The sequence below is a fragment of the Haematobia irritans genome, chromosome 1 (assembly GCF_050003625.1).
Source record: "Haematobia irritans isolate KBUSLIRL chromosome 1, ASM5000362v1, whole genome shotgun sequence".
Taxonomy (NCBI): domain Eukaryota; kingdom Metazoa; phylum Arthropoda; class Insecta; order Diptera; family Muscidae; genus Haematobia; species Haematobia irritans.
Window position 1 is genome coordinate 197,623,305 of NC_134397.1, and position 55,846 is coordinate 197,679,150.

Consider the following 55,846-nt stretch of genomic DNA (forward strand, 5'->3'; position numbering starts at 1 on the left):
AGCTTTCATATTTTTTTAAAAAAATTTGCTTAGAATTATATTTGAAAAAAATTCAGATAAAACAATAGATATTGCACTCAAAATATAATTCAACACATTATCAAGAACTTCTCAAATTCATTTCAATGCTTTCAACATATTGACTTTCAACATATTGGAGAATGATTTAGAGGCAAGCAATTTACAAGTTTAGTTGACATTATGTTGAGGATGGGGTTCAGCTTCATCTTTGTGCTTTTTATTGAGGATATTATCTAAAATGCTAACTTTTTGTAAACACAAATGTTGTGGGAGAGCTTTATTTTTCAAAAATAAGCTTTTTGTCTCTCATCGAATATAACGTCGGTTTTGTTTTGTCCAAAAGGAAAATATGATTTTCCATTCCTTTTGTTCATCTAAAGGAAAAACAACAGAAACAAAAATGCATTCACAATCATAGGGGATCTGAAAATAAAATAGTGGAGAAGAAAATTACAAATGAGGCGATGAGATGAATACGAAGTTGCCGGCATAATAATCGTCCATATGTGGGTGTATGTTCGTGTGTTTGCATATGCATATGGGAAACATAGATAACGAGGGGTAATAAACGGGACCGGTGAAATCAAAACAAAAGCAAAACCCAACATTGCATACCCATCTCTCAGCACCCATACCATCACACAAAAAAAGAAAAAACAAAACGGCGACAACGAAAAGAAAACACACAACAGTTTTAGCAAAACAATTACATTTTGGAAAAACGAAAATTGAATGAAAATCATCACCATCACTAGCTAGTAATCGGCCAATCCCCAAAAGTGTATTAAACGGAAAATTCATACGCAAACGACCAGATAAATTTCAACTCCGGACAAAGGAAGACCTTTCGGCGGGAAACACAAAAGTCGATAAAATAACAAAACATTCGAAAAAAAGTCTAAAAGAGGAACATCAAAGAGTGTTAAGAGTGATTTTTTTGTGATTGATATCCTGTTTGGATTAATGTAATGCGATAAGGCATACAAATAAAAAAAATCTCAAAAAATTTAAAGTTGAATAGACACATTAAAAAAATTATTTTCGAGGAATTTCAAATATCAACAAGTGCCTGAAAATAAATTGATGAGAATTCATGTATTATAATTTTTTAATTTAAATCTGTGGCCATAACATTTTATTACTTTGCATGTTTTTGTCTTACCTTACCTTATTGTTGCTGTTGACAAATCGACGTGCGTGTTGTGTTAGTGGCCTATCAAGTGTAAACGGTTAATATTTTTTTTTTTTTCTGGACCTACCCCATGCTTGTGTTGACCGTTTGTTTGTGAACGTGAGTTTTTTGTGGGTGTTAGTTTCGTGGTAGAAAATTCTCATAATTTTACTATGCATACAAAGCATGTCAAGTTTACCATGTTTTTGAAGGAATCTTTGAATACGAGAATTTCTATCAAAAATTAAGCTACAAAATCTAATTAGAATTTTAAATGAGATAAAGCTTTGCAACACAAACATTAGTTCAAAATTTTTATTCTAAAAACAAGTCTTGACGGTTTAAAAATGTAATTAATTTTAATATACATTTTAATAATATAACGAATGAAGACATTGTCAACATTGTTAAAAAAATAAATAAAAAAAAATAAATAAATAAATAAAAATAAATGAATACAAAAAATATATTGAGCTCAAAGAATAATGCCGACCGGTCTGATTCAGTGGTTCTAATATAGTTTTCCATGGCAAAAAAAAAAATTTAATTTTTTCCTTCATGTAATTTAGTATAAAATCATATCATCATATGAACAATAGAAAGAGTAATATCATATAAATTAATTTAATAGTTAATAAAGTTGAAAATGCAATTTAATTTAATTTTTATAAAATTAATGTAAACTAAATTATATTAACGAATATCTGCAAGAGTAGGGTACTTGTAAACAAAAATGTTTCCACTTGGTTAGGTTTCGAAATTTTTGGGTTTTAAATATCAATATGTATTAAAATCTAAAGAATTGAAGATTGGCTTCGACAATATGTCTAATAACAGAAATCAATAGTTTTTCCAATAAAGAGAATTTATGAGGAAATCTGAAACAGCAGCTTTCTCGTTAGCTTGGACTTCATATATAGTCTGCTAAATAAACATATTCATAGCATGTTCAAAATGTACGTTTTCGTATGCATTTGTCCAACACTGTGTTTTGAGCCCAGCATAATTAAAAGAAACAAAGAAAACAAATTTAACTTAATGTATTTCAAAAGAAATTTAATTATGTAGTGAAAGAAGGATTGCTAATTGAATTGACATGATTGCTAACTGGAATGAAGTCGGCTGATTTTTTAATGTCGAAGAAATTAAATATTTTCGAATGTCAAAATAGTACAATATTATAATAAAAAAAACATGACACCGAAACTATCTAATTTGAATCACGGTTGCCACACGAGCCAAAAATAATCTACCAAATTTGGAGAAAAATTTACCAGAAAACTACCAAACAAATCTTATTTTGCAAAATTTTATTTCTTTAGAAAATTTAGTCAAAATTTTATTTCTATAGAAAATTTTTTCAAATTTTTATTTTTATAAAAAATTTTTTCAAAATTTTATTTCTATAGAAATTTTTTAAAATTTTTTTTTTCAATGTTGCCAAAATTTTGTCAAAATTTTATTTCTATAGAAAATTTTGTAAAATTTTGTTTCTATAGAAAATTTTGTAAAATTTTTATTTATATAGAAAATTTTGTCAAAATTTTATTTCTATAGAAAATTTGTCAAAATTTTATATCTATAGGAAATTTTTTCAAATTTTTATTTCCATAGAAAATTTTTTCAAAATTTTATTTCTATAAAATTTTTTTTCAAAATTATATTTCTGTAGAAAATTTTGTCAAAATTTTATTTCTATAGAAAATTTTTTCAAAATTTTAGTTCTATAGGAAATTTTGTCAAAAAAATTATAGAAAATGGTGTCAAAATTTTATTTTAAGCTACACTTGTAGTTTAGTCAATGCAGGCTGAAATCAAAAACAACAATAATAATTGAAGAATAAACCAACAATAACAAACAAAACGAATGAAGATAGAGGAAGCACATTCAAAAGCAAGCCCAGCCAACTGCACTTAAATCGATGATTTGACTTTGGCAAAAGAAAAGAGATATGCTTGCAGATTTGTTTAGGCAATAGCCGACTATCAAAAACCTTTTTTCGGGAGGTTTAAATGTAGTTCACTTTGGGTTTAGTGAATTACCCAAATTTATTCTGATAATTGGTTGATAGTTTTGCTGCAAGTACAGGATGCTGATGAGGAATGTGGTAATTCCGAAACAGCTGTCCATCCAACCGTCTTGAAGCCTATAGGACTTTGTCCAAATAAATTTGACAAGCATACTTTTCCTCTGTTGGTTAAGCTACACATATAGTTTAGTCAATGCATGGTTTTAAGCTGAATCAAAACCAACAATAATAATTTTATTTCTATAGAAATTTTTGTCAAAATTTTACTTCTTTGGAAAATTTTGTCAAAATTTTATTTCTATATAAAATTTTGTCAAAATTTTATTGCTATAGAAAATTTTGTCAAAATTTTATTTCTATAGAAAATTTTGGCAAAATTTTATTTCTATAGAAAATTTTGGCAAAATTTTATTTCTATAGAAAATGTTGTTAAAATTTTATTTCTATAGAAAATTTTGTCAAAATTTTATATCTACAGAAAGTTTTGTCAATTTTTTTTGCTATGGAAAATTTTGTCAAAATTTTTTTGCTATAGAAAATTTTGTAAAAGTTTTATTTCTATAGAAAATTTTGTCAAAATTTTATTTGTATAGAAATTTTTGTCAAAATTTAATTTCTATAGAAAATTTTGTTAATATTTTATTTTTACCACATTTGGTAGAATTCTACCAACTGTGACAACCGTGATTGAAAACCATTGAAGTATTTAGTGTGAGTGAGATACCGGCCGAAAAGTTGCAAAGAGTATACCAAAATTGGACTAAGCGGATGGATCATTTTAGGTCAACATTTGTATGAAATGAAATAATCTTCAAATATTAAATTAATTTTTCTGAATTTTATATGTTCTTTTGCGAAAACATTTTCTATAGCTCTTAAAAATCATCCTTTAGTTTTTCTTATGAATTTGTCTTTGGTTTTGATTCAAACTTCCAATGACCCAATGAATAGTTAACCCTTTCGACCCCGAATTTTTATAGGTATCGCTAAAATTTTTTTCACAAACACATTCACGAAGAAATATTTGTACTCACGCATGCCATGTGGGTAGGAATTCACGGTCACGAAATGAAAAGTCATACTCGCACACGCTCACACATGAACAATGTTTATGTCTCACGCTTTCGCACGTTTCACGACAATTTTCGTAATTCACGACAAATCTCGTAAGTCACGAATATTTTCGGAACACGACAATTTTCGTGGCTCAATAAAATTCTGGTAATTAACGAAATTTCTAGTGACTCACGCTATTGAAATCTTAAGCGAGATTAAATATGTAAAGGTGATTAAAATCGATGAGCTTGAATTTAATCGTGAACGTGAATTTGTTCGTGATTGTGACTGTTTGAGTCTGTTTTACCGTGAGTGCGAATATGAATTTTATTGTTAACGTGAATTTTATCTTGAGCGTGAGTTGGATCGTGAGCGTGGTTTGGATCGTGAAAGTAAATTTTTATCGGGAGCGTGATTTCGGAGAAAGTGTACTCACTCACAATCACGAACACAATTTGATTTTTACTCACGCTCACGCGCCACACATTTTTCTTTAATCCCGTTCACGCACATTCACGAGGTTTCGTGTAAATTTCATTCACGAAATTTCGTTTAAATTTCATTCACGGCTTCGCGTGAATCACGCGTGACTCACATATATGTTTTGTTTTGTTTTGTTTTTAACCCATGTCAATTTAACTGGCGGTGTAAAAAACCAAAGTATTATAAAGCGTCAATATTCGTGCTAATCCACTAGTATGTTGCCACGAAGTGGCTTCCTCCCTTTTTACGATTCCTTCCAAATTCCCCACTGCACTGCAGATATGTTTCCCACATCATCGCCGCATTTCTCGTCACTGGGACATCCCAATTGAAGTTCAAAATTTTTTCAAAATCATTTTTTTTCAAACCTTTTTTCTCCAGGTCTTATGTTCAAAAATATGTAATTTTACTACCACAATTGCCCAAAGTTGCCCACAGGCAACTTTTCAATTTTAAAAATTTCCCATCTGTTGGTTTTTTGCAATTCTAAGATTTGACTTCCAGAAATATTTTATTTGACATGTACTACAATAGATTTAATAAAAACTTTCAACATTTTAGTTGTAATTTTTGGAAAAAGTCACATGTATAAAAACCTCTTTTTAAATTCGCAAATATTTTTTTCGTGAGGTACGTGCGTATTAATGAAAAAATTTTTGCTAATTGACAACCAAATTAGCTGATTTTTCAATCAACTTGAAGAAAACACTTGTAGCTTTCGATACCGTTACAGTTTTATGAACAAAAAACAACGCTGACCGTGAGTCTCAAAACACAAAAAGTTGCCCACAGGCAACTTTAGGGTCGAAAGGGTTAATATATTGAAAGTAATCATTTCCGAAAAATAATGAGGATTAATTATTAATTTTTAATTTATTTAAATAAAAATTGGGATAATTAATATTCCAATTGAAAAAGTAAAATAATTTTCTTAACCCTAGAAAGCTTAACCCTCTAATGCCCCAATTTTTTGCCAGCTGATTAAATTTTCAATGTTAACGACACGAAAGCAAGAAAACTAAACAAGAAAAATGTATACGGTAAAATGCGGTAGCCTCTTGAGCAGTTTTAACTAAGTTTTCTTTTTATTTTACCCATTTTTGTGGTCTTAAGGTGTCTTTTACTAAAAGCTTCCTTATAAAATGAAGATCGCCTAACGGCGGGCTTGGACATTAGAGGGTTAACTTACTGAAAGTCACGGATAAGCTAAACATACGTCTGTGGGACGTAACAGGTTGGCTGATAAGTCCCCGGTCTAACAAAGAAAAACCCATTATTTTGTCAAAATTCGTTTTTGTTATTCAACATAGTTCCCTTCAAGAGCGATACAACGATTATAACGACCTTCCAATTTTTTGAAACTATTTTGGTAGTCCTCCTCAAATGAGGCCTATTTTGCCTCAAAATAGGCCTCAGTTTCGGCGATCACCTCTTCATTGCAGCCAAATTTTTTCCCTGCGAGCATCCTTTTGAGGTCTGAGAACAAGAAAAAGTCGCTGGGGCCAGATCTGGAGAATACGGTGGGTGGGGAAGCAATTCGAAGCCCAATTCATGAATTTTTGCCATCGTTCTCAATGACTTGTGGCACGGTGCGTCGTCTTGGTGGAACAACACTTTTTTCTTGCGGTTTTGCCGCCATTTCGACCTTCAAACGCTCCAATAACGCCATATAATAGTCACTGTTGATGGTTTTTCCCTTCTCAAGATAATCGATAAAAATTATTCCATGCGCATCCCAAAAAAAAGAGACCATTACTTTGCCAGCGGACTTTTGAGTCTTTCCACGCTTCGGAGACGGTTCACCGGTCGCTGTCTACTCAGCCGACTGTCGATTGGTCTCAGGAGTGTAGTGATGGAGCCATGTTTCATCCATTGTCACATATCGACGGAAAAACTCGGGTGTATTACGAGTTAACAGCTGCAAACACCGCTCAGAATCATCAACACGTTGTTGTTTTTGGTCAAATGTGAGCTCGCGCGGCACCCATTTTGCACAGAGCTTCCGCATATCCAAATATTGATGAATGATATGACCAACACGTTCCTTTGATATTTTTAAGGCCTCTGCTATCTTGATCAACTTCATTTTACGGTCATTCAAAATCATTTTGTGGATTTTTTTGATGTTTTCGTCGGTAACCACCTCTTTCGGGCGTCCACTGAGTTCACCGTCCTCCGTGCTCATTTCACCACGCTTGAATTTTGCATACCAATCAATTATTGTTGATTTCCCTGGGACAGAGTCCGGAAACTCATTATCAAGCCAAGTTTTTGCTTCCACCGTATTTTTTCTCTTCAGAAAACAGTATTTTATCAAAAAACGAAATTCATTTTTTTCCATTTTTTTCACAATAACAAAAGTTGCTTCACAAAAGACGCTCTATCTCACAAACTAATTGACTTACAGAGGTCAAATTTTGACACGAATCATTTGAAGGTTGGTACCATGGCTGAACAAGAAGGTTAAATCATAGGCCCATATGATTACAATTTTTTTATTTCGACAAAATTTCAAGATGTCAAAATCATATGTTTATGGTGATTGCGGCTCTCCAAATGACACTGCATAGCAAATGCATCTCAAACAAACTCGCGCATTCATAGCTAGAAAATTGTTCAAAGATGACTTGAGTATCTTGATAACATATTCCAGACCCAAAATACCACGCACATCAGTTTTTAAACTACATCATAAACTGTTTTTGTTAATAGATGGCGAAGATCCATTTGACTGACTTCCATTCTTAACTTTGGTGGGCATTATAGTCTTATTTGTCTCATATCGGCGTTCCTCGGATGAATTATCCCCTTCACAATCACTCATAGGTGACGCAATTAAATTTGAACCTTTATTTTTCTCTGGATTTGAATTTTTTTTCAGAACAATTGAAAGAATAAATAATTGCCACTTTTACCAATACCATACGATTCTTTTATCAGCTGATTTTGACTTCTTAAAATTGTAAACAACATATTGAAATTTGTTGTTTTTGTTATCGTGATTCAACCTCCTTATTCAGCCATGGTTGGTACTATATAAAAATATGCATATGCAAATGCATTGACATCTATGTGTCAGACCGGGGGCTTATCAGCCAACCTGTAAATTTCCGAGAAAATAACATGGTTGTGACAAACATATTATGTGTCAGCCCGGGGGCTTATCAGCCAACCTGTAAATTTCCGAGAAAATAACATGGTTGCGACAAACATATTACATGTTGTCCGTCCAAAAATAACATTTTCCTCTTGTAACATGTTTGAGGTGATAATATACCTTCTATGCGTGTGCTGCTTTAGGTATTCGCTTTATTGGACAATCTACATAATTTGTGCTTATTTTAAATACTTCTTGATTGCAATGATTTAGTATCAAAGATATTTGACCTTACCAAAGCATTTCGTATGTTAAAATTTAGGTTACAATGTTACTATCTGTTTCAGTTTGGGTAATAATAATTCCAAGAAGTTAAAAAACCTGAAAAATAAGCCAGCCACTTATCTGTAATGGCAAAAAATCAAAGTGAATTTACAATGGACATGGAATCCTCAACAATTTTGTCTATTGTAAATATTACGAAAATTAATGTCAGTGCCATACATATGATGACGGATGCCATAACTTCCCATGAAGAACTAACTACAACTGAACCACATTGGCAAATGGAGCCCAAACGTGACTCATTACAGATTGTTATACCTTTGACGATAATTTATGGATTGATCTTTGTAACCGGGGTCATTGGCAACATCATAACCTGCATTGTTATCAAAAAGAATCGATCCATGCACACAGCCACAAATTATTATCTCTTTAGTTTGGCAATATCTGATTTCCTGCTACTGATATCGGGTGTTCCACAAGAAATCTATTTAACTTGGTCCAAATATCCATACGTGTTTGGTGAAACATTTTGCATAGGACGTGGTATATTGGCTGAAATGTCGGGTAATGCTACAATTCTCACCATAACGGCATTTACCGTGGAACGTTATGTGGCCATTTGTCATCCATTCTTTGGCCAGGCCATATCGAAATTGAGTCGTGCCATACGTATCATCATAGTAATTTGGATTCTCTCGATATTGACAGCTGTACCCCAAGCTCTACAATTCGGTATTGTCCTTATTAATGGCGTGGAGAAATGTATTGTAGTCCGCATCATTATCCAGCACTCGTTTCAATTATCTACCTATATTTTCTTTTTTGTTCCTATGTCCATAATATTTGTCCTTTACCTTTTGATTGGCATACATTTACATCGAGCCGATGTCATTGGTGGTGGTAGTGGTGGAGGTGGTGGACCATTGCCGACAGTCGAAACCGGTGATGACAATGACCGATGTAGTAGCAATGGTAAAAATCTAATGATGACACGTTTTCGTCGAGATATCTCGGGAGATTTAACTGATCCATCAACATTGGCCCGAGGTCGTGGTCGTATGAAAAGTGTCCAGAGTGATACGTTATTATATCGTTATTCTGGTGGTGGCCATGTTAGTGCGGTACGAGGAAGGATGAATCAAATTGGAACAAGGCGTGTCCTGAAGATGTTGGGTAAGTTCATATGTATATATGTGCATGTGTGTGTTGACATTTATGTAGTTGTTTAATTACATACATATATGAATGTCGATGTGAAAGTTTTTATTGGAATAAAAATTTCGTTAATTATTGTATACAGGACTCATATGCTATATATACAGTGCAGCTGATATGTAATGTAACAAAGTAAAGGGTATACATACATATATTTTTAATTTTGCTGAGGGAAATAACATAAAATTTTGGAATCAGTTTAGATTTGATTGAATTAGCTAACTTAGGCACGAATTATGGCCTTCAAACGGCCGACAAAGCCATCAGACGCTGCACTAAAGTGGCTCTTGGTATATTGGCTTATTCTCAGCTCTGAAAAATCTTACTCTGAAAAATGTCCCAACGAATTGAGATTGAGATTTTGGTGACCAGAAATACTTTGACCATTGTGCGAAAAACATAATTTCTAAACCATTCTCTGTTGAAAATGCTGTCTTTAGGACATAATATTATATCATTATTTCGGCCCACACCTTACCATCGGCGGCGCTTGAGTTCGAAGGTTTATCTTTTAGGCTCTTGATCATTTTGTTTATTAACAAACTCCTCAATTTGGAATGGTTTCTCATCGGAGAAAGATCCAAATCCTTGGCTCTTTCCAGTCTGACTTTTTCGGGCATCTGTGAGCTCTTACACTATATGAAAATTCGTTTACTCCAAGCTTATTTCTTAATATGTGTTATAGAGAATAAAAATACAAGAGGACGAAATTGTGCAGCGAAACTTCGTCAGTATGTGGCAGGCTCCTGATCATTTTGTTTATTAACAAACTCCTCAATTTGGCATGGCTTCTCATCGGAGAAAGATCCAAATCCTTGGCTCTTTCCAGCCTGACTTTTTCGGGCATCGGTGAGCTCTTACACTTTATGAAAATTCGTTTACTCCAAGCTTAATTCTTAATATGTGTCAGAGAGAATAGAAATACTAGAGGACGAAACTGTGAAGCGAAACTGCGGCAGTCATGAGGAAAATTTCTCTAATATCATGCAGTTTTTGTTGGCGCTTCTCGCAAATAACAGTTTGGCTGATAAGTCCCCGGTCTGACACATAGATGGCGTCGCTAGCATTAAATGCATATCATTTTTATATAGTACCAACCTTCAAATGATTCGTGTCTAAATTTGACGTCTGTAAGTCAATTAGTTTGTGAGATAGAGCGTCTTTTGTGAAGCAACTTTTGTTAATGTGAAAAAAATGAAAAAAAAAAGAATTTCGTGTTTGATAAAATACTGTTTTCTGAAGGGAAAACATACGGTGGAAGCAAAAACTTGGCTTGATAATGAGTTTCCGGACTCTGCCCCAGGGAAATCAACAATAATTGATTGGTATGCAAAATTCAAGCGTGGTGAAATGAGCACGGAGGACGGTCCACAAAATGATTTTAAATGACCGTAAAATGAAGTTGATCGAGATAGCAGTGGCCTTAAAGATATCAAAGGAACGTGTTGGTCATATCATTCATCAATATTTGGATATGCGGAAGCTCTGTGCAAAATGGGTGCCGCGCGAGCTCACATTTGACCAAAAACAACAATGTGTTGATGATTCTGAGCGGTGTTTGCAGCTCTTAACTCGTAATACACCCGAGTTTTTCCGTCGATATGTGACAATGGATGAGACATGGCTCCATCACTACACTCCTGAGTCCAATCGACAGTCGACTGAGTGGACAGCGACCGGTGAACCGTCTCCGAAGCGTGGAAAGACTCAAAAGTCCGCTGGCAAAGTAATGGCCTCAGTTTTTTGGGATGCGCATGGAATAATTTTTATCGATTATCTTGAGAAGGGAAAACCATCAACAGTGACTATTATATGGCGTTATTGAAGCGTTTGAAGGTCGAAATCGCGGCAAAACGGCCCCATATGAAGAAGAAAAAAGTATTGTTCCACCAAACAACGCACCGTGCCACAAGTCATTGAGAACGATGGCAAAAATTCATGAATTGTGCTTCGAATTGCTTCCCCACCCACCGTATTCTCCAGATCTGACCCCCAGCGACTTTTTATTGTTCTCAGACCTCAAAAGGATGCTCGCAGGGAAAAAAATTGGCTGCAATGAAGAGGTGATCGTCGAAACTGAGGCGTATTTTGAGGCAAAACCGAAGGAGTAGTACTAAAATGGTATCAACAAATTGGAAGGTCGTTATAATCGTTGTATCGCTCTTGAAGGGAACTATATTGAACAATAAAAACGAATTTTTGAAAAAAATGTGTTTTTCTTTGTTAGACCGGGGACTTATCACAACCTGTTATCATCATACAGTTTGCGTCGGCGTCACCCAGTTCAGTTCTCTGCCGGCTTTACGAAACGGAAAAATAGGATTTAGAACCTACTTTGTAATAACAAATATTCTTTTATATACATCTTTTCATTCAATTACATTTTTTGGCAGACACTTTGAAATTATAACTGCCGATGCCTTTATAAAGAATTTATCAAAACAGCGCTTCGACCGCTACGTCGTTAATACCAAAGCTGCAGGCATTATGCGACATCTATACGGTTGACATTTTCGTTCTCTTGTGTTTTTTTCGTTCTCTTGTGTTTTTATTCTCTCTGTATGTGTTACATCCACGGTTGCCACTCATGTCAAAAATAATCTGCCAAAATTTGAAAAAAAAATACTAAAAATCTACCAAATTAAAAATAAAATATTTTTAAGTTCGTGATCAAATTTTTGTGCTTATTTTATTTTATTTTAAAATATATTATGATACTATATATTATATATCATGCAATATTATATATTTTGGGTGCATAAATATCCCTGGAGTTTTAATGTTTCAACAAAATATTATTTCTATAGAAAATTTTGTCAAAATTGTATTTCTACACAAAAAAATTCTTATTTAATCACGAAATTAATTGATACAATTAATTTTTTAATTGAAATGTCTTCAATCACGAAATTAATAGTATGGATCACAGTTTTAATTGGGCTTCAAAAAAATATTCGATTAAAAAATTAATTGATTTGATTTGAAAATTTCAATTAATTTTTTAATTAATTCAATTAAAAATTTAATTTATGTTGATTGCAAAACTCAATTAATTTTTTAATTTTTTTTTTAATAATTTTCAAAAACGTACCTATTTTCAATGAAGTTCTTACTGGCTTGGTGTTTTTAGTTTGATTAAAAAATTGACTGTTAAAAAAAATAATAAAAAATTAAATCATTTTCCACCGCTTTTTTTAAATTACATCGGAGTAAATTAAAGAGTTAATCAATTAATATTTTAATTAAAAATTTAAAAATTTTCAGTTATTGACCTAATTAATTTAATGTTTTTCGTCAAAATTTTTTTTCTATAGAAAATGTTGTAAAAATTTTATTTCTATAGAAAATTTTGCCAAAACTTTATTTATTCGTTCTGTTCTGTTTTGTTATTGTTGGTTTTGTTCTTTAAGCATTGTTGTTGTTTTTTTTTTATTTCAGCTGTCAAATCATCGATTTGAGTGCAGTTGGCTGGGTTTATTTTGGGTGTGCTTCCTCTTCTGCACTCAAATCCATGATTTGACAGTGGCATAGGAAAAGAGATATGTTTGTTTCGAATTTATTTCGGCATAAGCCGGCTATCATACAAACCTTTTTTTCGGAAGGTTCAAGTGTGGTTTATTGTTGGGTTTAATGAAATGCCTAAATTTATTCTGATAATTGGTTGATAGTTTTGCTGCAAGTAGAGGATGCTGATGAGGAATGTGGTAATTCCGAAACGTGCGTCCATTTAACCATCTTGCAGTCTACAGGGCTTTGCCCAAATAAAGCTACACTTGTAGTTTAGCTACACTTGTAGTTTAGTCAATGTATGGTTTTAAGCTGAAATAAAAAAACAAGTATATAAAGCAGTAAGTTCGGCCGGGCCGAATCTTAAATACCCACCACCATGAATCAAATATTATAGTTTCCTGTGAAAATTTCAGGGGGATTTGGTGACAAGCAGATCAGTTCAACCAGTACACTTCCCGAAGATAAATTCAAAGATTTTACCTATGAAGACTGTATCAGATTCTGGATTTATAAGAACCATATTTGTTTGAGTTTTAGAGGTATCGTAAACATCGTGTACAAGTGTGCATATTCACCATTTTCGGCACACCTCTTTATGTTCCTAAAATACTTCTATATTAAAAATTTCACGTAAATTTGATAAAAACTATGGTTTCTAAAAGCCCACCGTGGTGCAATGGTTAGCATGGCCGCCTTGCATACACAAGGTCGTGGGTTCGATTCCTGCTTCGACCGAACACCAAAAAGTTTTTCAGCGGTGGATTATCCCACCTCAGTAATGTTGGTGACATTTCTGAGGGTTTCAAAACTTCTCTAAGTGGTTTCACTGCAATGTGGAACGCCGTTCGGACTCGGCTATAAAAAGGAGGTCCCTTGTCATTGAGCTTAACATGGAATCGGGCAGCACTCAGTGATAAGAGAGAAGTTCAGCAATGTGGTAACACAATGGACTGAATAGTCTAAGTGAGCCTGATACATCGGGCTGCCACCTAACCTAACCTTCTAAAAGCCCAAGAAATAAAATCGGGAGATCGGTCTATTTGGGAGATAAACCAAAACATGGACCAATACACGCCATTTTCGGCTCTCATATTTAAGGTCCTAAAATACCTGTAGATTTCTCATTTCAGGCAAATTGGATAAAAACTACGGATTCCAGAAGCCTAAAAAATAAAATCATTTCTTGCACACCTATTTGTATTCCTAAAAACCTCCAGATTTTCGATTTCAGGCAAATTGGACAACAATTACGGTTTCTAGAAGCCCAAAAAGTAATATCGGGAGATCGATCAATCTGATAGCTATACAAAAACATGGACCTATACTCACCATTTTCGGCAAACCTTTTTATGGTCCTAAAATACCTTTAGATTTCCAATTTGAGGCAAGTTGGATAAAAACTACGGTTTCTATAAGCCCAAGAATAAACTCTGGGGATCAGTCTATATGGGGGCTATATGAAAACATAGTCCGATACTCATCATATTCAGCACATCTCTTTAGGGTTTTAAAATACCTCTAGATTTCTAATTTCATGCAAATTGGATAAAAACTACAGATTTTAGACGCCCAAGAAGTAACAAGTATATACGGCCGTAAGTTCGGCCAGGCCGAATCTTATGTACCCTCCACCATGGATTGCGTAGGAACTTCTACTAAAGGCTGTCATCCACAATCGAATTACTTGGGTTGCGATAACACTTGCCGATGGCAAGGTATCGTAGAACTTTTTAACACTGTCTTCTAAATTATAAGTTAGCCCATACGGGGTATATATTAAACAAAAAAAGGCCGATTAAATACGTATATAATCTAGTTTGACAAAATTTTCTATAGAAATAAAATTTTGACAAAATTTTCTATAGAAATGAAGCCTTGACAAAATTTTCTATAGAAATAAAATTTTGACAAAATTTTCTATAGGAATAAAAATTTGACAAAATTTTCTATAGAAATAAAAACTTGACAAAATTTTCTATAGAAATAAAATGTTGACAAAATTTTCTATGGAAGTAAAATGTTGACAAAATTTTCTATAGCAATACAATTTTGACAAAAATTTCTATAGAAATAAAATGTTGACAAAATTTTGTATAGAAATGAAATTTTGACAAAACTTAGTATAGAAATAAAATGTTGACAAAATTTTCTACAGAAATAAATTTTTTACAAAATTTTCTATAGAAATAAAATTTTGACAAACATTTCTATAGAATAAACTTTTGACAAAACTTTCTATAGAAATGAAATTTTAACAAAACTTTCTATAGTAATAAAATTTGACAAAATTTTCTATGGAAATAAAGTTTTGGTAGATTACAAAATTTTCTATAGAAATAAAATTTTGACAAAATTTTCTATGGAAATAAAATTTTGACAAACATTTGTATAGAAATAAACTTTTGACAAAACTTTCTATAGAAATGAAATTTTGACAAAACTTTCTACAGTAATAAAATTTGACAAAATTTTCTATGGAAATAAAGTTTTGGTAGATTATTTTTGGAGATATATATAACTAAAGACCGATATGGACCAATTTTTACATGGCTGTTAGAGGCCATATATTGACAAAATGTACCAAATTTCAACCGTATCGGATGACTTTTGCTCCTCCAAGAGGTTCCGGACGTCAAATCTGGGGACGGTTTATATGGGAACTATATATAATTATGGACCGATATGGACCAATTTTTGCATGGTTGTTAGAGACCATATACTAACACCATGTACCAAATTTCAACTGGATCGGATGAATTTTGCTCTTCCAAGAGGCTCCGGAGGTCAAATCTGGGGATCGGTTTATATGGGGGCTATATATAATTATGGACCGATATGGACCAATTTTTGCATGGTTATTAGAGGCCGTAAACTAACATCAGGTACCAAATTTCAACCGGATCCGATGAATTTTGCCCCTCCAAGAGGCTCCGGAGGTCAAATCTGGGGATCGGTTTATATGGGGGCTATATATAATTATGGACCGATATGGACCAATTTTTGCATGGTTGTTAAAAACCGTATACTAAGACCACGTACTAAATTTCAACCGGATCGGATGAATTTTGCTCCTCCAAGAGGCTTCGGTGGTCAAATCTGGGGATCGGTTTATATGGGAGCTATATATAATTATGGACCGATATGGACCAATTTTTGCATGGTTGTTAGAGGCCGTATACTAACATCAGGTACCAAATTTCAAACGGATTGGATGAATTTTGCCTCTCCAAAAGTCTCCGGAGGTCAAATTTGGGGATCGGTTTATATGGGGGCTATATATAATTATGGACCGATATGGACCAATTTTTGCATGGTTGTTAGAGACCATATACTAACATCAGGTACCAAATTTCAATCGGATCGGATGAATTTTGCCCCTCCAAGAGGCTCCGGAGGTCAAATCTGGGGATCGGTTTATATGGGGGCTATATATAATTATGGACCGATATGGACCAATTTTTGCATGATTGTTAGAGACCGTATACTTAGATCACGTACCAAATTTCAACCGGATCGGATTAATTTTGCTGCTCCGGGAGGCTCCCCAAGCCAAATTTGGGGATCGGTTTATATGGGGGCTATACGTAAACGTGGTCCGATATGGCCCATTTTCAATACCATCCGACCTACATCAATAACAACTACTTGTGCCAAGTTTCAAGTCGATAGCTTGTTTCGTTCGGAAGTTAGCGTGATTTCCACAGACGGACGGACAGCCGGACAGACGGACAGACGGACGGACGGACGGACATGCTTAGATCGACTCAGAATTTCACCACGACCCAGAATATATATACTTTATGGGGTTAATTAATTTTGCTGCTCCGGGATTAATTTTGCTGCTCCGGGAGGCTCCCCAAGCCAAATTTGGGGATCGGTTTATATGGGGGCTATACGTAAACGTGGTCCGATATGGCCCATTTTCAATACCATCCGACCTACATCAATAACAACTACTTGTGCCAAGTTTCAAGTCGATAGCTTGTTTCGTTCGGAAGTTAGCGTGATTTCCACAGACGGACGGACAGCCGGACAGACGGACGGACGGACGGACATGCTTAGATCGACTCAGAATTTCACCACGACCCAGAATATATATACTTTATGGGGTCTTAGAGCAATATTTCGATGTGTTACAAACGGAATGACAAAGTTAATATACCCCCATCCTATGGTGGAGGGTATAAAAATTGGAGATCGATCTATATGGGGGCTATACCAAAACATGGACTGATACTCACCATTTTCGGCACACCTCTTTATTGTTCTAAAATACCTCTAGATTTCCAATTTCAAGCAAATTGGATAAAAACTACGGATTCTATAAGCCCAAGACCCCAAATCGGGAGATCGGTCTATATGGGGGATATACCAAAACCTGGACCGCTATAGCCCATCTTCGAACTTGACCTGTCTGCAGACAAAAGACGAGTTTGTGCGAAATTTCAGCACGATTGCTTTATTATTGAAGACTGTAGCGTGATTACAACAGACAGACAGACGGACATGGCTATATCGTTTTAGAATTTCTCGATGATCAAGAATATATATACTTTATATAGTCGGAAATCGATATTTCGATGTGTTACAAACGGAATGACAAACTTATTATACCCCCGTCACCATTCTATGGTGGTGGGTATAAAAAACAACAACAATGCTTAAAGAACAAAACCAACAATAACAAAACAAAACGAATGGAATTTTTTTGTATAGAAAATGTTATCAAAATTTTATTTCCATAGACAATTTTATCAAAATAAAAATTTTTATTACTATAGAAAGTTTTGTCAACATTTTATTTCTATTGAAAATTTTGTCAACATTTTATTTCTATAGAAAATTTTTGCAAAATTTTATTTCTATATCAAATTGATGTAACTGTTTATAAAATTTACCAAATCGTCAAGAATTCTACCAAAAAATCTACCACTTTTGGTAGAATTCTACTAACTGTGGCAGCCGTGGTTACATCTGTTCTCGCAATATGTTCAGCTCATGAGCATATGGAGGCTTTGAATGAATCAGAATTCATAAAACTAGGGTGACTAATTATTCAAAATTTGGTGAACTTTTCTTTTATCACTGAGTGCAGCCCGTTTCCATGTTTACCTCAATAACAAGGGACCTCCTATTTATAGCCGAGTCCGAACAGTGTTTCGAGACGCTTTGAAACACTTAGATATACTGAGAGGGGATAATCCACCTCTGTAAAACTTGTTGGTATCCGGTTGAAACTGGGATTGAACCTACGACTCTTTGTATGCAAAGCGGTCAAACTAACTATTGCACCATGTTGGCTCGGAGGGTGTAATTTTGAAAGAAACCAAATTGATTTAGGAGAATAAAGATTTATTATTTCACTTTCTGCCCACATTAGCATGTCTGGAAAATCTGTTTTTCCAAAGGAAGAAGGAAACGAAGAACAATCTTGGAAATTTCAAAACCATGGTATGAGTTTTTGTTTCCAAAAACTTATTAAATTCATAAAACTAGGCCATAAAGGTATCGTTGTTTATATTCGCCATATTTACATACTTTCAATGTAATTGAACCTATTTTACTTGGCTTCTGATTAGGGGCTATCTCTCTCTCAACTAATTACAATAAATCTGTTTACTTTTCTGTTGGAATTTTGCACCATTATGTGATATGGCCAATAATATTTTTTTGTGTTGTTTGTTGTTTTTGTATATATGACCCTGATGGCGTTGATCAAGAATAGACACCATTCATCAATGGGTGCAACACGTGTCTTGCATTTTGCTGATATTGCCTTGCATAGAGTTTCCAACTGACAACAAGCTATGAATGTCTGCTACAATCCGCCAGAATTGTTCATCAGCCTAAAAGCAAACAGTAGGTGTTTTATTACACTACGCCACAGAAAGGTGTTATTCCAATGTAAACTGTTATGAATCACGGTGAGAGGAGATATTAAAAATCTTTTTATATACGAAAATATTATTTCGATTTTTTGGAAACATTTAATTTAAATAAACAATACAAAACGCAATCAGAAATGTGCAGCCTGTAATGGCGTATATGTCAGTGTTTCGTTGGGTGCTTTTGAATGCGTAAAAACTCTCACAAAATCCAAATTTATGAATTTGTCCATAATATTGATTGTATTGGTCGTTTTCAAATTCGTTGGCAATGGAATGACTTCTGTAACATAGGTTACCAAATATACTACTTATGATGATTCAAGTTTTGAGGAAAAAATTTTTTTGGGTCTTGGAAATATAATAAATTTAACCTAATATAATAGGTTTTGTGGTATGCAAATATTAAATATTTGATTCGAAATATATACAATTTTTAAGGAACTAAAAATTAATTAACCGACCCCAGATTTGGCTTGCGGAGCATCTTGGAGGAGCAAATTTCATCCGATCCGTTTGAAATTTGGATGAAAATGAAATTAAAATTTGTGATAAATTTTACAATTACTTGAAAGGAAATGCTCTAATACAACTATTCTATAAATTTATTTCCTCAAAAATTAATTTAACAAAAAAAAGTTGTCGTTAAAAATGGCAATTTTAGCGCTATAATTTATTACCGGCCTTTACTTAAAATTACAACATTATTGAAGCGCCAAACGATTTCTAAATAAATTAAAACCTTAAAAGTTCACATTTGCACAAAAACATGCAAGCAAAACCGCGAAAACACGAAATTTAATTTTTTTTTACCAATAACATAAATGTTTGTCAAAAATTTTGTTTCGGAAAGAGTTATTTCATTTTTGAGTGTATAAACCACTCACAGTGAATATAGCGTCTTCGTATCTGTTGAGTTATTCTCGTAGGGTTTCGATATGAAAGGGTATAAAACAATAGTTTTACATGTTATTTATGTCATTAACAGTTAATAAATATAACTTACAAGTGAATGATAAATGATATATTTAACATATGTCATTATGGTTATAATTTCACCACACACGGTCACGATGAGTGCACGTTCCATTCCATGCCTTATCTTTTTTGTGTGTTTTTTTTTTTGTTTGTTTGAAATGCTCTCCCCAAATACAGATATCAGCGTCCCATCCATCCATTCCTTCATAGAACAGTTAGCCATTCATTTCAATACAATTCAGATGTGCCATCATCGCCAATCACTAAAACAACACCGCAACCAATGTAATTTGGTCGCTTTATTGGCCAACATTATTAGCAAACTCAAATGGAAATGCGAATGAATGAATGAATGAATGAGAAAGTCTAATTACTAAGCAATCGTTTTGATATGGCGATGATTATGAATGTGTGGAAAGAAATAGAACAGTGTTTCAAAATGAAAAAAAAAAAAAAACTTAAAAATAAGTTTAAGATATAATTTATTTGGGGGTTTACTCCACAGACAACGATAATAGACGCAGAGAAGGAATATGATCACCTCAAACATGTTTCAAGAGCAACACGGACATATTTGCCAAAACATATAATAATAATCAGATACATAATTTCCGAGAAAATAAAAAAATATCTAACATGTTCTCGGTGATCATATTCCTTACCTGGATGTATAAGCTAATCGGACCAACCTATTCTTCCATGTAAGAATTTTGAATATTTAGGTAAGTTCTTGTTTCTTATTCGTTACACGGTGCCTTGCAAATACGTTTATTATGACCCATTTACCCAGTGACGACGACGTAATTGTGTATGCCAGGGAATACATGCTGATTTATCTTATAACATTGCTATTAGTCGTTCATAAATTTGTGAATAATTTGTCCTCTCAGTACGGAGATATCCATCTTAGTATTTTGAAAACGAAGCATGGGAGTTTTTTTATATATTTTATTGTACTATCCAAATAACGTAGGCATGCGAAAGTTGTTTGTATTAACAAAAATGTTCGAATACATATTTATATCGAAAGAAGAAATTTGAAGTTTTGACCTTATAAGACGATTTCTTATCTACGCCAAGAGAAGAAAAATGTTTCCCTTCCCGTTGAAAGAACCACCTCAAACATGTTTCAAGAGCAAAATATTATTTTTGGACGATGTGTGTGTGTGTGATAAAAAAGTTGTAATCAGCTGGCTTATGATTCTACCTTATAAGTGTATACTGGGTTGAATCCACGACCCTATGTAAATTACTCGATTCTCTGCTTAGCTCGATAGCAAACAAGAAAATAGGAATGCGCACACGTGCTAAAAATAATCTACCACAGTTTGAAGAAAAATTTACCAAAAATCTACCAAGCTTAAAAAAATCTAAATATTATTTCTATGGAATATTGCATCAAAATGTTATTTCTATAGAAAATGTAGTCAAAATTTTATTACGATAGAAAATTTTGTTAAAATTTGATTTCTATAGAAAATTTTGGCAAAATTTTATTTCTATAAAAAATTTTTTCAAAATTTGATTTCTATACAAAATTTTGTCAAAATTTTATTTCTGTAGAAAATGTTGTCAAAATTTTATTTCTATAGAAAATTTTGTCAAAATTTTATTTCTATAGAAAATTTTGTCAAAATTTTATTTCTATAGAAAATTTTGTCAAAATTTTATTTATATAGAAAATTATGTCAAAATTTTATTTCTATAGAAAATTTTGTCAAAATTTTATTTCTATAGAAAATTTTGTCAAAATTTTATTTCTATAGAAAATTTTGTCAAAATTTGATTTTTATTGAAAATCTTGACAAAAATTTGATTTCTATAGAAAAATTTGTCAAAAATTTTATTTCTGTAGAAAATTATGTCAACATTTTATTTCTATAGAAAATGTTGTCAAAATTTTATTTCTTAGAAAATTTTGTCAAAATTTTATTTCTATAGAAAATTTTGTCAAAATTTTATTTCTGTAGAAAATGTTGTCAAAATTTTATTTCTATAGAAAATTTTGTCAAAACTTTATTTCTATAGAAAATTTTGTCAAAATTTTATTTATATAGAAAATTATGTCAAAATTTTATTTCTATAGAAAATTTTGTCAAAATTTTATTTCTATAGAAAATTTTGTCAAAATTTTATTTCTATAGAAAATGTTGTCAAAATATGATTTCTATAGAAAATTTTGTCAAAATTTTATTTCTATAGAAAATTTTGTCAAAATTTGATTTCGATAGAAAATTTTGTCAAAATTTGATTTTTATTGAAAATTTTGTCAAAAATTTGATTTTATAGAAAATTTTGTCAAAAATTTTGTTTCTGTAGAAAATTTTGTCAAAAATTGATGTCGATAGGAAATGTTGTCAAAATTTTATTACGAAAGAAAATATTGTGAAATTTTGATTTCCATAGAAAATTTTGTCAACATTTTATTTCTATAGAAAATTTTGTCAAAATTTATTTCTAGAGAAAATTTTGTCAACATTTTATTTCTATAGAAAATTTTTTCAAAATTGTTTTTCTATAGAAAATTTTGACAACATTTTATTTCTATAGAAAATTGTGTCAAAATTTAATTTCTATAGAAAATTTTGTCAAAATTTTATTTCTATAGAAAGTTTTGTCAAAATTTTATTTCGTTGTTGTTTTTTGATTTCAGCTTAAAACCATTCATTGACTAAACTACAAGTGTAGCTTAACCAACAGAGGAAAGGAATGTTTTTCAAATTTATTTGGGCAAAGCCCTATAGACTGCAAGATGGTTGGATGGACGCACATTTCGGAATTACCACATTCCTCATCAGCATCCTCTACTTGCAGCAAAACTATCAGCCAATTATCAGAATAAATTTAGGCAGTTCATTAAACCCAACAATGAACCACACTTGAACCTTCCGAAAAAAGGTTTTGCATGATAGCCTTATAGCCGAAATAAATTCGAAACAAACATATCTCTTTTCGTATTTATTTATTTCGGCATAAGCCGGCTATCATGCAAAACCATTTTTCGGAAGGTTCAAGTGTAGTTCATTGTTGGGTTTAATGAACTGCCTGAATTTATTATGATAATTGGTTGATAGTTTTGCTGCAAGTAGAGGATGCTGATGAGGAATGTGGTAATTCCGAAATGTGCGTCCATCCAACCATCTTGCAGTCTATAGGGCTTTGCCCAAATAAATGTGAAAAACATTCCTTTCCTCTGTTGGTTAAGCTACACTTGTAGTTTAGTCAATGAATGGTTTTAAGCTGAAATCAAAAAACAACAACGAAATAAAATTTTGACAAAACTTTCTATAGAAATAAAATTTTGACAAAATTTTCTATAGAAATAAAATTTTGACACAATTTTCTATAGAAATAAAATTTTGACACAATTTTCTATAGAAATAAAATGTTTACAAAATTTTCTACATAAATAAAATTTTTGACAACATTTTCAATAAAAATCAAATTTTGACAAAATTTTCTATAGAAATAAAATTTTGAAAAAATTTTCTATAGAATAAATTTTGACAAAATTTTCTATAGAAATAAAATTTTTACAAAATTTTCTATAGAAATAAAATTTTGACAAAATTTTCTACAGCAATAAAATTTTTGACAAAAATGTCTATAGAAATAAAATAAAATATATATGTAAATTAAAAAATAATAATAAAAAAATAAAATTTTTACAAAATATTCTATAGAAATAAAACATTGACAAAATTTTCTATAGAAATAAAATTTTGACAAAATTTTCTATAGAAATCAAATTTTAACAAAATTTTCTATCGTAATAAAATTTTGACAACATTTTCTATAGAAATATATAATTTTGATGACATTTTCCATAGAAATAAAATATTGATTTTTTTAAGTTTGATTATTTTTGGTGGATTATTTTTAGCACGTGTGCGCATTCCTATTTTCTTGTTTGCTATCGAGCTAAGCAGAGAATCAGTGCTGCCGGTAGTGAAAAATTTAGTGAAGTAGATTTTGCATAGTTGTTAGAGACCATATACTTACACCATGTACCAAATTTCAGCCGGATCGCATGAAATTTGGTTCTCTTAGAGGCTCCGCAAGCCAAATCGTGCAAAACCTTTTTTCGGAAGGTTCAAGCGTGGTTCATTGTTGGGTTTAATGAACTACCTAAATTTATTCTGATAATTGGCTGATAGTTTTGCTGAAAGTAGAGGATGCTGATGAGGAATGTGGTAATTCCGAAACGTGCGTCCATCCAACCATCTTGCAGTCTATAGGGCTTTGCCCAAATAAATGTGAAAAACATTCCTTTCCTCTGTTGGTTAAGCTACACTTGTAGTTTAGTCAATGAATGGTTTTAAGCTGAAATCAAAAAACAACAACGAAATAAAATTTTGACAAAACTTTCTATAGAAATAAAATTTTGACAAAATTTTCTATAGAAATAAAATTTTGACACAATTTTCTATAGAAATAAAATTTTGACACAATTTTCTATAGAGATAAAATGTTTACAAAATTTTCTACATAAATAAAATTTTTGACAACATTTTCAATAAAAATCAAATTTTGACAAAATTTTCTATAGAAATAAAATTTTGACAAAATTTTCTATAGAATAAATTTTGACAAAATTTTCTATAGAAATAAAATTTTTACAAAATTTTTATAGAAATAAAATTTTGACAAAATTTTCTACAGAAATAAAATTTTTGACAAAAATGTCTATAGAAATAAAATAAAATATATATGTAAATTAAAAAATAATAATAAAAAAATAAAATTTTTACAAAATATTCTATAGAAATAAAACATTGACAAAATTTTCTATAGAAATAAAATTTTGACAAAATTTTCTATAGAAATCAAATTTTAACAAAATTTTCTATCGTAATAAAATTTTGACAACATTTTCTATAGAAATATAATTTTGATGAAATTTTCCATAGAAATAAAATATTGATTTTTTTAAGTTTGATTATTTTTGGTGGATTATTTTTAGCACGTGTGCGCATTCCTATTTTCTTGTTTGCTATCGAGCTAAGCAGAGAATCAGTGCTGCCGGTAGTGAAAAATTGAGTGAAGTAGATTTTGCATAGTTGTTAGAGACCATATACTTACACCATGTACCAAATTTCAGCCGGATCGCATGAAATTTGGTTCTCTTAGAGGCTCCGCAAGCCAAATCGTGCAAAACCTTTTTTCGGAAGGTTCAAGTGTGGTTCATTGTTGGGTTTAATGAACTGCCTAAATTTATTCTGATAATTGGCTGATAGTTTTGCTGCAAGTAGAGGATGCTGATGAGGAATGTGGTAATTCCGAAACGTGCGTCCATCCAACCATCTTGCAGTCTATAGGGCTTTGCCCAAATAAATTTGAAAAACATTCCTTTCCTCTGTTGGTTAAGCTACACTTGTAGTTTAGTCAATGAATGGTTTTAAGCTGAAATCAAAAAACAACAACGAAATAAAATTTTGACAAAACTTTCTATAGAAATAAAATTTTGACAAAATTTTCTATAGAAATTAAATTTTGACACAATTTTCTATAGAAATAAAATTTTGTCAAAATTTTCTATAGAAAAACAATTTTGAAAAAATTTTCTATAGAAATAAAATGTTGACAAAATTTTCTCTAGAAATAAATTTTGACAAAATTTTCTATAGAAATAAAATGTTGACAAAATTTTCTCTAGAAATAAATTTTGTCAAAATTTTCTACAGAAAGAAAATAATGACAAAATTTTCTATGGCAATAACATTTTGACAAAAATTTCTATGGAAAAAAAATTGACAAAATTTCTATAAAAATAAACTTTTGACAAATATTTTTTATAGAAATAAAATTTTGACAAAATTTTCTATAGAAATAAAATTTTGACAAAATTTTCTATAGAAATAAAATTTTGACAAAGTTTTCTATAGAAATAAAATTTTGACAAAATTTTCTATAGAAATAAAATTTTGACAAAATTTCCTATAGAAATAATATTTCGATAAAATTTTCTTTAGAAATAAATATTTTGACAAAATGTTCTATAGAAATAATAATTTTGACAAAATTTTCTATAGAAATAACAATTGTGACAAAATTTTCTATAGAAATAAAATTTTGACCAAATTTTCGATAGAAATAAAATTTTGACCAAATTATCTATAGAAATAAAATTTTTACAAAATTTTCTATAGAAATAAAATTTTGACAAAATTTTCTTTAAGCATTGTGTTTGTTTGTTTTATCTCAGCTTAAAACAATACATTGACTAAACTACAAGTGTAGCTTAACCAACAGAGGAAAATAATGTTTGTCAAATTTATTTGGGCAAAGCCCTATAGACTGCAAGATGGTTGGATGGACGCACGTTTCGGAATTACCACATTCCTCATCAGCATCCTCTACTTGCAGCAAAACTATCAACCAATTATCAGAATAAATTCAGGCAGTTCATTAAACCCAACAATGAACCACACTTGAACCTTCCGAAAAATGGTTTTGCAAGATTTGATTTCTATAGAAAATTTTGATTTCTATAGAAAATTTTGTGAAAATTTTATTTCTATAGAAAATTTTCTACAAATTTTATTTCTATACAAAGAAAAAAATTTCACGAAAATTTTTCCAAGTAAAGTCTTAATTGAGTTTTAAAAAATATTGTGTAATTGTAAATATGATTCAACAAAATTTTTAAATGAAACAAAAATTAATAGTATCAATTAATTTTTTAATTGATACTAACATTTCTGTGATTGAAGACATTTCAATTAAAAAAATAATTGGATCAATTAATTTCGTGATTGAATCAGAAAATTTTTTTGTGCGTAGAAAATTTTCTCAAAATTTTATTTTTATAGAAAAGTTTTTTCTATAGAAAATTTTTTCAAAATTTTATTTCTATTAAACATTTTGTTAAAATTTTATTTTTATTGAAAATTTTGTCAAAATTTTATTTCTATAGAAAATTTAGTGAAAATTGTATATCTACAATAAAAAAATTACACACAAATAAAGCATAAATATTTCCTAAATTCGTACTTCTCACAAAATAGTTCATTATTTCTTAAAATTTGTAAATTTTACTACAAATGAGCACATGGCACTAAAAACATTCTTGCAAATTTGCACTCCAATTTTTTTCCTTCAAACTACAAAATTTTCTTCAATACGAAAAAGAAAGTGAAAAAAAAGAATTATGTCTAATAAATTTTCTTGAATAAGTCGAAAAATATTTACTTATTTTTGTAATATCGGTTTAGTCAAAATTTTCTAAGAATAATTAAAGTTTTCTAAAATTAACTAAAATGTTTCTTCCTTGTGCACGCAGAGAAGGGATATGATCACCTCAACTATGTTTCGAGAGCAAGATGGAATATGTTTGTCGCAAAAATGTTGTTTTCTCGGCAAACATATTCATGGTTGCCGAAGTCAGACATGTGCTTTTTGAGAAAATAACATGGTTACAGCAAACATCTTACATGTTCTCCGACCAAAAATAACATTTTGCTCTAGAAACATGGTTGAGGTGATCATATTCCTTCTCTGGGTGTGGGTTCACTGTTTTTTTAGTGTATAGAAAATTTTGTAAAAATTTTATTTCTATTGGAAACTTTGTCAAAATTTTATTATTATTGAAAAATTGTGCATCTATAGAAAAGTTGGTTAAAATTGTATTTCTATGGAAAATTGAGGTACTTTTTATTTGGAGAGGTATATTTTTGTAAAATCTATCAAAGCATCAATAATTCTACCAATCTACCAAACAGTAAAAAATTTACCATTTTTTTAGAATTCTACCAATTTTTGACAACCGTGATTGCGCAGCTATGAGTTTTCTAAAATTTTGGAAAAATGATTGCATTTGATCCAGATTTGGCCGTACATACTTGTTGGCATTCTTAAATTCCACCAATTTGCTTTAATCTCTATTTTCCGAACTACAAAGATATATAGCACGAAATTTTTACACATTGTTCTTATGGATAAGGAAATTTATTGAAAGCAATTTTTTGGCAAAAGATTTCGCGTTTTGCGAATTCGGAAATCAGAACATAGGGGTATATTTAAAACAAGTAAGGAAAGTCTAAAGTCGGGCGGGGCCGACTATATTATACCCAGCACCACTTTGTAGATCTAAATTTTCGATACTATATCACATCCGAAGAATGTGTATAAAGGTTTCTCCCTAATACATACATTTAAATATCACTCGATCTGGACAGAATTTGATAGACTTCTACAAAATCTATAGACTCAAAATTTAAGTCGGCTAATGTACTAGGGTGGAACACAATGTTAGTAAAATATATGGGAAACATTTAAATCTGAAGCAATTTTAAGGAAACTTCGCAAAAGTTTATTTATGGTTTATCGCTCGATATATTTTAGGAAAATTAGATTCATTTTTACAACTTTTCGACTAAGCAGTGGCGATTTTACAAGGAAAATGTTGGTATTTTGACCATTTTTGTCGAAATCGGAAAAACATATATATGGGAGCTATATCTAAATCTGAACCGATTTCCACCAAATTTGGCACGCATAGCTACAATGCTAATTCTACTCCCTGTGCAAAATTTCAACTAAATCGGAGTTAAAAATTGGCCTCTGTGGTCATATGAGTGTAAATCGGGCGAAAGCTATATGTGGAAGATCTATCTAAATCTGAACCGATTTCAACCAAATTTGGCACGCATAGCTACAATGCTAATTCTACTCCCTGTGCAAAGTTTCAACTAAATCGGACCAAAAAATTGGACTCTGTGTGTAAATCGGACGAAAGCTATATATGGGAGCTATATCTAAATCTGAACCGATTTCAACCAAATTTGGCACGCATAGCTACAATGCTAATTCTACTTCCTGTGCAAAATTTCAATTAAATCGGAGTAAAAAATTTGGCACACTTGACTATACTACTAATTGTACTCCTAGTGCAAAATTTCAACCAAATTGGGGTAAAACTATGGCTTCTGGGACCGTATTAGTCCATATCGGGCGATAGATATATATGGGAGCTATATCTAAATCTGAACCGATTTCAATAAAATTTGGCACACTTGACTATAGTACTAATTGTTCTTGTTGTGCAAAATTTTAAGCAAATTATGGTAAAACTCTGGCTTCTGGGGCCATATAAGTCCATATCGGGCGAAATATATATATGGGAGCTATATCTAAATCTGAACCGATTTCTTCCAAAATCAATGGGGATCTATTCTGAGCCAAAACACATACTTGTGCCAAATTTGAAGTCGATTGGACTTAAACTGCGACCTAGACTTTGATTACAAAAATGTGTTCACGGACAGACGGAGATGGCTATATCGACTCAGGAGACCACCCTGAGCATTTTTGCCAAAGTCACCATGTGTCTATCTCGTCTCCTTCTGTGTGTTGCAAACATATGCACTAACTTATAATACCCTGTTCCACAGTGTGGCGCAGGGTATAAAAATCGCGAAATAACATCGACAGAACTACCCCGGAAGTGATAAAAATCCCAATTTTAAAATTGTCGTATATTTATTTGCAAACCTGGTTATAGAACTAATCTGTTTCCATTTCTCTCTTTTTATGTCATCTTACAATTAGTCGCCGTAGTAATATGCTTCTTTTTGTGCTGGGCACCATTCCATGCACAGCGCCTTATTGCTGTTTACGGTTGGGTAGGAGGTCCCGGCGATGGTCCCGGTAATGATATGGACGAAGGTATGGTAACAGAAGATGCTGAAAATGCAGGATCCTTTACCATCTCACTGGATTCGAGCAGTATGGTGAGCCATGAGGAACGTCAAGAGGCTCATAAAAACCATCATGAAGTCGTTTATACCATAATGACATATATATCGGGTGTTCTCTATTACCTATCGACATGCATCAATCCATTGCTATACAATTTAATGAGTAATAAATTTCGGCAAGCATTTAAGGTATGGCAATATCACTACACAACTAACATACAGTACAAGTTCAGTATGTCAGTGTGTCTTTTGTTTTTGTGTAAATATTTACAAAAAAATAATTTTTCCAAAAAGAGAATTTATTGATCAAAACATTTTGGCTATAAGTAATTCATTTCTTTTTTCGCTGGTTATTTACAGTCCATTCTATTTGGAAAGAAATCAACAAATCAACGTAGATCTCAGACATCACACCGTAGTATTGGACGTAAAGTCACCTTGACTTCTACCACAACGAGAGATTCCATTGAATCAGAACTACAAACGAAGGTGTCATTAATGCAACAGGTATGTGTGTGTTGTGATTGAATACCAGAAAATTTGAGAGTAGTACCATCTCTTGCCACATCACAGCTCTTAATCACCCTTTGTTTGCCAAAAATTGACGTATTTATGTGGTTTTTCTTTTTTTGTTTTTCTCTCCTTTCTTTGAAAAAAAAAAAAATAAAATTGAATTTACAGACTTGTTTGACTGACCGCAAAATGAATTCCGAAATGATTCCATAATTACCAATTCTAGTATTTACACCTTTACGGCCATATGAGTTCAATTAAATTTAATTATCATCGTCATCATCATCATCATCGATGGATTTCCACAAATCAAAAAATTTTTCCATTAGAAATGGGAATTTGTTGATTACCAACTTGCCTAATATTCCAAGATTTATATTTAAGACTCGTATTACATTTTTGTTACAAATAGTGTATAGGTTTGAATGTAAAAAAAAATATTTGAAATTAGTCTGTATGTATGTATACTCGTATAAGTTTTATGGTATTCCTATTAAAAGTATTAATGTGATTATTCTTATTTTTAAACTATTTAGTATTGTCTTATACGTATATATCTAATTAGAATAATATAAAAATGTGTCTATATTTTTTAAGCATATACATTATTTATATGTGTATCTTTAATTTCAGTTAATAATTTAAAAATCATAAAATATAAAATTCTTAATATTTCCTATTAAGTTTACTTTGAAGAATGTAGAAAAACAAAAATAAAATTGAATTTTAATGTACATTTATTATTTACGGAAATTAGACACTAACAAGTGTACATAATAAATCATTTTAATGGCTATTGATCATTGTGTACAAATTAAACAATTTGTTTTGATTAAAGATCTGAGCAGAAATTTCCATTATCAATTTTGAAATGAATAAATATCGAAAAGAAATCATATGTATATAATAAAATAATAGAAAATACGAAAATGAATTTGAAAATTTTGTCAATAGCGTAAAAAATTACTAATGTTTCATTTCTCTCGAAATGAAACATTAGTAATGGGTGGTTAAAATTTCAAGGGCCGATGTTGATTTTGAATAAAACACAAACTATTTAGGAAATTATTGTAATTTTTGTTTTATTATGATATATTGGTATTACTCAATTATGTATGGAACAAAATATCGGCCAAATGGGCGCCGCGACCTCGGTGGGACACCTTCATCCGATGGTCCAAATTTTCGATGACGCTGAGGCATAAAGGAGGTTCTAGCCGTTAATGTGCCGAATTACCTCATCATTTAGCTCTTGAATTGTTGCTGGCTTATCGACGTACATCTTTTCTTTCAAATAACCCCAAAGAAAAAAGTCCAACGGTGTCAAATCACACGATCTTGGCGGCCAATTGACATCGCCATTACGTGAGATAACACGGCCATTGATTGTTGCGCAAAAGAGTCATTGTTTCGTAAGCTGTGTGGCAAGTGGCGCACCGTACTGCTGAAACCACATATCGTCCACATCCATATCTTCCAATTCGGGCCATAAAAAGTTCGTTATCATCTCACAGTAACTGCCTGACCGGCCTCATTTTGGAAAAAAATACGGCCAGATGATGCCGCCAGCCCATAAACCGCACCAAACAGTCACTCTTTGTGGGTGCATTGGTTTTTCGACAATCACTCTTGGATTCTCATTCGCCCAAATGTGGCAATTCTGTTTATTGACGAATCTACTGAGGTGAAAATGTGCCTCATCACTGAAGATGATTTTCTTCGAAAATTGATCATCCACTATTGCCATAGAGAAATGTCAAATAAAATTCGGAAAAAACTTGGCGTTTAGGTGTGGTTCACATTCAACATCGGCCCTTACAATTTAACCACCCTTTATAATATAGATTTGGTTATTCGGGAAAGGCAGATAAAATACGTTGGTTGCAAATAAAAAGGTAAGAATTATATACACTCAATAGTTTTATTATTTGGTGTGTATTTCAATAAAATTTCATTTTCAGAATATATAGGGTGGCTAATATGCAATGCGACGTAAATATAGGACTCAACCAGCCCAAGCCGTGGCAGCCCTCTTACCTGTTGACCTATCGAAAGCATTTGATGCGTCCGCCATCACGTCACGGTTGCCATAGTTGGTAGAATTCTACCAAAAAAGGTAGATTTTTTACACTTTGTAAGATTGGTAGAATTCTTGATATTTTGGTAGATTTTGCAAAATATTCCTCTTCCCAAATTTTCTATAGGAATGCAATTTTGACAAAATTTTCTATAGTAATAAAATTTTGGCAAAATTTTCTACAAAATAAAATTTGAACAGTTAAAAAAAATTACAAAATTTTTTATAAAAATAAAATTTTGGCAAAATTTTCTATAAAAAAATGTTGATAAAATTTTCTATAGAAATAAAATTTTGACAAAATTTTCTATAGAAAAAAAATGTTGACAGAATTTTCAATAGAAATAAAATGTTGACAGAATTTTTTAAAGAAATAAAATTTTAACAAAATTTTCTATAGAAATACAATTTTCACAAAATTTTCTATAGAAATAAAATTTTGACAAATTTTTCTATAAAAATAAAATGTTAATAAAATTTTCTATAGAAAAAATTTTTGACAGAATTTTCTATAGAAATAAAATTTTGACGGAATTTTCTATAGAAATAAAATTTTGACAGAATTTTCTATAGAAATAAAATTTTTACAAAATTTTCTAACAAATAAAATTTTTACAAAATTTTATAAGAAATAAAAATTTTAAAAAATTCTCTATAGAAATAAAATTTTGAGAAAATTTTCTATAGAAATAAAATTTTGTTCCAGTACATCGAAAAAGGTCCCTATTGGCAGACCAAACGTTTTCTACAAAATAAAATTTGAACAGTTAAAAAAAAATTACAAAAATTTTTATAGAAATAAAATTTTTGACAAAATTTTCTATAAAAAAAAATGTTGATAAAATTTTCTATAGAAATAAAATTTTGACAAAATTTTCTATAGAAATAAAATGTTGACAGAATTTTCAATAGAAATAAAATTTTGACAGAATTTTTTAAAGAAATAAAAGTTTGACAGAATTTTCTATAGAAATAAAATAAAGAAATAAAAATTTAAAAAAATTGTCTATAGAAATAAAATTGTGAGAACATTTTCTATAGAAATAAAATTTTGTTCCAGTACATCGAAAAAGGTCCCTACACTCAAAAAAAAACTGAACTCTCTATTTCACTAAAGCCAATTTAACTTTATTTTAGTTCATGGAATTATTATGTTTGGAGAAAGTTTCCTTTACTCTAATAAGTTTTTGTGTACGTTAGTTAAATCAACTAAAACAGAGGAAAAAAATATACTCAAATGAAGCATAAAGATTAACTAAATTCGTGTCTTCCACAAAATAGTTCAGAATTTCTTTAAATATGTAAATTTTACCAAAAATGCGTCCATCATGAACTCACTAAAGACATTCGTGCAATTTTTAACTCCAAGTTTTTCCTTCAAATTACAAAATTTTCTTTAACAAGTGAAAGAACTTAGTTATGTCTAATAAATTTTCTTGAATTTGTCGAAAAATATTTACTTATTTTTATGACATCGGCGTGATGCCAACGTTTGTAATACTGTTTAGTTAAAATTTTCTACAAATACTCAAAATTTTCTAAAATTAACCGAAAGTTTTCTTCCTGGTGGGTTCACTGTTTTTTCAGTGTATTGGCAGGAACCAAACGTTGGGTTCTTAATTACACTCGTTTACACTCAAAATGTACACTTGATGAAAATCAACTTTTCTTATGTATTTTGAGCTGCTGAATTCGAAAAAAAAATTTTATGGAACAGTTTTTGAGATATCCCGTTATTTTTAAATTTTCGTCATTTTTTCACTAAACACAATATATCTCGAGTTGGAAATGTCAGATTATAACGATGTTGGTACTTAAATGAAAGGTAATAAGATGACGAATAATCGTATATAATTGGATCTGTGATAAGTTTGGTGGTTCGAAAAATATCTTCTTCTAGTTGGTTTTATTACTTACGTTAGAGTATCGTCTATACGACCATAAACAGAAAAAACATTTTTTAAATGTTCGGAAAAGGTCCATTGTAAAATACGTTTTTTTGAAAATTTTGACTTTTTGCATTGATATTTTTTGAACCACTTAACTTATCACAGATCCAATTACACACACAGAAAACAAATTTGTTGGCACAACCAAATCTTTTGCCAACCGAATTATTTGGTTGCATCTACTATCATAATAAAACCGACATAATTGGTTGTGATAACCAATAGACAATTATATTGGTAATCACAACCAATAGAATTTCATTCGCTAGTTGGCGTAACTACCTGATAATTTAACGGAACAACCAATATTTTGCTATCGGTACCATTTGTGAAATAAGAATAACGAGCAAATTTCAGTTTAGTTTATTTTTATTTGAATAAAGATATACGTGTAACCATTGGAAATATTAAATATACGACAAATTAATAGTACATGGTACTATACCACAGAAAGGCAGCCACTCAAGAATGTCAATGCCATGGACGTGCAAAGCTGCAAAAAATAACAAATAATTATTGCAAATATTCACTTTATTTTTAGTTGTACCTATCTCAAAAGTTGCGTTCACGCAGCATACCATGTCAGGCTTTCATCATATTTGAGTAGATATCTCTTGATATATAGCATCTATATAAAATTGGAGAAAAATTAAAAAACTGTCGTGAGAAGTAAAAATGTAATTTCATATTTATACTTACTTGTCTCTTGAGAATGCAACTGCAGAATTAGAAACAAGCTTATAATTCACATCGCACATCATCACTTGAGTTAAATTAAACATTGGCTTAAATAAACTTTATTCTATAAAAATTCTCAATAACGAAACAATAAAACTTATTTGTTGTCTAAATATTAGTAGTCCATAGAAACCATTTCACTTTATAACTATCAAATCGGTAAGCCCAACCAATTATTTGCTAGACTGACTTTCAATCAGGTTTGGTGATAGATTGGAAAAATAAATCAGTTGCCACAACAGGGAGGAATAAATAGAAATGGTTGCTTACTTCAATTTATAAATAACGACCAATATTTGATCGTGTGTACCAACTTTTGGTCACACTGCTATTTTATTGGTTATATAAAGCATCAAATAATAGAAATGACTAACAATTATTCCACACAATTAAAAATTGTGGGTCTCCACTATCAAATTGTTGTCGTACTCGAATTCCAACCAATCATTTCTATGGGTGCACACACAGAAATAAATTTCCGTAGTTAAACTAATGCTAAATTTAACTTATTTTTATTGAACAAAAAATTATTTGCTTGTAGTTAAATTTTATTATTTTTATCGAAATTTTCCACAGCTTAATGAAATCTTACTTTTTCTAAGTATGTCACAAAAATTTTATGAACTAAATGTGGGTATAAAGTTCAATGACCGTACACATAAATTCAATATGAACTAAAGCAAATGAAGATTTTCGTAAGATTCCCAAAAATAGTAAGAATGAACTACTGTATGGTTAAAATGGAGATGATTTGGCGCCAATGATTTTCATCTTTACTTTTAGTTAATTTTTTCTTCTATGAGAGGATGTAATTTCGTGAACTGCAGTTAAAAAGTATAACAGGGCATTAAAATGTCCTGGTTTTAACAACGCTTTGTGGAAATCTCAAAATGTGGAGTAAAATTTAGTTCAATTTTCGTGCGAGGTAGTTCATTCTTCCTATAAAATAGTTCACTTTTTTTCGGTGCACGATTATTCGAAATCTTATTACCTTTCATTTAAGTACCAACAACGTTATAATCGGACATTGCTAACTCGAGATATATTGTGTTTAGTGAAAAAAGAGCGAAAATTTAAAAATAACGGGATATCTCAAAAACTGTTCCATATTTTTGTTTTTTAATTTTTTCGTATTCAGCAGCTCAAAATACATAAGAAAAGTTGATTTTCATCAAGTGTACACGAAAATTTTTTTTTTGTAAACTAGTGTTATCTGTGCGAGCACCAGTCGAGCGGAATTTAGAGATAGGACGTCATGTCTCCATAGATTAAACCATTTTCCCCAGGTTAGGTTAGGTCAGGTTAAACATAGAGGCATTTCAGGTTTACTTAGACTATTCAGCCCATTGTGATACCACAGTGGTAAACTTTTCTCAATGTCCCAAGGTGGGGTGATATCTCCGAAATTGTTCAACCTCTGCCGATCCTCTATTCCACCTCCTCCTGACGGCGTTCAGATTGTATCGCGGCGACTGTACAATCATGGCATCAGCGACCATTGTTGATGACATTTGCGATCGATCGTCTACCTTGCTGATCTTATCAGTTACTTGACTGCTAAAAATTTTGGGATATCCGTAGGCTGTTGATTATCAGAATCGATGGCGAGACAATTACGACTCCCCCAATATTGCCGGGGTCACATTCGGTTGAGGACAAAGAAACCTTGTTGACTATATATGACAATTGAACAGTCAGTGATAAACTATGTAGCGCCAGTGTGGACACCTCAGAATTTGGGCAGCGACCAAGAGTCAGGCCCAATTAATCGACCTGTAGACGGGTCGACTGGCGGTGACACTTTGGCAAGTCGAACCTTTTCTAAGGTGACGACATCAAAAGGAGGCAATCCCTCTCGAAAGAGATTCAAGGAACGAAGAAATGCTTTGTTTATCCTAAAGAAATTAGGATCAGTCGACCCAAGCACGTTGTCGGCTAAGCAAAGCGATTCCTTAAAATGGGCTCAAGGAATTCTTGAAGCTGGAAAAAGGGAACGATCACCGGATGAGCTACCATCCTCTAAACGGGATCAAAGATCGTTTGCCTCAGTTGCAAAAGACAGCCTTGTGATGGCTATTATTAATAAAGGAGCATTGGACGGTATGATTCCAAGGCAAAAATGGGGGGAAATTGAGAACGCGATGTCTGGTGTCTACTCAGAGGTGCGAAAAAAGTTTCCCGGACCAAGTCCTCGACGGCAAGATGCTGGATGGTATCAAGGACGATATAAGTTAATAGCTTTTGCAGACCAGAGGTCTATGGATTGCTTTAAAGCTGCATTGATGCTAATTGGTGAAGTTTGGGAAGGAGCCGCTTTGGAGTTAGTCGATAAAAAAGACATACCTGCTAAACCTAGAGCACATGCATGGATACCGGCAAACCCTCCTGATCCTGAGTCAATACTAGATAGACTAAAAGAATGTAACCCAGATCTTCCAACCGCCGATTGGAAGGTTGGTCGTTTGGATGAGGTGGATGGACCAAGACGACATGCGGTGTTTATATTAAACATAGAGTCGCTGCCACTTCTAGCCCAGACCCAAGGACGCGTAAGTTATGGCTTTCATGATATCCATATGAAGGTATACAAAAGCGATCAGCCAAAGGATACCGAAACGGACAAGCCTCCGGTAGAGTCAGCAGTGAAAAAATCTCCTAGCGAAGCCGAAGGAGACATAAAACCTACAGACTATGGCGAAAATCATATGCGGGAAGTTTCTACAGGCTCAAGCCTCACCAAAGCTGAACCGCGGATTGTTGCGAGAGTCACCGAGATCTGTGAAGAAGAAGCCCTTGATGACTCAATTGAAGCAGCTGATGTGACGGTGGTTGAAAATTTGGATGGTTCTACGGTTCCTCCAGATAAATCTTCACCATTGTAAGGCCGCTTGTGCTGCCTTAAAAGTTCTTCTGATGAAAGGAGACATAGATATAGTTCTTATTCAAGAACCATACATATATAAGAACAAGATCTGTGAATTAAGCACTCCGGGTTTCAAACTTTTGCATAATACCTGTAACGATATAAATCGAGCATGTATAATTGCTAAAAACGAACTAAACTTGTTTCTGCTTCCTTCATTGAGCAATGCAGACACTGTCGTAGCCAGTCTAGAGATATCCACATGCAAATATTGGGTATCTTCGGTCTACATGGGACATGATAGGGATATGCCACCCTGTGCCGTTAAGACCTTAGTTGAGGAGTCACTAAAAACAAACACAAATCTCATTATGGGATGCGATGCAAATGCACATCATAGTATTTGGGGAAGTAGTGATACTAATGCAAGGGGAGAGTCGCTAATAGAGTTTATTTTGCGTACTAACCTGGTAGTTTGCAATAAGGGAGATGCACCAACCTTCGTCACCAGGAACAGACAAGAGGTTTTGGACGTAACGTTGACCTCTCCGGATCTGAATGATAAGATATCTGAGTGGCAAGTTTTGAGGGAACATAGCTTCTCAGATCATCGCTACATCAGTTTCAGATTGGCTGTTCGTACTTCAAAGACCATATTTCCGCCAAATGTTAGGAAAGCTGATTGGAATAGGTATAGGGAATCGTTCAATTTGATGATACCGGAAGTGCCGGAGACAAATATGGGCACTGTGCAAGATATCGAACACGCAGTGGAGCGGATTACTAAGGCCTTCAACATTTCACTGAAAGCTGCATGCCCTAGAGGAAAGCCAAGGGGAAAAAATCGGCCGCCATGGTTGACTACGGAGTTAAGTAATATGAGGAAATCCTGCAGGAAGCTCTTTAACAAAGCAAAGTCCACAAGAGCTCCGGAGGATTGGGACACTTACAAGATGAATCTGAGAGAATATAAACGAGAACTGAGAAGGTCTCAACAAAACTCTTGGGGTGATTACTGTAGCAGTATTGAGAATACGTCAGAGTCTTCCAGACTACGGAAGGTACTAGCATCCACTAACACCGCTCCAGGTTTCATTAAAACATCGGAAGGAAATTGGACAACGTCCAGTGAGGAGACGTTGGAGGTACTTTTGGACACACACTTCCCTGGAAATCAGACGGTTGAACCATGTTCCGGCGGTGTAACAGAGGCTCAGCGATCATTTCCTATCGAGGAAATTGTGTCGGAATCTAGAATAAAATGGGCTTTAAATAGCTTTGGACCATTCAAATCCCCCGGACCTGATGGAATTACTCCGGCGGAGTTACAGGCAGTGGCTGGAAGAATTATCCCCTGGTTGACGGTGATATATAAACAATGTGTAAACTTAGCATATATTCCAGAAAAGTGGAGGGAAACAAAAGTCGTCTTCATACCTAAAGCAGGAAAAGCCTCTCACTCGAGTGCGAAGGATTTCCGACCAATCAGCTTATCCTCATTCCTACTTAAGACCCTGGAGAGGATGATAGACATGTATCTTAGAACTACCGTGGATTCAGGTTTGCTCTCGAAACGACAGCATGCATACTCGAAGGGCAGGTCTACTGAGACCGCATTGCATGAACTGGTCAGCTTTATTGAAAGCTCACTATCTGTCAAAGAATACACAATCGTGGCATTTCTAGACGAACTAGACGAACTTCTAATGAAGAGACGTATTTCAGCCACACTAGGGCAAGCAAACATACAAAGGTATGTGAACAGAGGCACTCCCCAAGGAGGAGTTCTATCACCTCTTCTTTGGAATGTTGCTATAAACAACCTTCTGGTTTCTCTAGAAAAAGAAAGGATAAAAGTGGTGGCATACGCAGATGATGTGGCGCTAGCAGTCAGGGGAAAATTCCCATCCACAATCAGAGATATTATACAGAGAGCTCTCCGGATGACTGAGAAATGGGCGAAAGATAATGGTCTTGGTATAAATCAGCAAAGACAGAAATAGTCATGTACTGCAAAGATCGCAAAACTCCCACGGTTAGGCCCATTTCCTTAGGGGGTACTGAAATTCCCTTTGGTGAGTGTGCAAAATACCTTGGCGTTATTTTGGACTGGAAGCTGAATTTTAGGCTTAATATTGAAAAGAGGGCGAGAAAAGCCACGGTAGCTTTGTACTCGTGCAAAAAGGCAATAGGGAAAAAGTGGGGACTAAGACCAAAAATTGTGCATTGGCTATACACGGCAGTGGTTAGACCTATAATGCTATATGGTGTTGTAGTCTGGTGGCCGGCACTTCAGAAACCGACTTGTTTAGATAAAGTTCAGCGTATGGCGAGCTTATGTATCTCAGGCGCATTTAGTAAGGCAGGAACAGACTCCCTTAATGTCATGCTACATCTATTGCCTTTAGACATTTTGGCCAAACAGTCAGCTGCAACAACGGCTGTGCGGTTGCGCGAGCTATCGCTGTGGTCGGAAAAAATGTACGGTCATAGTTCGGTCCTCAAAGTAATGCCAGATGTGCCTAACGTAGTGGATTACACCCTGGCAAAACCACTTTTCGACAAAAAGTTTGAAACTCTAATTGCCAACAGTGAGGCGTGGTGTACACAGACCCCGGGGAATAAAAGATATATAGATTTCTATACTGATGGCTCCAAATTGAATGGACAAGTGGGGTTCGGAGTATATTCTAAAGATCTGGAAATTCGAATAGCGAAAAGATTACCTAATCACTGTAGTGTTTTTCAGGCTGAAATATTGGCAATAAGAGAGGTGGTGAATTGGCTGAGAAGTAATGTTCCAACAAATATTGGCATTAATATATAACCAGACAGTCAACCTGCAATAAAATCCTTGGACTCTGTGTTCCTTAACTCAAAAACGGCCATAGACTGCCGCAAATCTCTCAACGAGATGGCTGAGCAGTACAATATTCACCTAATATGGGTGCCTGGTCATAGGAACATACCGGGGAACTGTGAAGCAGATGTGTTAGCAAGGCTAGGAACTACCTTACATATTCCAGGGGAACTAGAATCTGTTGGTATGCCTCTGGCCACCTGCAAGCTCTTACTGCGTGAGAAGGCTGTTATGATGGCCAATATTCGATGGGAAAATTGCAAGGGTTGTAACGACACCAAGCAAATATGGCCCCATTTAAACTTAAACCGCACACTAGATATTCTAGTGTTCTCAAGGCGTCAGATAGCACTCCTAATATCTGCTATAACGGGTCGCTGCCTGATAGGCGAATTTGCAAAAACTATAGGTGCGAAGTATAATGACTATTGTATAAGCTGTCATGACGTGGAGGAAAAGGAATCAATTAAACACCTCTTGTGTGAGTGTCCTGCTTTTTGTGTAAGGCGTAAGCGAATTTTAGGAGCATATAGCTTTAGATTACTGGCTGACCTGGAAAACGTTAACTTAAGCAGTTTGTTAATGTTTTTGGAGCAATCTGGTTGGTTCCACAAAAGTAAATAATAGAGAAGGTTCAGTGGTTAAGACTAGAAGTGCCCATATGTAATAGGTACTTTTAGTAAATGTGGTATCACAATGGACTGAATAGTCTAAGTGAGCCTGAAATTTAATCGGGCTGCCACTTTAACCTAACCTAACCTTCGGTGCACGATTATTCGAAATCTTAATACCTTTCATTTAAGTACCAACAACGTTATAATCGGACATTGCTAACTCGAGATATATTGTGTTTAGTGAAAAAAGAGCGAAAATTTAAAAATAACGGGATATCTCAAAAACTGTTCCATATTTTTGTTTTTTAATTTTTTCGTATTCAGCAGCTCAAAATACATAAGAAAAGTTGATTTTCATCAAGTGTACACGAAAATTTTTTTTGTAAACTAGTGTTATCTGTGCGAGCACCAGTCGAGCGGAATTTAGAGATAGGACGTCATGTCTCCATAGATTAAACCATTTTCCCCAGGTTAGGTTAGGTCAGGTTAAACATAGGAGCATTTCAGGTTTACTTAGACTATTCAGCCCATTGTGATACCACTGTGGTAAACTTTTCTCAATGTCCCAAGGTGGGGTGATATCTCCGAAATTGTTCAACCTCTGCCGATCCTCTATTCCACCTCCTCCTGACGGCGTTCAGATTGTATCGCGGCGACTGTACAATCATGGCATCAGCGACCATTGTTGATGACATTTGCGATCGATCGTCTACCTTGCTGATCTTATCAGTTACTTGACTGCTAAAAATTTTGGGATATCCGTAGGCTGTTGATTATCAGAATCGATGGCGAGACAATTACGACTCCCCCAATATTGCCGGGGTCACATTCGGTTGAGGACAAAGAAACCTTGTTGACTATATATGACAATTGAACAGTCAGTGATAAACTATGTAGCGCCAGTGTGGACACCTGAGACAAGTGACATACTGTGGAATAACATACAGAACTGTCACAACGCTGCCCTTAGAACTGCAACAGGATATCTCCGGATCATCTTTATGTGGAGACCAAGGTCATTCTTGTGCATAGATACCAGCACATGTTGTCGAAGCAGTATCTCCAGGGTTGTTATCGTAGTTACTATCGAAATCACCATTTTGTTGATAGGCAAGCAGCAACCAGGAATGTAAGGGATGATCTTCAACTTCTAGAGTGCGAGAGCCAGCGTTTCAAAGGACATCCTCTAGATTAGGCGGCATACCAGATAGGTTTGAACAGAATTCATGAGGATGTTGAAGTGGTGAGAAGGTCCTCCTGTTCATGGAGTTCCATCAGCGTCAGATCAACAGGACGACAGACCAGGGTAGTTTTGGTCCAACGAAAATCCCCGACCAAAAATAGTATTTTGTTCTTGAAACCGGCTTGAGCTGATCATACTCCTTCTCTGGGTGTACTTCAGTGGTTTTGTTCCAAGTTCAATTTGCAATATGTGTTGCAAAGAAACCTTGTTGACTATATATGACAATTGAACAGTCAGTGATAAACTATGTAGCGCCAGTGTGGACACCTCAGACAAGTGACATGCTGTGGAATAACATACAGGCCTGTCAGAACGCTGCCCTTAGAACTGCAACAGGATATCTCCGGATCATCTTTATGTGGAGACCAAGGTCATCATCTGTGCATAGATACCAGCACATGTTGTCGAAGCAGTATCTCCAGGGTTGTTATCGTAGTAACCATCGAAATCACCATTTTGTTGATAGGCAACCAGGGTTGTAAGGGTTGATCTTCAAATTCTAGAGTGTGAGAGCCAGCGTTTTAAAGGACATCCTCTAGATTAGGCGGCATACCAGACAGGTCTGGACAGGATTCATGAGGATACTGTAGCTGAAGTGGTGAGTAGGTATCTTCAGGGTTATTATCGTAGTAAGCATCGAAATCACAATTGATAGGCAACCAGCAACCAGGAATGTAGGGGTTGATCTTCAAATTCTAGAGTGTGAGAGCCAGCGTTTCAAAGGACATCCTCTAGATTAGGCGGCATACCAGACAGGTCTGGACAGGATTCATGAGGATACTGTAGCTGAAGTGGTGAGAAGGTACCAGGTTAATCCTGTTCATGGAGTTCCATCAGCGTCGGACCATCAGGACGACAGACCAGGGTAGTTTTGGTCCAACGAAAATCCCCGGCCAAAAATAGTATTTTGTTCTTGAAACCTGCTTGAGCTGATCATACTCCTTCGCTGGGTATACATCGGTAAATTCTTGCACTATTTGGAACTTCAGTGGTTTTGTTCCATGTTCAATTTGCAATATGTGTTGCATTTGTTCTCGCGATATGTTCAGCTCACTAGCAAGTTTTCTACCACTGCGGCGTGTATTTCGGTCAAATCTGACCTTCACTTTTCGGATCAATTCTGGTGTTGTTACACTTTTTTAACGCGATACAACACTGCCAGTACCACGGTAACGAGAAAAAATCTTTCACATTTTAATGTTGGAAGGCTCTTGTGGTTTTCCAGCCAAATATAAAGCAATCACGCTATCACCCTTGAATTCCATAACCACCCAGCAAAGAAGCGTCACGAAAAAAGTAATGAAAATGTTCCTTTTGGATCCGGAAGTGGTGCAAAGTTGGCGCAGTAGCGATGAATTTAACATGGGCTTGTCATAGGACATTTCAACAGCCATTGAACTGAATTTCCATCACCCCGTAAGGTGTGATCCCAATTCAGTGTTTTGGGTGTGAATTGGAAAATTTTATTATATTTTACCAAATAATTAATTTTTAATTTTTGTTTTTATAATTTTTAGTTCATTCTAATGCTCGTCTGAAACATTTGACCCCAGACATTTTCAAAAATTGGCAATTTTTCTACAATGAAATTTTTTCGACACAATTCAAATAATTTCTACCATTTTATTAATTCTTACGCGGTTTTTAACCTATTTGAAACAAAAAAGTTAAAATTACACATTAAAAATATGAAAAAAGCGAATTCTAAAAACTGAATTAAAAGAACTTCCTGTTTAATTAAAATAAAGAACATTTTTGGGAGGACAATGATAGGAAGTACTTTAGAACGACTTCCAATTTTTTTTGCTGGGTAATAACTGTATTTCTGAACACAATAAATTATAAAAACTAAAAGTTGTGTAATTATAAGTGTCCCAAAATTAACGATGCCGGGGTTTCAATGGCGAAAGGTAAATTAGCTTGATCAGGCAGAACGTTGTTTTTAATGTCGAAGTTTATCTACAATCTTGAATTGAAAATTAATAAAACCCCTATTTAGCATAAGAGAAATTATTATTAATTAATTTAATGTTAAACATCAGACAAATTATCAAAATTGAATTTATTACAATGTACCATTTTATTTCAGTCAATAAATTTGATTACTTAATATTAAGTATCCATAAATTTCACAATTTATTGGTAGATCAATAATAATTTGTACCCAATGTAATAATTTGTAATCAAAATCAATAAAGGATACCAAATAAATTTGTACTTATGATTGAATTGCTCGCATCACCTAAATGAGAGTTAAATTTCTATTTACGTATATAATAGCTATGCATAGGATAATAAAAAAAAAAATATTTTCGACACTTTATTGCGTTGTCCAAAAATGAGCAAAAAAAAAAAAATAAACATATGACCTTGTTTGGTTTTCTTAAGGTTTCACAAATAGTTTATTTTCGATATTCGTTCCTTTTCCATTTATCATTGCCAATAGAGATGATGACGATGCTAATGTGCTAATTTTTTACTCCAAGTATAAATAACACATATTTTTTTTTCAATGTGACGAAAAAATAATGAAAACATCCAGACCGAAGAAAATATGCAATTTCATATGCATTTAATCTGTATTCATACAACTCATTTTGAGGTAAGGATGGACTGTTCCATTTGTTAAATTGATTTCTTTTGTTTTGTTGAAATCCTTTCGGGTTTCTTATCATACGACACATGATAGAAGAATACAGCTGTATCGTACATACATATGTGGTGTATTAAATAGCATAACAGAAGTGAGATTTAGTATTAAATTTAAATATGGCTTCAGAATCGATTAGTATTAAGGCGAATTTAACACAGTTTGTCATTGGCGGAGACTGATGTTGCAATCCAAGTTGAGAATCGTATCTTCGTTAGACATCCCAGCAAAAACAACATAGCCAAAAAAGTAATGAAATTATTCCTTTTGAATCCGTAAGTGCACTTACGGATTCAGATCTGATACTACCTCAATATTTAGGGAAACAACTTAAGAATTAAAGCTTTTACTTAACTTTTTTCGGTTTCCCGGTAAAATTTGAGAATATTAAATTTATTTCAAAAACAGCGTAGAAGAAGTATATATGGCCGTAAGTTCGGCCAGGCCATGTATTGCGTAGAAACTTCTACTAAAGTCTGTCATCCACAATCGAATTACTTGGGTTGTGGTAACGCAAGTTATCTTAAAACTCCTTAACATCGTCTTTTAAATTGGAAGTTTGTTCATACGGGGTATATATTAGGCAAAAAAGGCAGAATAAAAACCTATATAATTCAGTTCTTGATCGGTATGACTTCTTGCGCGATAAAAAAGAGGCAGAAGTGAAACATGGGGGTCAGTTTATATGGGGGCGATATAAAATTATGAACCTATATGGTCCTATTTTTGTGTGATTAGTACCAAATTTTAGCAAGATCAAATGAAATTGGTTTATCCAGGAAGAACCCAGCAAAAACAAGTATATACGGCCGTAAGTTCGGCCAGGCCGAAGCTTATGTACCCTCCATCATGGATTGCGTAGAAACTTCTTCTAAACACTGCCACCCACAATCGAATTACTTAAGTTGCGGCAACGCTTGCCGATGGCAAGGTATCTTAAAATCTCCTAACACCATCTTCTAAATTGTATGTAAGTCCATAAATCAAAAAAGATCGATCCAATACGTATATAATTCAGTTTGACAAAGTAGACATAAAATTTTGACAACATTTTCTACAGAAATAAAATTTTAACAAAATTTTCTATAGAAATAAAATTTTCACAAAATTTTCTATAGAAATAAAAATTTTCTATAGAAAGAAAATTTTGACAAAAGTGTCTACAGAAATAAAATTTTAACAAAATTTTCTATAGAAATAAACTTTTGACAAAATTTTCTATAGAAATAAAATCTTGGTAGATTATTTTTGGCTCGAGTGGCTAATGAACCGAATAACATTTGAACAAAATTTTCTATAGAAATAAAATTTTGACAATGATGAAAATTTTATTATGAACCGAATAAAAATTTAACAAAATTTTCTCTAGAAATAAAATTTTGACAAAATTTTCTACAGAAATAAAATTTTGGTAGATTATTTTTTGCTCTAGTGGCAACCATGATTATGAACCGATATGGACCAATTTTTGTGTGATTGGACCAATTTTGGTATGGTTGTTAGCGACCATATACTAACACCACGTTCCTAATTTGAACCGGATCGGATGAATTTTGCTCCTCCAAGAGGCTCCGGAGGTCAAATCTGGAGAACGTTTTATATGGGGGCTATATATAATTATGGACCGATATGGACCCATTTTTGCACGGTTACGAGAGACCATATACCAATACCATGTACCAAATTTCAGCCGGATCGGATGAAATTTGCTTCTCTTAGAGGCTCCGCAACCCAAATCTGGGGATCGGTTTATATGTGCGCTATATATAATTATGGACCGATGTGGACCAATTTTTGCACGGTTGCTAGAGACCATATACCAATACCATGTACCAAATTTCAGCCGGATCGGATGCAATATGCTTCTCTTTGAGGCTTCGCAAGCCAAACCTGGAGATCGGTTTATATGGGGGCTATATATAATTATGGACCGATGTGGACCAATTTTCGCATGATTGTTAGAGACCATATACCAACACCATGTACCAAATTTCAGCCGGATCGGATGAAATATGCTTCTCTTAGAGGCTCCACAAGCCAAATCTGGGGATCGGTTTATATGGGGGCTATATATAATTAAGGACCCATATGGACCAACTTTTGCATGGTTTTTAGAGACCATATACCAACATCATGTACCAAATTTCAGCCGGATCGGATGAAATTTGCTTCTCTTTGAGGCTCTGCAAGCCAAATCTGGGGATCGGTTTATATGGGGGCTATATATAATTATGGACCGATATGGACCAATTTTTGCATGGTTGTTAGAGACCATATACCAACACCATGTACCAAATTTCAGCCGGATCGGATGAAATATGCTTCTATTAGAGGCTCCACAAGCCAAATCTGAGGGTCCCTTTATATGGGGGCTATACGTAAAAGTGGACCGATATGGCCCATTTTCAATACCATCCGACCTACATCGATAACAACTACTTGTGCCAAGTTTCAAGTCGATAGCTTGTTTCGTTCGGAAGTTAGCGTGATTTCAACAGACGGACGGACGGACGGACATGCTTAGATCGACTCAGAATTTCACCACGACCCAGAATATATATACTTTATGGGGTCTTAGAGCAATATTTCGATGTGTTACAAACGGAATGACAAAGTTAATATACCCCATCCTATGATGGAGGGTATAAAAAAAGGTTCCAAAAAAGTAGTTTGGATCAGGGATCCGGAGCGGTCCATTTTTTTCGCTCCGCTCCGCTCCCGCTCCGGAGAAAAAAAAACCGCTCCGCTCCTCGCTCCGCTCCGAGAAAAAAAAAATCGCTCCGCTCCTCTTCGAGAAAATTATAGTACAAACATTGTATTCAATTGAGTTTTATTTTATTTAGAAAAATCGGGCGGTACATATATGGGAGCTATAGCTAAATCTGAACCGATTTCGATGATTTTTTGCACATATAGTTAGTGATATAGAAGATTACATTTCGCCAACTTTGAGTAAGATCGGTTGATAAATAAGGGTTTTATGACCTAATTTGACAAAATCGGGCGATACATATATATGGGACCTATATCTAAATCTGAACCGATTTCGATGAAATTTTCAGACTTAAAGGGTGATACAGAAGATTATTTTGTGCTAAATTTGACGACGATCGGTTAGTAAAAAAAGTGCAACGTGACCCCATTTGTCGAAATCGGGCAATACATATATATGGGAGCTATATCTAAATTTGATCCGATTTCTTCCAAATTCAATAACGTTCGTCCTTGTGCCCAAAAAAAACTACCTGTACCAAATTTCATCAAAATCGGTTAATAATTGCGACCGAAATCCTGTGAACAACAAATACATGGACAGACGGACGGATGGACGGACGGACGCCAAGCGCTAGATCGACTCAGGAGGTGATTCTGAGTCGATCGGTATATATTTTATGGGGTCTAAAATCAAAATTTCTTGTAGGCACATTTTTTGGCAGATCAAACTTGTTATACCCTAACCACTATGTGGTTTAGGGTATAATGACTTTAAAACAATGTGTTGAAATATTTTATTAATTTTGAAGATTTTTTTCAGAAATATTAAATCCATTTTGACTTCATTAAAGGAAGCATTCTAGGAAGCATATGTTAATTTTTCATTTTTTTAGATTTTTTTCGTCAGTTGTTATCAAAATCCTTTAAAAACGAGTTAACGAGTTATTTTTTTTTTCATATTAAGACTTGACTTCCAGTAGAAATTATGCTATGTTTCAAGTAAAAAGCGTCTTTAAAATAAAGTGTTGAAAAACATGTCTTATTTTTTAACGATTTTTTGCTTTGTAGGCAAGATGCAAAAAGGAAACAAATTTAAAGACAATTTTATTAATTTTAAAGAATTTTTCTTAATTATTAAAGTCACGTTGACCTTACCTCAAAAATTTTATCTTTCATGTTATGATACACATTTTTAAGTAAAATCACTTAATTATAAGGACATTACAACTTCATTCAAAAGTTTATTGCCTTTTGGACAAGAAAACAAGTATATACAGCACTAAGTTCGGCCGGGCCGAACCTTAAATACCCACCACCATGAACCAAATATTAGGGTTTCCTTTGAAATTTTAGGAGGGCTTGAGGACTTGAGGACACTTCCCGAAGATAAATAAAAGATCCTGGATTTATAAGAACCATTTTTGTTTGAGTTTTAGAGGAATCATTAACATCTCTTGTAAGTGTGCAAGAAAATTATAAAATAACGTCTTGATTTGAAATCTTAAATATGTAGAAGTCAAATCTGGAAATTTTACATTGAGTTTCAAGCAATTCAAGTGAAGTCGGTCTATATGGAGGCATTACCAAATGGACCGAGCCTAAAATACCAGAATATTTACAATTTCAGGCAAATCAGATAAAAATTACGGTTTCTAGAAACCCAAGGAGTTAAATCGGGAGATCGTTCTTATGGGCGCTATACTAAAACATGGACCGCTACTCACCGTTTTCGGCACACCTCTTTATGACCCGAAAATACCTCTAGATTTCCAATTTCAGGCAAATAGGATAAAAACTTCGGATTCTAGAAGCCCAAGAAGTAAAATCGGGAAATCGGTCTATATGGGGGCTATACCAAAATATGGACCGATACTCACCATTTTCAGCACACCTCTTTATGGTCCGAAAATACCCCTAGATTTCCAATTTCAGACAAATTGGATAAAAAATACGCTTTCTATAAGCCCAAGACCCCAAATCGGGAGGTCGTTTTATATGGGGACCATACCAAAACATGGACCGATACTCACAATTTTTGGCACACGTATTTGTGGTCCTACAATACCTCTAGATTTCCAATTTCAGGTAAATTGAATAAAAACTGCGGTTTCTATAAGCCCAAGAAGTAAAATCGGGAGATCGGTCTATATGGGGGCTATACCAAAACATGGACCGATACTCACCATTTTTGGCACACCTCTTTATGGTCATAAAATACCTCCAGATTTCAAATTTCAGGCAAATTGGATAAAAAATACGATTTCTATAAGCCCAAGACCCCAAATCGGGAGGTCGGTTTATATGGGGACTATATCAAAACCTGGACCGATATAACCCATCTTCGAACTTGACCTGCCTGCAGACAAAAGACGAGGTTGTGCAAAATTTGAGCACGATTGCTTCATTATTGAATACTGTAGCGTGATTACAACAGACAGACAGACAGACGGACATCGTTATATCGTCTTAGAATTTCTCCCTGATCAAGAATATATATTCTTTATATAGTCGGAAATGGATATTTCGATCTGTTACAAACGGAATGACAAACTTATTATACCCCCGTCACCATTCTATGGTGATGGGTATAAAAAACTTTATTTTAGAGAAATGCGTCTTCCATGTTAAGCAAAATTTGCATTCTTATTCTAAGGACATGGAATCTTTGACTTCACGACAATATTTTTTTCAGTGTAAAAAACTAAAAAATTAAATATAAATAAGATCGTTTAATTGCATTTATTTGACGTTCATTACAAACATCTTTGTAGTAATACGGGATGAAATTGATCGAAAGTACTGTTGTTACTTTTACAACACATACTAGATATATATTTTGACATTTGCCGTTTTTGAAAACAATTACTAAAAAACACGTTGTGTTTCCCCAATGTACGTACGTACAAAAATACATATCGTACATTTTAAACGTTTACTCACACTACGCTAAGTACTACCTATATTTGAAATTAGCTACACAGTGTAATTTCAAAGTTACACATATCATTCAAGTAATATTTTATTCGGAGCGGGGCGGTTTTTCATTTGGAAACCGCTCCGCTCCCGCTCCGCTCCGGATTTTAGAAATGCCGCTCCCGCTCCGCTCCCGCTCCGGCAAAAAAAGGGCTTGCTCCGCTCCGCTCCACGCTCCGCTCCACGCTCCGCTCCACGCTCCGCTCCACGCTCCGCTCCACGCTCCGCTCCACGCTCCGCTCCGCTCCGGATCCCTGGTTTGGATCCACAATTTGTGATCCGGAAGTAGTGCAAACTTGGATCATTTCCAATGAATTTTACATGGGCTTGTCATAGGACGGAAGTACTCTATTTTTTGGATCTTTTGCATTGCTTTAGAAGTTGTGCCTTGGAAGTTCATTTGGATGAAGAAATTTAAAAAACACAAAACAAAAAAAAATCCAATATCACTTTTTATTTCTATTAGTATTCTTTGAAAAACTTCTTTGCTTCCACCGGGGGTTGAACCTGGGTCTGTTGGCACCATAACAGAACGCCTTAGCACACTCAGCCACAAACGCCATTGAAGATGATGCATCGAAACGTCTATTCAAATGTTTTTAACATGACACCACGGCATGACATTCGAACTACTTCCTGAGATGTTCTTTATTAATATGAAAGAAAAAATAAAGAACACTGGTTCAAATCTCATCAGCGGAAATTTTTTTATTAAACATTTTTCTAAAAAATTATTTTTTTTATGTTATACGCAGTGTTCGAAATGGCTCCGAAGCTCCGGCTCGGCACTTTTTTAAAAAAGGGCTGTTTAGTTTTTTAGCTATTGCTCTCGGAGCCCTTTGAATAAAGTGCCAAAACGAATGAGCTGCACTAGGCTCTTTTCGAGCTAATTTAAATGAAAAACTTTTGCTCACACAGCTCTTTCATATGTGACACAAAAAATATGTGGTAGTAAGAGTATGTATGACACAAATTGAAATTGGTGGTGCCATATGTGTATTTTTTTAAAGCTGAAATACAAATGAAATGAATGAAGACGGGTTCTGATTTGAATTTTTAATTGTGTTCATATACAATGTGTATGTAACTCTTTAAATATTAAACAATGATAGTGGATTGTGTGTGAGTAACGAATTTCAGAAAAATACGCTCACGAGAATAGTCCCGCCCACGGGCATAAAACGCTTACGAGTTGAATTAATTTACAACTTTAGTGACACCTGAGATGTTAAAAGTTAAATAACGCTCTCGATTTTAATCATGCTCATGTTTTCAGACATGCCCCTAAAGTAAATTACTCATAAAATTATTCGTGAGTCACGGTAGTTTTTGTGAGTCACGACATTTTCGTGCGTGAGTAAAATATTACTCACGTGCACACCTCTAATTTCAACAACCTCGAGAGTCAGTTGTTAAGGAGATGGCACAAATTCTTGATTGTTTTTTAAACCTTTTTCTTTTAATGGCTTGTAGTTGGTACTACACTGGACTGATTACCGCCTTCCGGGACGCTCTACATTTATGCTCATATACACAATAATTTACTGACATGGTTGTTAGAGACCATATACTAATATAACGTACAGATTTTTTTTAACCGAATCGGATGAAATGTGCTCCTCCAAGAGGCTCCGGAGGTCAAATCTGGGGATCGGCTTATATGGGTACTATATATAATTATGGACCAATATGGACCAATTTTTGCATGGGTATTACAGGACATATACTAACACCACGCACCAGTTTTCAACAAGATTTGATTAAATTTGCTCCTCCTAGAGTCTCCGCAAGCCAAATCAGGGGGTCGGTTTATATGGGGGATATACGTAAACGTGGTCCGATATGGCCCATTTGCAATACCATTTGACCTACATCAATAACAACTACTTGTGCCAAGTTTCAAGTCGATAGCTTGTTTCGTTCGGAAATTTCCACAGACGGACGGTCGTAGCTAGATCGACTCAGAATTTCACCACGACCCGGAATATACTTATATACTTTATGAGATCTTCACTAATAGAAAAAATTACGTTCCATAGTCGTGAAGGGACGGTGACAAAATGAAACGGAAACGTTCACAAAAAATCAAAACGGAATGTTCACAATTTCGTCCACGGGCGTTCACGATTTCATGAACGGCATTCGTTTTTCTTTGGTCATGGAAAGTCTTAAAATAATCGTTAGACGTTATTATGGCAACTCCCTCGGTGGTGCAATGTGCTAAGGCGACTGTTAACGCGTATGGTGCAGAATAAACAGGTTCGAGTCACGCTAGCGGAAATATTTTTTTTATAAAGTCGTAACCATGTTTATAAAGTCGTAACCATAACGTTTTCAGATCATGAACGCTGGTTGTTATTTTGGCAACGCATGGTGTCATTTTATCGTTGTCAGATTGACACCACCTGTTCTCAGTTTGACACCACATGTGTGTTGATTCACTTCAATGAACGAATCGTTTTGAAATGAGCACGCCGTGCATGATTTTTTTATGAGAGTTAGACCAATATTTTGATGTGTTATAAACGGAATGACAAAGTTAATATAGCCCCCATCCTAGGATGGAGGGTATAAAAAGATTTTTATGTATCACCAACAAAGAACTTCTTGTGAAGTGAAAATTAAGGTGATGTGCAGAAGAGCATTTTTATTTTAAACATTATTTACGGTGAATATGAATGTGTAAAATTATTCGGTTTAATTGCACCTCACAATTTTTAAAAAGTAAAAATGCTAACAAATTGAACACTCGAGAGTAACCCTTTCAAAGTTTAAAAACTTCAATAGGTCCAAAAAATCCGACTTTTCCGAATTTGATAAATTCGAAAAGTAGATTTTTCCAAAATTTGTAAAAGTCAAAAATTCGATTGTTTTGTTCTGAGTGCAATCCCGTAAGATCCTATTTTTTATTTAATTAGTGATTTCTCAAAGCACATCCTATTTGTATTGCGCAGAATTTTGGATTTGAAAAAAGCGACAGCCGTTTGTTCTTTAAAAGCAACCAATCACTTATCCACTGAAAATTTTAATTGAAATTCAATTAAAAATTTATTGGTTCAACAGAAATCACAAAAAATATTAGCACCAATTAAATATTTAATTGGATCAATTAGATTTTTAATTGACATTGATGATTGATATTACATAGAAAAAATGTTCACGAAAATTTTTCCATTTAGTCTTAATTGAGTTTTAAAAAATATTCAATTAAAAATTTAATTGATTGAACAAATTTTTTAATTGAAACAAAAACCAATCACAAAAATTAATAGTATCAATTAATTTTTTAATTAACTTTCAATTAGTTTTTTTTATTGATTTATGTGATTCAAGACATTTCAATTAAAAAATTAATTGGATCAATTAATTTCGTGATTGAATTAGAAAAAAAAATTGCAATTTCAATTAAAAAATTAATTGGATCAATTAATTTCGTGACTGAATACAAAAGATATTTTATTATGTGCAGAAAAAATTTCAACAATATATTTTCAATTAAAATTTTAATTTAATATGAAAAATGTTCCCACTGAGAAATTTATTTATGACTGAATAAATTTTTTAAAATTAAATTATAAATTATAAAATTAAATTTTTTATTGGATGAATTAATTGTTTAATTGGTGCCGGTAAATTATATTATAAATTACATCTTTAAAGCAATTTCAATTAAAAATTAATTGAATCAATTAATATGGTGATTGAAACTAAAAAATATTTGTTTTCTGTGCACAGTTGTTTTGAGAAGTAATTCAAATTTTAATCTACAAATCTAATATAGCAATCATTTTATATGGTACTTGAAAGTGAACTCAATCTCTGCTCTATTAATTATCACTACTTTGCACCACGTATGCATGGCAAACTGAGCATAGTAAGTAAATCCCGTAGTCTTATCATATTCTGGCTAATGGCTGGCGAAAGCTGAGACTTTATTTCGTTTAGGGGGTACTATCAAATATACATCCTTGTGTAATCCTTTATTTGTTTTTATAATAGAAGTATGTTCTTTACATTCTTCAGTTAGTTACATATGCAAAGTAATATTCCAGGAGTAAAAGAGGAGTAGTGGAAGTGAAAAGACTGTCATGCTGTGTGAAAAACAATTAGCAAATTGTGCAGGATATGTTCATTTTCCACGGAAAATTATGAAATGGAATTACATTGTACCACATTCATCTAAACAGTGATGACTGTTTTTACTCAAAGTCTTAATAATTTCTTCACATGGAATTTAAACATGTGTTTATCTTTTTGTAGCAAATTTAATTGGAGTTATTATGGAAGGATGTTATAGAAGTACCATTACAATATACACTTGAATTTTGTAGTTATTTAAAAAAAAAAAAAGAAATCAAGTATATAAGGCCTTAAGTTCGGCCAGGCGAAATCTTATGCACCCACAACCATGGAAAATCGAATTACTTGAAGTAGTATAGTACAGTGTAGAAGTTTGCACGTGGGTAATATTTTACTCACGCACACTCGCGACCGGAAAATCTTATTCACGACGATATTATTTGGTAGGACTCAGGCACACTTACGCACGACAATGTCGTGACTCACGAAAAATACCGTGACTCACGAAAAATTTTATGAGTAATTTACCTGCGGGAAGAAGACTGAAAATATGAGATTGAATAAAATCGATAGCGTTATTAACCCTTTCACTACCGAAGTAAACCGAATGTTAAAAACTTTAATTTTTCTTGTAGTTTTACTTGTACTAACAGCATATAGAACAAGAATTGTAATTTTGAGGACCTACCTCAATTACTTCAAATGCTATATGAGTTTGTTCTGAAAACTTGATTCTTGAATTAAGACCAAAAGACCTTACGAAAATAAGCGCTCTTTGCCATATAATATATTTCGAATTGCGAGAAAAAATACAAAAAAGAACCCGAAAATATATCAGCCATAGTTTTTGTATAAATGTCCATTTACTAGAGACATACAGTACAAAAATGATCGCAAAATTTCGTATATTTTTGTTTATTGTTAAAGAAGTTTAAAAAATGCATTTTAGTGCTCACCAATATAAACAATATTTATAGCTAATTTAGATTAAAGCCTCCACTTTAAAATAACGTCGAGAAATAAATCGAAACTAACTCGGGAAATAGAATTTGGTGTCGTATTCGAATGTGCTCCTATGTGGACATCGGTAGTGAAAGGGTTAAACTATTAACATCCCAGGTGTCACTAAAGTTGTAAAT

The 55,846-nt window shown here is 33.4% G+C and overlaps 1 protein-coding gene across 2 annotated transcripts; it reads left to right on the plus strand.

Moving 5' to 3' along the window:
• Window positions 1-260: 260 nt before the first annotated feature.
• PK1-R (Pyrokinin 1 receptor) lies at window positions 261-30,426 on the plus strand. Of its 2 annotated transcripts, none has more exons than XM_075292509.1 (5): window positions 261-1,116; window positions 8,206-9,319; window positions 29,284-29,621; window positions 29,793-29,939; window positions 30,114-30,426. In XM_075292509.1, exons 2-5 carry the CDS (start codon window positions 8,269-8,271, stop codon window positions 30,156-30,158), a joined length of 1,581 nt encoding a protein of 526 aa, XP_075148624.1. In that variant the 5' UTR covers window positions 261-1,116; window positions 8,206-8,268; the 3' UTR covers window positions 30,159-30,426. The 2 variants fall into 2 exon arrangements, with proteins under 2 accessions (XP_075148624.1, XP_075148625.1); XM_075292510.1 differs by having other exon boundaries at window positions 261-986.
• Window positions 30,427-55,846: the final 25,420 nt, after the last annotated feature.

Bases quoted from the DNA above. Each gene is read 5' to 3' on its own strand.
- PK1-R (XM_075292509.1), top strand. From the start codon at position 8,269: ATGGCAAAAAATCAAAGTGAATTTACAATGGACATGGAATCCTCAACA. The intron at 9,320-29,283 runs GTAAGTTCATAT...TCTTACAATTAG, and splicing joins GCGTGTCCTGAAGATGTTGG to TCGCCGTAGTAATATGCTTC. The intron at 29,940-30,113 runs GTATGTGTGTGT...TTGAATTTACAG, and splicing joins AGGTGTCATTAATGCAACAG to ACTTGTTTGACTGACCGCAA.